The 60,307-nt window shown below is 38.6% G+C and overlaps 3 protein-coding genes and 1 pseudogene across 5 annotated transcripts; all 4 read right to left on the minus strand.

Annotated features, from left to right (window-relative positions):
• Positions 1-245: 245 nt before the first annotated feature.
• wdr89 (WD repeat domain 89) lies at positions 246-9,291 on the minus strand. The gene is made up of 5 exons (XM_020916969.2): positions 9,088-9,291; positions 7,319-7,853; positions 4,610-4,886; positions 3,074-3,335; positions 246-2,874 (listed from the first exon to the last, which is right to left on the minus strand). Exons 2-5 carry the CDS (start codon positions 7,843-7,845, stop codon positions 2,726-2,728), a joined length of 1,215 nt encoding a protein of 404 aa, XP_020772628.2. The 5' UTR covers positions 7,846-7,853; positions 9,088-9,291; the 3' UTR covers positions 246-2,725.
• Positions 9,292-10,356: 1,065 nt separating this feature from the next.
• sgpp1b (sphingosine-1-phosphate phosphatase 1b) lies at positions 10,357-33,658 on the minus strand. Its single transcript, XM_020916954.2, has 3 exons — positions 32,660-33,658; positions 21,632-21,721; positions 10,357-13,800 (listed from the first exon to the last, which is right to left on the minus strand). The coding sequence occupies exons 1-3, from the start codon at positions 33,413-33,415 to the stop codon at positions 13,255-13,257; spliced, it is 1,392 nt and encodes a 463-aa protein (XP_020772613.2). The 5' UTR covers positions 33,416-33,658; the 3' UTR covers positions 10,357-13,254.
• A 6,447-nt stretch (positions 33,659-40,105) lies between these two features.
• LOC129410166 (interferon-inducible GTPase 5-like) lies at positions 40,106-50,270 on the minus strand. Of its 3 annotated transcripts, XM_055157678.1 has the most exons (5): positions 49,066-49,116; positions 47,139-47,236; positions 42,978-43,584; positions 42,236-42,784; positions 40,106-41,199 (listed from the first exon to the last, which is right to left on the minus strand). In XM_055157678.1, exons 3-5 carry the CDS (start codon positions 43,429-43,431, stop codon positions 40,562-40,564), a joined length of 1,641 nt encoding a protein of 546 aa, XP_055013653.1. In that variant the 5' UTR covers positions 43,432-43,584; positions 47,139-47,236; positions 49,066-49,116; the 3' UTR covers positions 40,106-40,561. The 3 variants fall into 3 exon arrangements, with proteins under 3 accessions (XP_055013653.1, XP_055013656.1, XP_055013658.1); XM_055157681.1 differs by lacking the exons at positions 47,139-47,236; positions 49,066-49,116 and adding an exon at positions 50,146-50,270; XM_055157683.1 differs by lacking the exon at positions 47,139-47,236 and having other exon boundaries at positions 49,066-49,166.
• A 5,311-nt stretch (positions 50,271-55,581) lies between these two features.
• Positions 55,582-57,132, minus strand: LOC129409436 (interferon-inducible GTPase 5-like; annotated as a pseudogene).
• Positions 57,133-60,307: the final 3,175 nt, after the last annotated feature.

The raw sequence follows: 60,307 nt of genomic DNA on the forward strand, positions 1-60,307 counted from the left end.
ATTGGTCTGTATGTCCTGTCCCAAGCCCCGGTTTTGGAGTTTTCTTGGCTCGTTTTGGTTCGGGGCTGTTCTTTTCACCCTTTTGTCAACACTGTTGGGCAGAGACCATGGCACACAGACGCAGCGCAGCGTGCTTGACTCGGCGCACACAGACGCACTACGCGCAATGGCCGCTGGTGTCACGGAGCAGTCTGCACCCCGGACTGACTGGTAACTGACAGTAACACTGGTAAGAAATACAGAGCAAATAAAGATTTAAATTTGGTAAGAGGTCAAGAGATCAAAATTATTTTATTACTCCCCATTTCCTTATTTTATGGATAGGTAAGCATTTAAAAACAGAAACCGCTTTGCCTACCAGGGTTTGCTCAGACAATATTAAGGCACTTTGTTCATACTACTAGTACTAGTTATATACAGTTATAGACATTGAATTGCACAATCATATTTTAAGTTTGCTATGTATGTTAAGTCTCATTCCGTTAGAGGTTTCACAGTGAATACAAAAAATACAGTTTTTAAGGACAAAGTTGCACTGTGAAACTTTTCTGGTGATGGTTGCACCACCTGCTCTGCTCCATAGAGATGTTATTTCTTTGCCTGTAAAGTCCAACAATGTGGCATTAAACCTTTCTACTTTGCATTAAATTCAATTACAAGTGTTTTTTTTAAATTTATTTATTTAATCAAAATTGAATTGTAATTCATTCTACAGGCTTGCCTCGCCATAAATCTGACCTGCACATTTGCTTGGTTGGGTTTACCTGCCTCTCCTTATGGAAATAGATAATGTCTGTGGAATACTGTGGAACATGTCAGGCAAAGCTGTAACATCTCCAATAAATATTGCATAGGGAATCTTTAATGAACATTTGTAATTATATAGTGTAGATAAGATTACTGCAAATATGCCAGTTTCACAGAAATTAACTCCTCTGCCCCATCTGACCATCTCCTTTTGCACACAGTTATCTTTATTTTTCACTTTTCATTAAATCAGTCAGGAGAGCATAGTTTTATCGGGATACACATTTTGTCACAACCGGCGCTGCTGTGATTGGCCGAAGAAAAACGTCAATCAGCGACGTCAAAACGGCGCTCCTGAGGTTGGTGGAGAGGAGCGAGAGATCGGGGTAAAATCGCAAAGAGTGTCCCAGTTTCAGGCTCTGTTAATGAGGCTAAACCAGAGCTCTGCCCGGGGCCTGCTTTGGACCTTAAAAGCACCGGGAGTTGGCTCCACAGCTGCCCGAGGAGGGAGAGGGGATCCCGGGGAAAGGTGAAGGGAGCGCTCGGGAAAGACAGGCAGATGGTTATGTAACAGCGACATAACAGGTTGTGACTGTGAGAGGGCAAAAAGGGAGAGAGAGAGATCTATATAGTTTTGAATTATAATGAACATATTATACAAAAAATCTTACACTTTAAACTTCAATGTACTGGTCAGATGTGGAAAATTATGGGATGAGAATGACTGGAAAATTCAAAATAAATGTCACATTTATTTATAAAGCTTCTACCTTGGTCTGACCTTCATGTCGCTATGGCTTATATCAAGGAATACTCACACGCAAAAAGTTACTCATTGAAAGCAAGTCAGACCAGGGATTCAGCCAAAGGAGTGGGCGAACGCTCTACCAACTGAACCAATTATAGGCTGAAAGCAAACAAGTGCATCTATTACTCTGCAGCCTTTTGTAGAGTTATAAAAAGTATAAGTAAAGTAAGTAAAATCAGATACTAATCATTACTAAAACTATTATTGAAATTAGACATTCATTTGAGCAGATATCGATACTAAACGATCCCATTCACAAGACAAAATTGAAGCTTTCCTGAATAGTTTTAAAATGATCTTGAGCTGTATCAGAACAAGTATAAGAGCACACAGACTAGTGTACACTCATGGATGACTATGGAATCTACCTGGACCACTGAGGGATTACACACATATAAGACCACATGGGAATAGAAAAGAAAATACTACCATTTAATGCTGAAATGCCATTCTATTGTCAGTATTGAGTATTCAGTTGATTCTTTAGTACTGAAATCGAGTTTGAAATTTTAGTATCATGGCAACACTAGTCTCTTGTTGATCAAAAGTGATGGGCTGTAGCAGGATTTTACAAGTCTATTTAGATAATAGTGTCAGTACCAAAATTTCCAACAAAAAAAAAAGATAACTGATAACACAATGATAAGAAATTTAAAGTTTCTAAAATAGGATGTAATTTTTAATACAATACCATATAATAGTTTCTTTATTATGTGGTCATGTTCTTGTTCTTTTTTAGATTCTAGGCAAACTATTCAGGAAAGATCTGTCTATTTTTAAATACTAGTATCGATACTTGTTCAAATGAATATAGTTTTGATAGTTTTGAATTTTAGTTTTGTCACCCTTATGCATTATAAATTATTTTTAAAAAACAGATTTGAGCATTTCTTGTTTCTATGTTTATTAAAAGTTTTTGACACAACTGGGTATTTCAGTATTTCATGCGATGGGCTTTTTCTTTCCATTCTTCAGGTCTTTCACTTTTTTTTTTTTGTAGTAAACTGTATGATCAAACCAGTAGAATAACTCCAATTTATGTGCATAGAAAATTTTATGGTTGCCAAGGAAGAAAAATATTTGGCATTTCAAGCATGTAGAATATAAACTGGAGAAAATTTCATTGTTTGATAAATTATTTTGCTAAAATAAAAAATAGTACAGTTCGTGTCACGTGGGTTTCTTGTCTCTGTTGAACTTGTGTTTCTTGTGAGGTCTGGACTTAAGTCTCATTACAGAATCACTCTTTAAGGATTCAGGTTTCCTTTGCTCCTGTCGGTTCTGCTCCTGTCGGCTGCTCCCAACCTCTGCCTCTGCAACTGGAAGAAAATAAAAACAAAAATGTGATTGAAAGTGGCAGTACTATATATTTTTTATTTAATGAGGCTGCACACATTTGGGGGAAAAAATCTAATGTATTGCAATTGCTGTTTGATTTGTGTAGGATTCAGAATAATCACTGTGAACCCTCAACAGAAAAGTTACACAGTGCACCTTTAAAGCTCCTTTTACCCTCACCTCCTGCGCTCCTCTCCTCTGGGCTCCACCGCAGCAGCGCTCCGTCCTCTCCTCCCGTGAACAGACTCACACTTTGGGAATCGAACCCGAAACTCCTCACGGTGGCTTTGTGCCCGGCCCTCAGTGTCCGCACCAGGTTTAGACCCGGTTTATCGCAGGTGAACAGGTGAATGTCTCCTCCACTGCTACCCCCCACCACCAACAGCTGCCCTTCGGAATCCAACCAGCAACCTCCAATCAGGTAGTCCACTGCAGAGCCAGCCTGGAAGAGACAGACAGGAGAGGGTCATTACATACACTGAGTTTCTAAGTGGAAATAATAAAAAATCAGCTTTTATTAATTGGTGATACGCAGGATTCGGCAGCGTCGTGTAGTCATGCGCTGCTTTGTTGTGATGAACGACGTCAGCTCAAATTTGTCACTGTAGTTTTCTAACATAATAGTCAAACTTAATCTGTGTATCATTCACTCATTCGTTTTTCAATATAAAACCAAAAATAAGGAAATGAAAAAACAACTATTTTCTTCGTTATTTGTTTCCAAAACCAAAATGAAAAAACAGATAACGATTCATTTTTTCAGTTTTTGATTTTGTGTTTAAATGAATAATGGAAAAAAACAGATAATGACCTTTTCCCGTTTCCATGACGTAAACTGAGATGCCAGACTAAACCAGGACTAAACCAGGACTAAACTAGGACTAAACTGGTCTCAGTCCCGGTCTCATTTCTAGTCTCAGTTCTAGTCTGGTCCAGGTCCGGTCCTGGTCTCAGTCCCGGTCTCATTTCTGGTCCCATTTCTGGTCTCAGTCCCGATCTGGTCCCGGTCTCAGTCCTGGTCTGGTCCAGGTCTGGTCGCAGTCTGGTTCTGGTCTCAGTCCTGGTTTAGACCTGGTTTAGACCTGGTTTAGTCCTGGTTTAGTCCAGCATCTCAGTTTAAGTCAGGTAAACAGGAAACGGTTGTTATCCGTTTTTTCCATTCTTCATTTAAACACAAAATTGAGAACTGAAAAAACAAATCATTATCCGTTTATTTCATTTTTGTTTTGGAGACAAATAAAGAAGAAAATTGTTGTTTTTTTGTTTTCTTATTTTTTGTTTTATTTTGAAAAATGAACGAACAAATGATACACAGATTAAACTTGTTTCTTTTTTAAAAACGTTTTAGATGGATATTGCGATTTAAAATATCCAAATTATAACATGATGATCCACAGATGTCGTAGATTATAACTATAGAGCACACACAAGCACTATACGTCAATCGTTGGACAATTGTGAAGGAAACTTGTGCAAATCAAATACTGGTTTAGTTTCATCTAGGGCTGAGCTAGATGTCAAATTGGATCATGCTATAGTAGTTCTAAGCAAGAAATGACCCAAAGAACGACCAAAAGCTTGAAAAAATAAATTCTAAATTCAGCAAATGTTAGAATTGTAGAACTGTACACCAGATAAAGCTTGTGTACCATTATTTTACAATTTAATGTTTTAAGTGATGTATTACTTAAAACCCCCAGCCCAGCGCCCACTCACGGTGCCGTTGTGTCCGATGGTGGTGCGTGCGTCCTGGGTGCTGTAGACCGTCAGCTCTCCCTCTGTCTCCAGGCTCTCCAGGTCCCACAGTTTCAGTCCTTCATCGTGAGAGACGCAGAGGAGCCGAGTCTGCTCCCGTCGCCCCCGCCCTCGCCCCAGCCAGCAGAGGGCGCTCACGGACGATTCGCTGTTACACGTGGCTACCAGAGCATCCTCCTCGGCGCCTTTCGTCAGGTCAAACACGTTCACCAAACCGTCTGTGGAGCCTGAAGCCAACCTGAAAATCATTTAAAGGTGCACTGTGTAACTTTTTTGGTTCAGGGTCCACCGCTTCCTTGACTCCAGGTTGTTTTTCCAGGAAATTCTACAGTATGGCGTTTAATTTAACTCTCTCCACGAAGACAAGCGGCCCATATCACCAGGCCAAGTTACAGGTCAGATCTGTGGAGAAGTGGGCCTGCTCACAATAATAATGCATGTTTTTGTAGTAATTTTGAGGAATAAAAAACACGTGTAACTGAATAACTACATGATATATTTGTTTGAGGCCATACTGTGGAACATTACAAGAAAAGCAATAACATCACCATGGAGACAAGCAGATGGCAAGCCTCCACCAGTAAAGTTACACAGTGCACCTTTAAGGGTGTTGTAATGATAAATTCTCCAACATGGACAATAAAGAATGACTAAACACTGGAATAATAGGCTTAGATATATTTAAAAACATGAATCAGTATTTCAGAACAAGTTTGTCGAGGTCTAGACTACAGGGTTAGCTTTTATACAGTGAAAAGGGGATATTTTGTCATTTGCAGATTAATTTTATTACATAAATAATTAAGCATGGGTGATTCATACTTTCCAATGTTTTTGAGAACTAAATGTCCCTGTGTGTCAGATGCCCTCGCAGTGGCAGTGTCTCCACGGCGTCTTATACAAGGGATTCTTGGATTAGTTTAAAGTTCAGATTTCAGTCTTCTCTCAAATGTTCATGCTCCTGGATGGATTTAAAATGTGACCTATGAGCTGAATCATTATACACTAGTTAAAGTTGCACTATGTCACTTTTCTGGTGGAGTGTCTTAAGCTCGTTTCTTTAGAGATGTTATTGCAGAAGTGTCTAAACTCTGGCCCTCAGACCAATATTTGTTGGCTCTCAGGCTTTCTGCTGAATTGGCCCGAATGATCATTGGCAGAACATTTTACTACAAATTAAAGTACTTTTACTACTATAGCTGCAATAGTTGAATCAAATGAAATGGAAAACACACATCAGATTCTTGTACAAATGCAAGGAACAGCAATTAAAAGTGAAAAAATGCATAGCACACGCAGATGGCTTATGTTCAAAAGCTTTTTTAAATTTTTAAATAACATTTTGGCAAAAAGTGCCTTCGTCAGATCAATTTTCATTGCTTTGGTGTACTGTGGTCCAGAGCAAAAAAAAAAAACCTGACGAAGGCCCTTTTTGCAGAAATGTTGTTTAAAAATAAAAAAAAAAGCTTTTGGACATAAGCCATCTGCGTGTGCTATGCATTTTTTCACTTTTAATTGCTGTTCCTTGCATTTGTACAAGAATCTGATGTGTGTTTTCCATTTCATTTGATTCAACTCACAAACATAGATGAACAATTCAGTAATCTGATGCAGGTATCACAGTGTTTATAGCCAAGGCTCTATTCATGCTTACATCACAAACCAGGAAGACGTTTTGGAAGCATGCGATGACAACTTCCGGCGGGCTCTGTTCGCAGTAGTAAGTCTGACAAAATCTAGGAAAAATGAGAAAATATCCCAGTTTTCTTCATCTCCATGTCATTGTAGGGTTCCGTTATGTTCGACTCGTCAATAATTACAACCAGACCTCAGTTTTCATCATTTCCCCACTGACGCACAACTCTGAGTGCACTGGGTACATGTGATTAGAAGAGACGAGGCACCAAATTCCAGATGATTCCAAACAGCACATGTGTGCAGTCTTCATTTTACCTCTGATCACATTTACTTCAGTGGGTTTGATCACAGTCTGTTGGTGAGTCCAGTGTCGGGAACTACATCAGAAATTGTTTTGTTTTCCTGGTTTGTGACGTAAGCATGAATAGGGCCTATTCGCAACACCAGTCTACAGAAGGGCTTTTAAAACTGTTCACTAAAAAGCAGTGGGATTGTTGGACAAAAAAGCAATAAATACAATGAAAGTATCAAGAGAATCAAATATAAAAAAATCACAAACATACAAAATCACACACTCACATTTCACTCTTTTTCATTGCTCTCTCCCTTTCACACACACAAACGCAAACACACACTTTTCAAGGTGTACGGTGCAGTGATGGTCTTTATGTGAGCAGATATTGCCTTGTAAACTTAATGTTCTAAACCTTATTAAAAGATATGGGAGCTCTGATAAAGCTGTGTAAAATCTGAATGACTCACTGTACTAACACTGGCCTGTGGTCTTTTACAGTGAGCAGGCTCTCCACAGATGTGACCTGTGAAGTGTCATCTCCATGGGGGATAGATCATTTTAATTCCATACTGCAGACTATTCCAGGCAAAGCAATAACATCCATAACATTTACATAAAGAAAGTTCCTTAATCTTGCTTTGATTCATTTTTGTTTTCAAGCCTCAATCTTATTTTTATTTTTTTGTTTCATATCTGTTATTATGTTTCCAGTCTGTCGATATATTTATGCACTTTACCTGTCCTTGTCTGTGGGATGGAAGAGCACCTGTGTGATGTCATCAGAGTGTGACTCGGAGTAGACCCCTAACAAAGCTCCTCCGGGTTTCCTCACGTCCCAAAACACCAGAAAACTATCCTCGTTGTTTATCTGCTCCGTTCCAGCACACAAAAGGGAATCGTCACAGCTCAAATCAAAACTGGAAAAACTATGATTCGGATCGCTCCTAAAAATCTGATCCGATTCTTTCCCGGGACATCGAACATCCCACAAACGCACCGTGCCATCTAAAGACGCAGAGTAGAAAGCGTTTGCGGACTTATGCGTGAATGTAACGTTTGAAATTGGACTTTTGTGGCCACTGTAGCTCTGTAGAAGGCATAGAGTTTGCTTGTTGTGGAGGTGAAGAGCGAAATCGGAGCAGGACACGACCACAGCGTCACCGGGAGGGGGCGCTAGAGAGAGGTCCAGCAGGTAGACGGGGTCAGATGGAGCTGAGCGGCCGGAGATGGACAGAGAGGAGAGTCTGTGCTCCAACGATTCCATTTTAAAGTCTGGGGAGACACAAAGGTGTCAGATGTGTGTCAGATTCCTCTTCCCATCCTCGTGTATTCCTGTGTCAGATCTCCACCCATATAAATAACCTTATCTATATTCAAAAGTAGGGTGACCAGATTTTCAAAATAAAAAACTGGGACATCCCTGGTTTGGGTTGGTTGGTCATAATAAAACTGTGAAACGAGTGCATAATTAAGGAAAACTGTTACACACTTGACACTAATGAGTCAGTATAGTCACATTTTCTTTGTGTTTTTGTCATTTTTAAGCAGTTTTCTGTATTTTACCTAAACAAATGACTGATTTACTGTTGGCAGGGATCAGATTGGTCAAAAATAGGGACACCTGGAACATTTCTTTACTGGTTCTGGATAAATCTGCTAGGACAGAGGAAACAGGGCTGAAAACTGGTACTGTCCCCGGTAAATAGGGACATCTGGTCACCTTATACAAAAGATATAATATTTTGCTATATTTAAACTGGCAATGGTCTTAATTTTTTATCATTCTGAAACACATGGATATTCCTGTAGATGAACAGAGATGAGGCTGTCACTGTGTTACTAACAATAAAAATATATACAACTGGGTTAGAAGTCAAATGATAAAATGTTAGCAATTTATTACACTTTTAATCTTTAACATCATTCACGTAACATAACTGGCTTTATCATTATTACTAAAATAAATTTACTGCAGGGTGACCAGATGTCCCAGTTTACCTGGGACAGTCCCAGTTTTGAGCCCTGTGTCCCCTGTCCCAGCAGATTTATTAAAAACCTCTGATGTGTCCCAGTTTTATACAAGAAATGTCACAGGTGTCCCTATTTTTGACCAATCTGATCCCTGCCAACAGTAAAGAGAGGAACACATTGTCATTTGTTAAGGTAAAATACAAAAAATCTACTTAAAAATTACTAAAACACAAAGAGAAAGGGACTGTACTGGCTCACATATTAGTCATGAATGAGCTCTGCTTAACAATTTTCCTTAATTACGCCCTCGTTTCACAATTTTATTATTACCAACCAAAAAAAAAACCCAAAACCCAACCAAAAAAAAAACAAAAAAAACGGGGATGTCCCAGTTTATTTTAAAATTCTGGTCACCCTAATGCATTTTTATAATCCAGCAAAATTAGTTTTGAGGCAAGTCTATGAGACTTTAATAGTTAAAACAAAACGATAAAACCCAGCTGTAAATCATGTGTTAATAACTGTGTAGTCTTACCTTTCTTCACTAATCAGGAGCTGAGCCTTTACGAACAGTTGAGCATTTTGTTCGCCCATCTTCACCGTAACATGTCCGTATGTATCACAGAGGGGATATATGTAATTAGAAACATATATTTATCAAGAAAATAATACTTAAATGCTCCTGTCACGTTTATTTTTGAGCTGAACTCGCGTGGAGGAAGTGGCTCGTGCTGCAGTGTTTACAGTCCGAAGAGAAAAGACGTCGTTCCCAAACAAGAGTTCCGTAATCTACTATGGCGTCCAACAGAAGTCACAATGTTTTATTATTTTTAATCTCAATAAAGAGTGTGTAAAATATTGACTGAAATTTCATGCTGCAATAAATATCTTAATGTGAAAACGAGGTAAAAATTGGCATGTGGGAAGTGTTTTCGCTATTCTCCAGCAGAGGGAGTAGTTGCATTGGTTTCCAAAAAGCTCCCTGGTTAAAACGTGTCCGTTTGTCTATTCTTTAAATTCATTTAAATCGGCAAGAGCTCAGAGATAGTGAATTGTGATTTAAAACGTTTTTGTTTTTTCCCCCAAGTTTTGTATAAAAAGACTGACCAAAAATGCTACTTAAATTGCATTAAAATGTAACTAGTACTTGGAGTAGTGTATTTCATGTGTTGGCCTGGTCACACTTGTTACTTTTACGTTAATTTCTTGTAATGTAATGTGTCATTTCTAGCCATGTAACTGTACTGATCCTTGAGAACAAATTTTCAGTATCCCATGCCCCTGCCTCACACCAGTTTAGTATTTGTTGGTCATCAAAAACGTAAAAAATTAAATTATACTTAAACTACAGTTTCTATTAGTGGTTATAGTAGCAGTATTTGATGTACCAGAATGTAGTAGTATCAGTAGTAGTAGTAGTAGTAGTAGTGGTAGTATGAGTTGTAGAAATAGTAGTAGGTAAAACAGCAGTAATAATAGTCATCATAATGAAGAAAAACTCCAAATACAATTTTTGAGTAGTATAGTAGTAGTAGTAGTAGTAGTAGTAGCAGTAGCAGTATAGCAGTAGTAGTAGTAATAGTAATAGTGGTACAGTAGTGTATAGTAGTAGTGGTACAGTAGTATAGTAGTAGTAGTAGTAGTAGTAGTAGTAGTAGTAGTAATAGTAGCAGTGGTATAGTTGTGTATAGTAGTAGTAGTACTAGTAGTAGTACATATAGCAGTAATAGTAGTTGTCATAATGAAGAAAAACTCCAAATAAAATTTTTGAAAACACAATTTTTATTTTTACAGTTATTTTATTTTTTTCTCCTGAGACCAGAACAAATCAAACACAGAAATCTCAAATCGAACATCTACAGTGTCAAAGAATCAAAATGTACACAAACATTCTAAAATATGTGCCGCGTAGAGTCCATTTCTCTAAAACAAATGATGAAATCCTTTGGAATAAATGCATTTAAAAGTCCACAGGTGGTATTGTATTGCTTTAGAAACAGTTTAAAAAAGCATCTCTGAGTTTTGACTTTAAGGTTTCTTGGTTTAAAATCACTAAAATAATACAAACTGATACTTTGCAGCTGATGTCATCAATATTACCTGGGGGTGTGACGCTAACTGTAGGCACTGCTCTGTCTGAAGCTCTGTTACTCAACTTAGACTGATCTGAGCTTTGTTTTAACTCAATCTGAAAAGAAAGAACGGACTTATTTAGAATTAGAACAGGTCAGCTGATTTGTGCTGTTCTCAAATAAAATTACAGTCACAAACTAGCTAGGCCAACAGTTTTTCAGTTAGTCACTTTCACATTTTAGTTGAAAATCAAACTCCTAAACTGGACCATGAATGCTCGTATTGATCACAGGCTCCTGAAAAATGCGATAAATCTTTTTGTATTTTTTCTTCAGACTATATTTAAACTTTTTTGTCAGTGTTTGCTTATGTGTGTATTGTGTCACCAGAGTAAATGCTGAACATCCCACCATAGACACACACGCAGAACACCCCCAGCATGATGCCACTGCAAAGTATCAATATGTGCATAACAGCCGTAGAAAAAACAGTAGATTAAAACAAACCAAAAAAAAGGCAGAATAGAAAATGTATCTGAAAGTGGTTATTTTTATGTTTAAGGCAAAATTAAATGCATTTCTGAGACAATTCTGAATATTTTGTGCAAAAGGCAGTTTAATTCTTAGTGGTCCATCCTCAAGTTTAAAATGTGTTTGTTACCTTGAAGTTACTCATGAGTTACTTTATTTTATTTATCATTAAAGGGGCACTCTGTAAGTTTTCAGGTGGAGGAAGAATGTTCCACTGTATGGCATTAATATTATCTACCTAAATAGAGAAAAGCCACTAGGCCGAGTTTGAGGTCAGATCTGTGGAGAGGCGACCCCACTCACAGTAAGAATGTATGAAATCGCTATAAGTGAATAAATGCGAGATTGATGTAAGCGTAATGCCCTACTGTGGAACACTCGAGGCAATGCAACTACCCCATACCAGAAAAGTTACACAGTGCACCTTTATCGGCAGTGCAATAAGTTACATTTGTGAATTCTGTTTAGTACAAAATATTAAAAAGTTTATCTCCCGTTGACTTGAGCAATAACAGTCGAAGCCACAGTCAAGAAACAAGGCAGTGAACTCTCTTTCAAAGTATAAAAATATAGGTCTGAAAAAGCACAGTGGAAGATCAGCGCCGTGCATCGTGGGAGATGTAGTTCAGAGCTGTATGAAGCTGGAGAGAAAGGCATCATGGGTTGTGTAGTTTAAAGTTATAAATAGCTAGTTTAGAGTCAGTGTTGCAAAAGGCTTAACTACGGTGTATTCTGGGTAGTACAAATCAGGGGGAAAAACAAACAAAAACACTTAAAACATCATATTTTACTGATTAGTTTTAACTTATATGAACAATTAAGCATGTTTTTTAATTGTTCACTTTACAGACAATTAATACAATAAGTGCCCCTTCCATCAATGCACAATACAAATGCAAAGATACAGCTTTTTCAAGTCCGACACCAATTTTACTACTACAGCTTAAAGTACAACCGATATCAATTGATAACACAGCATGTATTTCCTCAAAAGATGCACTATGTAACTTTTTGGTTGAGGGTTGAGGGGTTGTTTCTATGGTGATATCATTGCTCTGCCTGGAATGTTTCACAGTATGACATGAAACAGATCTACCTTACATTTATTCCATTACTCATTATTCTCCAAAATACTTAAAAAACAGGCATTCTGACAGAGAACGGTGTTGGCTCTCCACAGACCTGACCTGTAACTTGGTCTGGTCTCCATGAAGATAGAAAGGTTTAATGCCATACTGTAAAACATTCCAGCCAAAGCAATAACATCTCCATGGAGAAAAAGCATTTGATGGACCCTTCGCTAAAAAAGTTACACAATGCGTAAAATAAAATAAAACAAAATAAAACTGATACAAATGTGTTTTGTAGCTGTTATTTATCTCTCAAGTAACTACAGAACAGCTTTGTGCAAGTAAAAGTTCAAATAATATGAAACTTCCTGTAGAAAAAAACTAGAAAATACTATTATGACGATTTCTATGCCCAACCACGACATCGACTGAACCGATATTTCAAAGCCAATATTCGATCTCGCTGTTTTTTGTAGGATCAGTGCAAATATTTGATACCAGTATTGGATTAGTGCAACCCTAGTGACGGGTTAGAAGTAAAGCTACAGTCTGGTACCTACACCTCTGCTTTTAATCTTAATGTAATTGTATATTGTCCTAATAAATAAAAAAATGAAAAGAAGCTTGAGAGATAAGCATCGTGGGGGGTGTAGTTTACTTTCATAGCTCTGTATTAGGCTGTGAAATATTTCCTGTAGTTTTTTGCTCAGGGCAGTGCATTGTGGGTTGTGTAGTTTCTGTCAGAGCCGCACAAAGGGGGCTGTAATTAAAATCTTTCTTTCTTTAATAGCTTTACAATAGGCTCTGTAGTTTTCTCTCAGAGCAGTGCATCCTGGGAGTTGCAGTTATCAGCCTGCAGTGCGTTGTGGAGGTTGTAGTTTCCTTTTATAGCGCTGTAAAACACTGTGTAGTTTTCTGATGTTTCTCACGCAGTGCAGTGCTTCCTGGGAGTTGCAGTTGCGTCGTGGTAGTGCATCGTGGGAGTTGCAGTTACCTCCTTGCAGTGCATTATGGGTCGTGTAGTCTGTTTCAGAGCTGCACGTAGCTGAAAAGCAGAGGCACGAGGAACAGCACACTGAACCCCACCGTTCCGTAGACGATGTACCTGTACGGAAGCTCCACCTCCATGTGCTGCCGCGCCTGCCTCACGTCTCCGCCCCCTCCCAGCCTCAGCACCCGGCACAGCATCGTCAAGGTAACCGCTTTCATCACGGCGCGCGTCAGCATCAGAACGGCCACACCTGCGATCCACCGCACCAGCGCCATGACCAAGAGCGAGAAGGAGAGGGGAGGGAGTGAGAGAGAGAGGGACACGGGGTCGCGGCTGAAACCGAGGCGGAAGTTAGCGTGAGATGCCAGCGCCACGCCCGCCCCGGTGCCCAGGATCTGAGCCGTGTCCCCCCTCGACGTGCTCCATGCATCCAGGTGGAAGCAGAGCAGAGACAGGGCGAACGGGACGGCGATGATGAAGAGAGGAGACCAGCGGCTGTGGAGGATGAAAAGGTCTAAGGAGTCCAAGGCTGGAAGAGTCACGAGCAGGATCAGGGAGGAGTACAGGACCCCCGCCAGTACATCCTGAGAGAGACAGAGCGAGAGAGAAGCAAAGGGTTAGACAGGAGGGAAATAACTACCATATTTTCCGGGCTATAGGGCGTGCTCTTAAGCCTCTAACCCTATCAAAATACGCCCTGCAAGCCAGAGCGCCTTATACATAAATCCACTCAGGTCTCCTAGCACGACTTCAGTGAACTACAAAGCCGCACCATCCACAGCGCACGCAAACACACACGGAGCAGACAGAGACCGCGCAGCCAAAAACACCCACAGACACACTCATCACTCCATGTGGACGAGGAACGGAACGGAGGTACGAACCGAAAAACCGAGCGCAATGTGCCACTTCTAGACACAACTGAACAACTGAGTCACTGCGAACACGCTGACAATCCGTTGGTCCCAGACACACCCTCCCTACACGCCACAACTGAACAAAGCCCAGAGTCACCGTGAACGCACCAAACAAACAAAACCACTCACCCTTCACAATGTTGGTTTTCCTTTAAAGTCCAGTGAGGTTTATTTGTGAAAAAAGTTCAAAAATAAACCATTTAATGACACCTAATAGCCCAGAAAATATAGTATATACAGATATCGAAATCAATATATCGAATCAAATGAAACAGAAAATGCACACCAAAGTTCCTGTAGAGGTGCAAACGCAAGGAACAGCAATTAAAAGTGAAAAAAATGCCAAGCACACTTAGATGGTCCAAAAGCTTTTTTTAATTTTTAAATTACGTTTCAGCAAAAAGCCTTAGTTTTCTCTTGCTTTGGATTACAGTATACTAAATGGTTGCCAGCCCAGGTGCTCATATCCCCACCAATGAATGGGAGCTCCCAAAGTGAGGTCACACAGTGAGATCAGCCCACTTTGGCAATATGAAGAAAGTAGCAGTAGTCGGGCAGCCCACTTTAAGAAAACAATACTCATTTTCAGAAATGTCACCATTCTGTAACAAAAGACTTAAAGCTTCATGATTTATAGAGTTCTTAAAGTTCTCTGTTGGATCTCTTGGAAGTTTATCATAGAGTGTATTATCTGACAATTACCTCATGCATTCCTTTATGTAGTCAGATTTGTTCTAATTACAGTAGCCCCACCTTTATCAGCTTGTTTTATGATTATCGTTTCATCCTTTTCCAAATCATCTAAAGCAGATTGTTCTTCCTTGACTAGATTTTTATAGCTTTGATAACAGTTTTGTTTTTTTAAGATGGCATCAATGTCATGTTCAACTCATCTGCAATAGATTTCAACTGAATTATTTTGATTAGGAGAAGGAATAAAAATACTTGTTGTTTGGACTGTATTTTCTGTTACAGACAAATCAGATTTCAAAGAGTGATGGTCTACACGTGTTTTGTTTAAAGAATTCTTTAAGTTGTATATTTCTGAAAAAGCTAAAGAGGTCTACTTTAACATTAAAGTCTTGAACAGAAATGTGTTGTGTGTGGACATTAAAAGTGCAGTTAAAGTGCAGAAAAATCTCTTAAACTAATGCATTCAGTCTTTATTCAGTCTCTAGTCAGTCTTTAACACCCAAAGCTGGTTTATGTTACCTTATTCTTTCCCTCCACATGTGCCCTGCCCTCTGTCCCCTCTGATATTTTTAAGCATCATTTTTGTCTTTCCAACTCTTGCGTATTATATTTTGATTGTACAAGTGTGAAGTGAACTGATAAAGTGTTAAAGGAACAATAAAGTTTGACATCACTAATAAACGGTCAAACAATAAAGAAGAGCATAACTTTCCACTATTGTGACATCAGCATTAAGATAAGACCACTCCGATTAGATAAACAGGAAGTCTGACAGTGACCTCTTACCCCTGGTTCGATAGTCACATGTTGGGCTCACCTCTTTGAACTTTGATCGTGACGCGACTATATATATCTTTTCACAGTTTCTTCGGCTGCATATTTGTTTTAACGAGTTACGGCCAAGAAAAGCAGAACTAATCACCACATCCAAACTGGGACTAAACTGCGACTAAACCCAGAACTAAACCAAGACTAAACTGACCCAAACCAAATCTACACAATCATTTAAACCATATCAAGTGTGACCAGGAACTAAACTAGGATTCAAATGACCTGTAAGTAAACCAGGGAGTAAACCAGGACTAAACCAGAACTAAACCAGGGCTATAACTGGGACTAAACTGGAACTAAACTTGGACTAAACCAGAACTAAACCAGGGCTATAACTGGGACTAAACTGGAACTAAACTTGGACTAAACCAGAACTAAAACAGGGATGTAACCAGGACTAAACTAGAACTAAACCAGGGCTATAACTGGGACTAAACTGGAACTAAACTTGGACTAAACCAGAACTAAAACAGGGATGTAACCAGGACTAAACTAGAACTAAACCAGGGCTATAACTGGGACTAAACTGGAACTAAACTTGGACTAAACCAGAACTAAAACAGGGATGTAACCAGGACTAAACTAGAACTAAACCCGGACTAAACCAGAACTAAACCAGGGACATAACCAGGACTAAACTAGAAACTAAACCAGGGACATAACCAGGACTAAACTAGAACTAAACCAGGGACGTAACCAGGACCAAACTAGAACTAAACCAGGGATGCAACCAGGACTAAACTAGAAACTAAACCAGAGATGCAATCAGAACTAAACTAGAACTAAACCAGGGACGAAGCGAGGACTAAACTAGAAATAAACCAGGGATGCAACCAGGACTAAACTAGAAACTAAACCAGAGATGCAATCAGGACTAAACTAGAACTAAACCAGGGACGAAGCGAGGACTAAACTAGAAATAAACCAGGGATATAACCAGGACTAAACTAGAACTAAACCAGGGGTGTAACCAGGAGTAAACTTGGAAAAAGAACTAAATAATTTCTAAACTAAGGGTACGTTCCCAACAATCACCACAGCAAATCTGAGACTAAACCGAACTAAACCATGATGAGAGCAGGACCAGGGTGAACGCAGCCTAAAGGTAGATTAAAGCAGGCCTAAACTAGAACTAAACCAGGGACTAAACCAGGGATTAAAGCAAGACTAAACTAGAATTTAACCAGTGTTTCCTGCAGTGCTTTACAGTTATGGCGGCCGCCTTGATAACAATTGCCCCCCCGGTTTGACTCCGAACCACGTGAATCCTTGCAAAACTATGGTTATCATGCCCCGGTCCTCACTTTCGCTGGCACTGTTAGCAGAGTCTCAGAGATAATTTAACGACCTGGAGTAACCTCTCTATCTCACATCGATAAAAAGCCAACGGCCTGTTGAACCTGTCCAGAATTAAAATGGGACTAACTAGACTAAATCAAAACTAAAAAGGGCTGAACTCCTAGTAAACTAGAATTAAACCAGGAGTAAACTAGGACTAAACCAAGACTCAACACGATACTAAACTAGGACTAGACCAGAACTAAAAGACCAACTAAACCAAGAATAAACCAGGACTAATCCAAGACTAAACCAAAATTTAGGGCTAGGACTAAACTAGGATTAAGGCCAGCCTAATTTGCAACTGAACCAAGACTAAAATTGGACTAAACCAAGATGAAACCAGGACTAAACCAGGACTAAACCAGGATTAAACCAGGACTAAACCAGGACTAAACCAGGGATAAACCAGGACTAAACGAGGACTAAACCAGAGATAAACCAGGACTAAACCAAGATTAAACCAGGACTAAACCATAGCTAAACCAGGACTAAACCAGAGTTGAACCAGGACTACATTTGCTCTACATTAGAATTCACTAGAATAAGATAAGATTAGTTTGTGATTTTTATCTTACATTTTATCTTCCGAACATTTGTTTTCACAGCTTCCACAATTCAGTGAAGCAGTAGATGTAGTAAAAAAGAGAGTCCAATCTGAACCTCTGATTTACCATCCTGACTGTTCAACTTTGTAGATTTAGACTTAGACAAACTTTATTGATCCACAAGGGAAGTGGCTTGGACACAGTAGCTCATACATTATAATATAATAAAGAGCAAATATAAATGGTAATAATACATTCTAAATAAGCAGCAAAAATAGCAATGTTGTCAAATAAGGCATAAATATGTAAATGTATATGTATAAGTAGTAAGAAATGCAGTGTCTGTAAAGCGGTCATGATCTGATTGAACTACAGTAACCTTTTCTATCTCTCATCTGAACAGTAACATCATCACATTACATCATCCTGCATAGATCTGATTTTAAATTCACTTATGTCTGGTGCCGGTGTGGTACAGGATATTGACCCCGCAGTGAGGTGACCCCGGGGTCAACATACCATATACTATTTTGACCCCGGGCTCAGAATCCTATTATGATATGTTGACCCCCCCCTATAGAATATTGACCCCCCTATGAAAATCTATATTTTATTAACAAAGAACTTGAATTCTATAGAAAAACTTTGAAAATTAATATGATAATCTACAAATTAAAACGTATTGACATATTTAAAAGTGTTTTTTGAAGAACTCAGATGCATTATTATGTCAATTATAACTTTTGAATGTTAAAAATTACTTAGTTGTTTAAACACATATTTGACTGAAAATGAGATAAGTAGTTATTAATTAGTTAGGTAATCAAAGTGATGTATCATGATTTGGAACCATAACAATGTAAAATACAATATAAAAAGTGACAAGATTGCTCTGTATATGCAATTTTAACAATACGCTACATTTACACAAAATACCAAGTCGTTCTCCATCAAAACATTTCTTAAAATACCTTAAAAGAAAGTGAATATGTGGCAATATATAATAAAAGTAAATGACATGAGAAATAATGATCAGATAAGTAACTACTAAAGAAAAAATTAAGGGGAGTCGAAATCTTATAGGGGGGGGTCACTTTACTATAACGGTATGTTGACTCCGGGGTCAATATACTATGGGGGTCAAAATACTATCACATGTATGACTTTATAATGCTTGAAAATCATTTATTTAGAACAGAGGCGAGCTACATTTACACAACAAAAATGCCAGCGAGTTACTGCTTTTAGCGGTCCCAAGAAATTGAGTAAATATAAGCGCAACGACCTTAGATGAGGTGCAGTTAAATGCCTATAAAATATGAACCATTATGCATAGCAGTGTACAAAGTTAGGCATCAAAACGATACATGCATCATGATAATGGGCATTTCATTCATCACATTTTGCTTATTCAGCACAATACGTCTAATTCAGAAATTATTTGGTGAATTACTTGCAAGAGGGTGGAGAGATACCAGTAGGTCCTGAGCTACAGGTTGGAGACCCCTGATTTAGAAACTAAAATGTGGTATTTTCTGTGAATAAAATGAAAAATAGCTGGGTCAAAGGAAATAGGAATTATATGTTATATGTTTATTTGTATATTATATGTATATATGTATATTTAGTCCTGGTTTGGTCCTGGTTTTAGTTCTGGTTTAGTCTTGGTTTATTCCTAGGCTGGTTTTAGTCCAGGTTTAGTCCTAGTTCAGCCCTGTTTTAGTTCTTGGGTGAGTCATTAGTTGAATAATAGTGTGTAATCGTACATGAGTGTGGTACAGGAGACGTCATGGGGCTAACCTTTGCTTTGGGCTAAAAAACCTTCAAAAACAGTCCTGGTTTAAACCTGTTTTAGATCGTAACGTAATATAGCTATTATTACTGGTCCTGGTTCAGACCTAGTTTAGTCCTTGTTGGGTCCCTGATTCAGACCTAGCTCAGTTCTGGTTTACTCCCAGGTTCAGACTTTGTTTAGACCTGGTTTAGTCCTTTGTTCAGACCTGGTTTAGTCCCTGGTTCAGATCTGGGTTAGTCCCTGATTCTGACCTAGATTAGTCCCATGTTCAGACTTCTTTTAGACCTTGTTTAGTCCCTGGTTCAGACGTAGTTTAGTCCTGGTTTAGTTCCTGTTTCAGACCTCGTTTAAACCTGGTTTCATCCTATCTCAGACCCTGTAAAGCAGTGAATTTCTGTGTAAATCATACTCTAATTCTCGGATCTTTTTAGACAGTGAGAGGGTTTACTCTCACTGTCTAAAAAGATCCGGTTTTGGTGAGATCTGGTCTCTGTCAGGTCTGGACCAGTTCATATTCTTATTCAACACAAATACAGGATTCACAAAAGAGCATGTTCAGACTGGAGACAGACTACTAAAATGAAACTGAGAAAGAGAGAGGAAGTTTCTCAACAAACTAAAGATTTAAATGTTGGATTTGGGGAGATTTGAACATTAAAGCAAATATGGCTTAGAACCAATTAGAGGGCACATTTTTGGATTTTAAAATTCCTTTCTCGATCAATGAAGTATCTATCTATCATAAGAATATAATTATGATTTTGGTGAAAAGTATTATGATCAATACAAAGTAGGAGAGTTCTGTCCAGAGTGCACATTTTAAACTCATCATTCAGGAGCATTAAAGGTGCATTGTGTAGCTTTTCTGGTGGAGGGTCTGCCAAATATTTTTCTCCATGGAGATGTTATTGCTTTGTCTGGAATGTTTCACAGTATGGTATTATTAAACCTTTCTATCGCCATGGAGACCAAACCAGATCAAGTTACAAGTCAGATATGTGGAGAGGTCTGAATTCTGCTTTTGTAGGTATTTTTGAGCTATAAAACCACCTGTAATTGTATAAATGTAAGATGGAGCGGTTTAAAGTCATACTGTGGAATAATCCAGGCAGAGCAATGACATATCCATAGAAACAAGCATGTGCTGGACCCCCAACCAAAATGTTACATAGTGCACCTTTAAAGTGATATTGTGTAATTTTCTGGTGGTGGAAAGTCATCTGCAATGAACACTCTTTAGGGAGATAGATTTAGGGTAGGTTTTATGTAATACTATGAAAAATTACAGCCAAAGGAACAACATTTCCATGGAAACAAAGAGAAGAGGCCATCCTCCAGATCAAGCAGGAGTCAAGTTTGTGGAGATGCAAGCCTGCTCATGCATCTCTTTCAATGTTTTTCAGTGCAATGAACACAGCCATAATGAAACAGTTACATAATGAGGTTTCAGAACGTGGTCTAAACTACAGGGTTAGCAGCTTTTACAGAATAAGACCCCATAGAGACAGAAGGAGGGCATCTGACACACAGGGAGGGCATCTGACACATGGGACATATCAGAACATGTTTGCAGAGGTCTAAACAACATGTAGAAGATTTATCTCTAAAGAAACAGGATGTTTAGTTTTGAGATTTCATCATTGCACTTCCATTGTGATATAGAGTACAGTTCTGTGTGTTGTGTGTAATCGGACCCCTGGAGCAGCAGAGGCACAGTTGGGTCTGAGCTCTCATGTGATGGATGAAACTGGATCCTCTGATTAAACTCTGACTTGGGTTTAGTTTCAGGTTTAAATGACTCAGAGTTTTTACATTCAGGATCAGGACAAAGGGAAAGAGGGACTGGAGCTAAACCCTTATGGCTACCTGTCATCTACCAGGGTTTTCTTGTGTTTTCTTTGCCTAGAGTGGTGCACTTACTCACATTTTACTCAGCAATAAGATACTGTCATTTCTAATTATCAGTGATCCACTTGAGTGAACACACCCAAGAACCTAGGACTGGAACCTGGCAGTACTATTGTGCAGTAGTAATAGTAGTGTTTAGTTTTTAGTAGTATTTGTATGTAGAGAGTGCATACCCATGTAATATTTGCAGTAGTAATAGTAGTATTCAAATAATGTTCCTTGTGGATCAATAAAGTTTGTCTAAGTCTCGTATGCAGTATTTATAATAACAGTAGTATGTGTACATACCAGTAGAGAGTGCATGCCCATGTAGTAATTGCAGTAGTACCGTAATAATAGTGGTACTGTATGCAGTAATTATAATAATAGTAGTATGTGTACATACCAGTAGAGAGTGCATGCCCATGTAGATGCGGCTCACACAGACCAGGACACACCAGCTCAGAGCCACAGACAGGCCAACAGCAAAAGGGTACTGAGGAGAGAGAGAGGGATATATTAAAGAACATGTACATGTCCTGCACTCTTACTGTTTTAAAAAGGTTCTACAATCACATCTGAACCTGTGTTGCCAAAGCCTTCACCTGCAGACAGACGACAGCAAGTCTGTCTCATTCTCAGTATATGGACAGGCCTCATGTGAAGCTCAGAACCTCCAGAATTCCCTCCCTGAGCAGCAGAGGCTGCACTAGCACTTACTCATGACTGGCTCTAAGTGCTGGGGTTTAGGGAATTACCATTCAGATCAGAGAGAGGCATTTTAGGTTTAAAACAACTGGATTTCAACACTGAAATTTGAGACTTCAAGTGATGCTCATGCTGCTTTCTGACTGGAGAAATGTTTTGAACCAAAACACCAAATTATAACATCAACAACTTACTGATCACATCTAAAGTTTTTTGCAATTCAGAATAAATCAGGATTAAAATTGTTACCAAAAAGTTATATTTTATATTAACACATTTACCTTGTATCCGCGGACACAAACACGGTTTTAAACGCAACATTTATGGCATTTAAAACCAAAATCTTGCATGCAGCTTCTAATTTTGTGTTTGTATTTATTTTGAACTCCTTTAGTTGTGCTTCCACACAGCTATTCTTTCTGGAGTCATTGACCTATGGTGCATGTTTTTTTAGGTTGATGGGGGAAACTGGACTGCCCAGAGGAAACCCACCCAGACACAGAACATGCAAACTCCACACAGAAAGGCCTGAGGGATTGAACCTGGAACCTTCTTGCTGTGAATAAGTGCTAACCACTCAGCCCCTGTTCCGCCATTATCATTATTATTAATTATCATCAGTATAAAATAAATGTGTCCTTTTCAGTGTTTTCAAGATTATAAGTGCATTGCAAAAGGAGCATTTTGATGACAGACCACTCTCAATAAAAATCTGTGGTTTAGTTTCCTATCTTCCAGCTCTTTGTGGAAACACAGTGATGTAATACTTTCTTGGAGTTTGATTTCAGAGAAACCTCTGAGCAGTTTTCCTTCCAGTTTGAACCATATTATTAAACAATGGGCCTTAAAAACATGTGATCAGATGTTCAGAGGAGCAGAGACTTCCTCCAGACCAAACCCAGAGGGGAAAGGCTCTGGTCTCCTACGGCAACAGGACGTCCACACAAAAGAGCTCCATGGGATATTCTCAGTGCTTGACATTTCACTGCTGCAGTCCCGATGGAGGGTGGGGGACGGGGATGTGACTGGAGATACTGGACAATGGATTATACTAGGATTAAACCAGGACTAAATCAGGACTACACTAGTACTAAACCAGGATTTCACTTAGATTTAGATTTAGACAAACTTTACTAAAAATTATTTGCACACAGTAGCTCACACATCACAATATATGATCATAACAAAGTAAATATAAATGGTAATAATACATTGAAAATAAGTATAGGGTTACTTTTACATAAAGGTGAGTTGTTCTGCAGTTGTAGGGAGTAATATTTGTTACATAAGGGCAAGTTGTTGTACAGTTGTAGGGAGTATTATCTGTTACATAAGGGCGAGTTGTTGTGCAGTTGTAGGGAGTATTATTTGTTACATAAGGGTGAGTTGCTGTACAGTTGTAGGGAGCATTATTTGTTACATAAGGATGAGTTGTTGTATGGTTTGAATGTAGTAATTTACTTGCTTGTTTATGCATCTCCAATTCCGTTTTAGTTTACACATATTTCTTTTTTCAATCCTGGTTTAGTTGAGTTTTAAAGTCTAGTTTTGTCTTGTTTTGGACCAAGTTAAATCCTGGTTTAGTTGAGTTTAAAAGTCTAGTTTTGTCTTGTTTTGGACCAGGTTAAATCCTGGTTTAGTTGAGTTTAAAAAGTCTAGTTTTGTCAAGTTTTGGACCAAGTTAAATCCTGGTTTAGTTGAGTTTAAAAGTCTAGTTTTGTCTTGTTTTGGACCAAGTTAAATCCTGGTTTAGTTGAGTTTAAAAGTCTAGTTTTGTCTTGTTTTGGACCAAGTTAAATCCTGGTTTAGTTGAGTTTAAAAGTTTAGTTTTGTCTTGTTTTGGACCAAGTTAAATCCTGGTTTAGTTGAGTTTAAAAGTTTAGTTTTGTCTTGTTTTGGACCAAGTTAAATCCTGGTTTAGTTGAGTTTAAAGGTTTAGTTTTATCTTGTTTTGGACCAAGTTAAATCCTGATTTAGTTGAGTTTAAAAGTCTAGTTTTGTCTTGTTTTGGACCAAGTTAAATCCTAGTTTAGTTCCTATTTTGGTTTAGTCCTTATTTTTTATTTTGCGCTTTTTTTCTTGCATTTTAGTCAATACTTACAACAACTCTCTGAAATACTACTTAGTTTATGATGTACAAGTTGGTCTCTTTCCCATGATCCCTTGCTGTTCTCTTTCTTCAGTGTTGTGGGATCTGTATTGTGTCTGTCTGAATGGGTGAGTTTGATTTACGGCTCGGCGCGTCACTGTCGGCTGCCCGGGTGGAGATAACAGACAGGCCCTGACCTCTGACCCGTGGCGGTGGGTGCTCTGATAAAACTGCAGAGTGAGGGGTTTGGGTTTGGAGAAGTGGGTCAAAATCACAAGAGACACGTAAGCAAAAATGGAGCCAGCGTTCTGTCTCATTCTCTGGTATTTTCATCACAAATCTCCAAAAGTCAAATCCACAAATGTTTTTCCCTGATCATTTCTATCAGTGACAAGGTTCGTTCTCCCGCTGTATTTATCCAACCACACCGTAACATCTGGGAGGGTATCTGACACACCACAACATCTGCAGATTAACTAGAGACATCTTGACTTGCCTCCATCTTAGTTAAAGCAACACTATGTAATTTTCTATATGTGGCACGTCATGCATTATTCCATGGAAATACTTTGGAGAATTCAGGGAAATAGATCAGTTTTATGTTTTACTGTGGAATATAACAGACAAAGGAAGAACATTGCCATGGAAACAATCAGGAAGAGGCCCCTCCAGGACAAACAAGAGCCCGCTCACATTATGGATGCATGTTTTTCTAAGTCTCTCAATACAATAAACAGATTACGAAAAACATTATAGGGATACAAGAGGATGGGAGGGCATCTGACACATACAACAATAATATTTGTCATAAGTATTCCGTGATAATAACCCCAAAGGCAACTGTTTAAACTCAAATAACTCTGGGTAAATCTTAAGTGTAAGTCCGGATTTCCTCTGAGATCTTGTAACTTTCCAAAAAGACACTTTCTTATCAAATGTCTCCCAAATCTGTGTGTTCATTTAACCTTATGAGAAACTGACCTTTTTAACACAAAAAGCACAACTGAAACTGAAACTGACACAGAGGGGAAGTATTGGATTTGATTTAAGGAGAAGAGTCATTCATCATTAGATCAGTGTTTTTGCCTGTGGGGATTCTCCTGCAGCCCTGCTTGGACTAAAACAGGACTAAAACACGGCTAAACCAGAACTAAACCAGGACTAAAACAGGACTACACCAGGGCTAAACCAGGACTAAACCAGGACTAAAACAAGGACTAAAACATGGCTGAACCAAAACGGAACCAGGACTAAACCAAGGCTAAACCAGCACTAAACCAGGACTCAACTAGGACTAAACTAGGACTAAAACCAGAACTAAAACAGGGCTAAACAGGGCTGAACCAGGACGGAACCAGGGCGGAACCAGGACTGAACGAGAGTTAAACCTGGGATAAACCAGGACTAAACCAGGACTGAACCAGGACTGAAGCAGAACTGAACCAGGACAGAACCAGGACTAAACCAGGGCTAAACCAGGACTAAATCAGGACTAAACTATGGTTAAACCAGGGCTAAACCAGGACTAAACCAGGCACTAAACCAGGACTAAACTACGACTAAAAGTAGGGCTAAAACAGGTCTGAACCAGGACTAAACCAGGACTAAATCAGGATTAAACCAGGGCTAAACCAGGACTAAATCAGGACTAAACCAGGGTTAAACCAGGGCTAAACCAGGACTAAACTAGGACTAAAACTAGGGCTAAAATAGGACTGAACCAGGGCTAAACCAAGACTAAACCAGGACTGAAGCATGACTAAATCAGGAATTCACCAGGACTATACTTGGAGTAGTTTATGTATCTTGAGTCCAGTTCTAGTTTGCATATGTTTCCTGTTTCAGCCCTGATTTAGTCTGGCATAAAATGTTAGATCAAGTTAAATGCATATATTCACAGTCCCTCCTCTGTAGCTTATCTTTCTATCCTAACAACATCCAAAACGCTAAGCTTGGACTCCATATAACAGTGCTCCTATGCATCTTGTATGTAGGCCAGATCTGTATCAGGACTTGGCTCTGTCCCCAGTCCGTCTGAGACCTGCTTTTTGTTCAGACCTGGTTCAGTCCTGCTCTCGTCTTTCTCATGAATACTTCAAGAAGGACCAAAGTTTTTGTTTGCTCTGAGCTGTTTGCACTGAGGGAGTCCACTATATAAAAGATGGAAAACACTTAAGACATAAAGTAAATTTACAGTAAAAATGTTTCAGGGAAACTTTACACAGGTTGTCTTGTCTGCTGTAAAATGCCACCACATAAAGCTGTATTATGTAACCTTTCTAGTGGATAGTCCGTTACATGCTTGTCTCCATGGAGATTACATTAAACTTAGGGATGCACAGATCCAGCTTTTTTCTTCTGATACTGATGTAAATACTTTGGCTTTAAAGATGCATTGTGTAACTTTTCTGGTTGAGGGTCTGACACCTGCTTGCTCTGTCTGGAATGTTACACAGTATGATATTAAACAGATCTAGTTTATTCAATTACAGGTGGTTTTACAGCTGAAAAATACCTAGAAAAACAGGCATTTTGACTGTGAGCGTGGTCACCTCTCCACAGATCTGACCTGTAATTTGTCTTAGTCTCCAGGAAGATAGAAAAGTTTAATACCATATTGTAAAACATTCCAGATGAGCAATAACACCTCCATGGAGACAAGCATTTAATAACCCTCCACCAGAAAAGTTACATAATACACCTTTACGTGTGGTGGCATTTTAAAATTTCTTATCAAATTTTTCCCAAATCTTTGTCTTCATTTTGACCTCAGGCCAAATCATTTGACACTACTGGAGGCTCAGATTTATACAGATTTCACCAAATATCTTTGTTAAAATGCTGACAGCTGCAGATATTTTTAATTATTAATTTCAGCAGGTATCAATACAGAAAATGTTTTCGTTTATTTGTCCTGAAGTTGACAGAAATCAAAAAATAGGAACCAAAACAAAACCGAATAAAACTTCCTTCTTCAAATGAGGAACTGGACTTTGCTTCAGTCACGATGTTAGAGAAAAGACAGAAAACAATAAAGACAGGAGAGGATTAGTCTAAGGTAGATTTCTACCAAAATGTGATTAAGTAACTGCATATATTTGTGTGTCTTTGGCCAAGACACTTAGGCTATCTAGCCTGTGTGACTGCTATTATTACTCTTCAATAAAGTTATTATTTCTTATCTAATGTCAGCATCTTATATGTTGGGAATTGTGATGTCACGTGAAATTGCTGCAAGCCAGTTTCTCTGTTAGAGTCAAAAGTAGCTGAAAGATATTAATTCATACAAAAACTAGTTTTGAAGCTATATACTAGTTTGAGCAGTTATCGATAATAAAAAAAAGTCACATTCACAAGAAAGAAATGAGCCTTTCCTGAATGTCTTTAAAATGATCTTGAGCTGTATCAGAACAAGTGTAAGAGCACATAGACTAGTATACACCAGGGGTCTCAAACTCAAATTACCTGGGGGCCACATTAGATAAAGTCTGAGTGAGGCTGGGCCGCATTGAGTATTCGATAAATAGCGGTTGCACGGGAAAAAAGGAGAGAGAAAGAACAACATGCAACACACTTTCTTAATCTTTAATAACAGTTCAGAACATGAAAATGTATTCAGAACGTAAGTTTAAACTAATACGTCTACTCTTCTTCTTTTGCCTACTCCTTGCTGGTTGAAACCTGGCTACGATTCATCTTGTACAGCTGAGAGATATTTGACTTGCAGGAGGAAGCAGATCCTCAGGATAGATTGAAGATGCTCATCAGTGAGCCTTGACCTGTATTAGGTGCTTTCACACGACAGTATTTGGTGCGCACCAAACGATCCATTCGAACCAGAAGTGGTTAGCTCGGTTCGTTTGTGTTGGTGTGAAAGCGTCAATCGGACTCTGACCCGGACCAACTCAAGTGGACCGAGACCTCAAAAAAGAGGTGGTCTCGGTTCGCTTGAATCTGCACCAAATGACCAACTTTGGTGCGGTTCTTCTGGTGTGAACGCGAACCCGGGTCCAAACCACAGACAGCAGGTCCAAACGAACTATTCTAGATGCATCATGGGAGAAACGCGTCTCCTGCCTGTAATGACGCGCTGTACGACTCCAGCGCAGTAACAGATTGTTGTCCAGACGCAATCGCGATTCATTTTCGAAATATTTTACCAACAATGGCCAATACAGAGAATGTAACACACGAAGATCAGAGCAAGTACGTGCGAACGTGTGGCTCCAGAGTGAGTCAAAAATGGGGGTGTGTACTTCTGTTCAGGACCTGCACAGAGGTCCTGGTGTTCCCCGTGATCAGGTAGGAACCAGCATTTGTTATTTTAGGCTTTAATTAACCAAATAATTTATGGCAATAGGCAATCGCCCATTCAATTGATTCACCTTTAAAAAATGTCCTACTTTTAGCCTAGTGTGAGAAATACAGTCGGACTAGATCCAAACCGGAGTCCCGAACCAGCAGGAGCAGCTCCGGTTCTGTCCGGGCTCAGATGACGTGGAGCGGGGAGTGAAAAGCGCTTTTCCCAGGAAGAACCAAATGCGGACACCAACTAAACTGGATTCACGTTCTGTCCGGATGCTTTGCACCACCACGGAACCAGCCGCTTGTTCTTGAGCGCGGAGGACAGGAGCAGCACAGACCTGTAGGTAGTCCACAGCGCCTTCTCACTTTCCCCGCACGGAACCAGCACGCAGACGGCGGAACGTACCCGCTCAGACCCAGTCATTGCGCACTGGTCTAGCTCGCCACCGTCTGGAACCAGCACATGGAGGACCATCTGACCAACGCGCTTGTAGTACGACAGAAGACCAAGGACCAGACCCCAGCCCCGTCCTGAGGAACTGTGCGCTACTGTGAACGCTGTTGGCTGCTGCTGGTACCCGAACTCAGAACTGATGCGGTGAGTTTGTAGAAAGTTCTACGTTGCTGTTTTATGAGTTCATGGTGATAAGATGAGGACGGCCCGCGGTATTAACAGGGAACATCAGTATTGGTTACTGGAGATATCACTGTTCTACCGGGATACAGAGGCTCGTTAATCGGACCAGTTTTGGTTCGTTTGCCGGTGTGAAAGCGGACCACACTGGAGTGTATCTGCTTCTCGTATGTCAAACATGGATGGAAGACGCTTGTTTTTGCCTCGTACTTTTTGCTAACATGTCGCCAAGCCTCTGGAATAGATCACTGCAGTTTTGTGGTGCTTGCATATTGATGGGACAGCTGTGTTTGCCGCTGAGTGCGTGTGGATTTCGGTGACGCACAGGTGGAGTTTGGTCATCGGGTTGCCAGCAAGTTACGCACCGAGTGTTGAACAGGTAAACAGACTGTCAATGTCTTTTTATTTCTTATTAGCCCCTCCAATAAAGGTCCCATACTTATGAAGAGGGGAATTGTGTCAGCGCCTCCTCTGCGCTCTGATGCTGTGGTTGTGGGAGCGTAAAGTGAAGTGCACACACGTGTACCACCATGTGTGGTTTGTTTTGGTTCTTCGGTGACGCCATATGTGCACGTGTACTTGTGTTAACAGATCCACTTAGACTCGTTGCTTCACAACTGCTGTAAATTGAGTTTTGGGATGTAAACTGCGTTAATAATCTGTTGTGAATCAGCATGGGCACCGATTGCAGCTTCATCTGTCAGTGCGGCCCGCGGTAGGCGGGTGGGATTGTGCGTACATCTACCGCGGGCGCACTGACATTATTCTTTGGAATCAAGTGGAGGGCCGCAAAAAATCCTTCCGCGGGCCGCAGTTGGCCCCCGGGCCGCGAGTCTGAGACCCCTGGTATACACCCATGGATCACTGAGGGATTACACACATATAAGACCACATAGGAATAGAAAAGAAAGAACTATGATTTAATGTTGAACATCATGTTCAATTGTCTAAATAAACAGTGTTTTTATTATCATCGCGTGCTCTCAGAATCGGCATAGAGTATCGAGTCCTTAGAAAGAAATGAATCTGGAAATCTTATTTGAAATTTTAGTATTGCAACAACACTACAAGCAAGAACATCTTTTTATTCAAATCTATTACAATGATAATTATTTAGATAATATCTGAATTAAAAAAGTTTTAATATCAAGTTGACCACCAGTCCACTTTGCTTGACAGTCTAAAAATTGACTATTGTGAGTAGTCTGAACAATTCTTGTGTTATAATTAGTGCTGTCATGCGATTAAAAAAATTTAGAGATTAATTAATTGTGATCTGTAATTAATTAATCTAATTAATCTCATTTTAATCTCACCTAAAAATAGCTGAGAAAAGCCTTCAATTTGAGGTATTTTCATTTAAATTCATTACATTATTGTGGCAGATCAAAAGACTGATATAGAACAAAAAAAAGTGACTTTATAAAGTCATTTATTGTTTAACAAATCTCTCCAAATTAGTTGTTGAGTCCAAGTCTCCATGAATAAGAAACTGTTTGCTGTAAAGTAGCAAAGACGAGGAAATCTGAACATAATAACTTTTGTCTAAAGACAATAAAAAGTCCAGTCTTTCCTTAACCATATTAAAAATATTATTGATAGAGAAATGCTTTATATATGAGATCACTGGTTTTAGTCCTTGTTTTAGTCCTGGTTTAGACCTGCTTTAGTCCTACTTTAGTCCTAGTTTAGTCCTGGAATGGATTAATCCTGGTTTTAGTCCTGGTTTAGTTCTGGTTTAGTGCTGGTTTAGTCCTGGTTTAGACCTGGTTTAGACCTGGTTTAGACCTGGTTTAGACCTGATTTTAGTTCTGGTTTTAGTTCTGGTTTTAGTTCTGGTTTAGTCCTGGTTTAGTCCTGGACTGGATTAGTCCTGGTTTTAGTCTTGGTGTTAGTTCTGGTTTAGAGGCTCACAGGAGGAAGCGCGGAGAAAACACGATCCACACGCGGCTCACGGGAGCACGTCGGTGTCCCCGCAGTAACTATGGAAGGAAACGTGGTCCGCGCGTTCTCAGGTTAATGACGATGATGAAGGTGTGTGTTTGTTTGTGTTTGTGTGTTTGTGTGCGTGTCCCCTCATGTGGCAGGTCACTATAGGACAGTAGTGCAGACATCATGAGCCTATGCAGGTTGTTTTCACCAGTGACATTTAAGTTGTAGGCGATTTTATATTTATTTTCTTTTATATTTCACATTGGGAGAATAATTTCCAAGACACGAATGTGTTTTTACCTGTGCACTGCTGCTCTGTTCTACTGGCTCTTCGACCTCGTCCATTGTGCCTGACGCCGCCAACGTTAACATGACGTTTACGTCACTCTTACTGCGCACGTTTTGTGTGGGTTTCCGGCAATGAGTGGAATTACCGAAATAAAAAAATGTATAAATGTGTTTTGTGTGTGTGTGTGTTGTGGTTGTCCCAACAACACATAAAAACAGGTTTTATAATAAAGCAACTCGCATACAGAAACACTAAAGTTAGAGATTAAAAATTTGATTAACGCGATTAAAAAACATAACGCGCTAAATATGACTGTAATTAATTAATCGCAATTAACGCGATAATTTGACACCCCTAGTTATAATCAAGTTAAACGCGTGTAATTTACTCTGAACAATACAATCGCATCCAGATATTGTCTATAACATCAGCTTCTTCTATCACTGTCTAATGTGAATAATATTTTCCACTGTTAAAGGTGCACTGAGGAACTACTAATACATGCTGCGGTTACATCATGTGCTTGTAGGTTTCCCTTTGTCTGAAATGTTCCACAGTAGTTAGGCATTTATCTGTCTCCAAGGAAACACTGTCACGCTGAATTACAGGTCAGTACTGTGGAGAGATCACACATGTTTTTCAAGCTACTAAACATCAGTAACTACATAAATCTATGACAGATACATTTAATGCCAAACTCTGCCAAACATTCCAGGCAAAGTGATAACATGTTCATGGAGACAAGCAGGCGACACTATGCTATCAGGTACAGGTCAGATCTGTGGAGAGATGACCTCACCCTGCTCATGTGTTTTTCAAGATTTTTTAAGCAATAAAAACACCTGTAATTGAAAAAAAAATGCATGGATACGTTTAAAGCTATATTGTGGGACATTCCGAACAAAGAAATAGCATCCCCATAAAGACAATAGAGCTACAACAAGCAATTATGAATTATTTTTGTAGTCCACTACAAGTGATTATTACTAGAGTGTGTAGTCCAGAAACTGGGACATCCCTGGTTTTGGGTGGTTGGTAATAATAAATAATATTGTGAAACAAGTGCGTAATTAACAAAAATGGTTCTGTGGCGACAGTAATGTGAGTCAGTATAGTCACATTTTCTTTGTGTTTTGGTCATTTTAAGCAGCTTTCCTATATTCAGCCTAAACAAATGACAATGTATGCCTCTCTTTACTGTTGGAAGGGATCAGATTGGTCAAAAATAGGGACAGCTGGGACATTTCTTGTATAAAACTGTGACAAATCACTGGTTTTGGATAAATCTGCTGGGACAGGGGACACAGGGCTCAAAACTGGGACTGTTCCAGGTAAATAGGGACATCTGGTCACCCTGCATTAGTTGCATTATTGCATGTTTTGCCTCTCTTTGCAAGCCCAGTCTGACAATAAAAAAGCTGTACAGAACCAGCTCAGGAGGTGCGTTAAAGTTCCAATCTACCCGGCTTGTACCTACCTCCCAGCGGCCGAGGGTCATGTAGAAGAGGGCGAAGGGGATGGCGGTCCCGGACATGGCGTGTGTGGAGGGCATGCTGTACTCGGAGTTGTAGAACATCTCCACTTTAACCACGGGCGGAGAAGCGGGTCTGGACCAGCCGAGAAGATCCTTGGTGCATTGTCCAAGATACATCACCCAAGCCCACACCGTTATGATCCTACGCGCCACAAAAGCATCAATATTCCACATTACAAAGGGGAAAAACGTGATATAAAACAGCTCATTCCCCAGTTCAGTCCCAAAAGTGAATAAGTAATACAAAAAGCGGTTTTCAATGATAAATTCTTGCCCGGCATCCCCAGTAAGCGAGTTTTTCCGAAGCGGTTTCACAGCGCTGCCTGGAGTCTCTCCCCCCGGGTTCGCTGCACCATTTTGGGTCAACTTTTCCCCACCTTCCCCTGGTTGTTTGGATGCATTTACACCTTTAGATCTTTTGTGAAGTCCCTTTGAACAGTTTTCGCGTCTCTCCTGTCCTCCAGCCCCAAAACCACCCGCTGTTTCCCCATGGCTTTCCCCGGGCGAGTGGTGAGGACATGCCCCGTTGCTGCGCGCTGGTTTTCGGTCACATTCTCCTCTGTCCTCGCTGTTGTTACACTCCTCCGCGGGGGTCTTCAGAAATGTGCCCCGGACTCCACAAATGTGCTGAAAACGAGCAACAAGGTAAGGGTCTTGAAGATAGCGAAATAATCCTCCCAAATGACTCGGGTTTTCCATGTTTAATCCACGGTTCTTTGGATTACATGTAGCCGAGAAATGGAGCTCTAACCCCGGCTACTTTCTCTGCTAGCACCCGGCTAACATTAGCTCCTCGACCATTGCATCGATATTAACAGCTAATTAACAGGACTAAAGTGTAGAAACTCGCTAAACACGGCGATAAAAGTTATTAAAAGTGGTCAAACTATAAAAACGTGGTGTAAAGAGTAAAAAAGGAAGTGAGTGGTGGTTATGTCCAATGTCCCGCTGCCTCTGACAGATGAGAGGGAGGGAGCTGCGCTTTTTACCCGGACAAAACTTCACTTCCTCCGCCTTAAAGCAGAAGGTGGAACACAAGCATGGATTTATTAGGAGAGAAGGGACAGGTGGGTCAATCCGTCTTAATAATAAATTTTTTTATAAAGAAAACAGAGTCTTCGATTACTACATTATTACACCTCTACTCCCCAACTTCAGATTTTATGAATTCCGTTTTACACAAGAAATGTCCCTGGTGTCCCTGTTTTTAACCAATTTAACACCTGGAAACAGTAAAGAGAGGAATAAATTGTCATTTGTTTAGGTCAAATACAGAAAAGCTGCTTAAAAATGACCAAAACACAAAGAAAATGTGAGTATGCTGACTCACATGTTAGTGGTGAATAAGTCATGAATGAGCCAGAACAGCAAAACAATTTTCTGTAATTACACACTTCTTTCACAATTTATTATTACCAACCACCATTTTTGATTTTGAAAATCTGGTCACCGCAAGCTAGGTTAATTAAGTACATCTACTTTTTGAGCATTAAACATTTTGTACTTTTTCTTATTCAAAAGCTATAATATCTTGTTTTAAATTGTTAATGGCTGAGGTAATGGTCCTAATTTGTTATTATTCTGAAATCTGTGCATTTCAGTACCTGAATGGTCCAAAGTGTGATATTATATTAATGACTATTTCTAATGTCCAAAGAGGTCTGGCTGTAGAAAACACAACAACTATCCATGGTGACCTTGTGAAAATAGCAGAAGAGAAAAAGTACCAAGGAACAAACTATATTATACAGTATTTTATCTCTTAAGGAAGCTGAATTCCTTCATTATCCACCATCACATCAGTGTCCACCTTTTACAATTCATTCACTGAGACCACTCTTACTTTCTCCTTCATCTGCTGGTACAACTTCCAACTTGCATCTTAGTGTAGAATAAAAGCAGGCTGCAGAACACTGTAAAGATGGCTTACAAAATCCATGTAAAATCTCTTTCCTTTTTCTGTGAGCAACAAATCCTAAGGAGAGCCACCAAGATCTTTCAGGACTCCTCACACCCCATGTTCCCAGAATTAATATGGCTCCCGTCGGGACGTCTGTGCAGTGTCCAGGTTGCAGGTCACAGATGAGGAAGGACATCTTTGTTTCCCTTCTCAATCAAACGGGCCTGACATTTGACCATCTGGCTTTTCCCTTCTGATCTTGACCCATCCTGCTGTTCACTTCTACATCAAGACCACTCAGTGTGCTTATATTGCATCAAGGGGGATGGAATATAAGCACCAAATGGAGGCCACCACAGCAGTCCAGATTCCACGTGTTCTAAAGACTGTAGTTTTGGAACACTCCTGGGTTATTAACATTTTTGAATTTGTTTAAACCCAACGATAAGGACCTCTAAGGGCAAGAATTACAGCATATAGGCTTCCGGTACTACTAATAGGCCTACTACTACTTCCGCTACTCCTGCTGCTGCTAGTACTACTACGTATTTGACATATAATCACATTCTGTCACTTTAATTGCTTTTTTGTTTACCGTATTTTTCGGACTGTAAATTGCTTCGAAGTATAAGTTGCACCAGTCAAAAAATGCCTAATGAAGAAAAAAACATATATAAGTTTCATCGGACTATAAGGAAATTTATTTTACAAAATCAGAGACCAGGAACCGACATTTCATTTTGAAAGTCAAGTTCTAGTAATAACAATAGAACAGAGAATAACAGGCTGAATAGGCATCTAGTATGTTAACGTCACATATGAACAGTTATTCAGATAAACAACAGAACAGAACAAGTTTAACAAACTCTTCATCTCACTCCAAATCACTAAATCCATTGAATTCTTCATCCTCGGTGTCACTTCTGAACAACTACGTGAATTTCTGGAGGTAAACGGAATGCTGCTTCCTCTTCTGTGTAGCTGTCATTAGACTCAGCATCAGTTCCAGTTAGAATTATTCCGGCCATTCTGAATCCCGACAGGATGGTTTCGGTGTCACTGAAGTCCAGGCTTTGTTGATCCAGTGACTTCCAGGAAAGTTGCACAGTGCATCCTCCTGGTTACCATGAAGCTGTGTTCTCCATCCCCGCTTTTCTCCAGTCCCTCACTCCAAATTTTCTTTCTGCTGCTCGATTACCATTTTTGGCTGCATATTTCACTACTTGCAGCAGGACAGCGGATTTTTCTGCAGGAGACATGCCTAGTAGAGTGAAGTAACAGTGGTACAGGAGTACAATGTGATAATGTTAATATATAAGTCTCACTGGAGTATAAGTCGCAGGAACACCTAAACCATGAAAAAAAGTGTGAATTATAGTCCAAAAAATATAGTATGTATATCTGTATTGTTGCCAGATTATTATTCTTTATGCTAAAGCAATGTACTTTATTGTCTATGAAGGGAAATTTGTCCTCTGCATTTGACCCATCCTTCAGTGCCTCTGGGTTACACCTGTCAGGAGCAGTGGGCAACCGCAGTTCAAAGAAGCAGGGACCCATCTCTAGAACTTGGAACAAGGAGTACCTAGCTGAAGGAGTGTGTTGTACTACTAGGTATGTGACATTGTTAGAAGTTCTTTACAAGCCTATTATTGACCTACAAAAATACTTTTCCTACTTTGTGTCTCAAATGAACCGATTTAACCCTTTAACCTTATGTCACAATTTGTAGCCAAATTCTAACACCTGTACAGACACAAAAGTTTCCATGCTGCAAAATTAATTGGTACAGTGCACATAACCCAACACTGATTATATTGGTGCAGTAAAAGAGAACTCCATTCATGTACATTTAACCTCGTAGGACTTGTCACAGCAAAAGAAAAAGTTAGTGACCTTAACTGGGCTGCAATTTAGTCTTTATTTGATGGGACAATGTACAGGAACATTAAGCTCATCAAAAAACAGAGATGTTCCAGACCAGAGTATAGTTGGTGGGTGTGTCAAATTTTCTGCTGCATCTGTCAGACTGTTATGTTAAAATGTTAACTGTCTAGCATTAAACAACCTAGACAAATTGAAGGTGCACTATACAACTTTCCTGGCAGTAAGTGAGTCCATAATCTACAGGGCTTTATGGAGATGTAATTCGTGGGTTTCAGTTTCTTCTTATATGAACACTTTGAGGATTTTTTTTCCATTCATACTATTTTGTTATAAATTATTAATCATCATGGAAACGGTCCTAATTTGTCATCATTCTGTAACCCATGGACTGCTTTAGCTACCTTGAATGGTCCAAAGTGTGACATTGAACTTATTCATCTTGCCTTTATACAATTACAGGGGATCTTAGTACTGATAAATACCTTGAAAAACATGCAGTTTAAGTGGACTCACCTCTCCATAGATCTTACCTGTAAATTCCCTGGTGGTCTCATCTGCTTCTTTCCATGGAGATAGATAAAACCAATGTTACACTGTGGAACATTAAAGGAAAAGCAATACTGTCCTTGGTAAAAATCTGGCGGTGTACTCTCCACTAGAAAGGTTATATGTGCATCTTTAACTATTAGCTAGTTACTGTAGGCTGCCACAAAATGACTCAGAGTCAGTTATGGAGGCTCAGTTTTTGATGGAATTGTGCATCTAAAAGTAGTTTTACCACACCATACTTTTATTTGTACTTGAGTAATACATTTGAAACAACAGTAATAATTTTGCTTATTCTTCCCTCTGTGAGCTGTAGTGCCAAAACTTTATAAACATGAACAGTGAAGCTTGTATTTTCTTCCATCTTGCATTGAAATGTTTTTTTTTTTTTCAGAGTTGGGTGGTCTCTTCTTTAAGCACACCCACTATTATGAATTATTTACAATTCCTCATACGGTATTGTTCTTTACAAAACAGCCTGTGTTTTCATATTGTTGTTAGGTAACTTTATGGACCACCTCAGTTCTGACAGGACCACCACCAAGTGTAGGGCACCATAAGAGAGTCCAGATTCCACATGTTCTATCTAGACTGTAGTTTGAAACTCTCCTGTGTCATTACCATTTTTTGTGTTTCAACTTAACTACACAGAACCAGATGGTCTTTACAGTAGAAGTAATTTACTACTTGTACTGCATTCTCACATGTTTCTGTTTAATTTTGTTACTTTTATTTCAGTTTTTGTTATGCATATACATTTATTCAAATATATGATTTGCATAAAAATAAAGCACTTTTAATGTTAATGTAAGGTGTATCTTATTGTCCTGTAGTGAAATGTGTCCCCTACATCTGACCCTCCCTTCAGTGTCCTTTGGTCAAATCTGCATTGGACTATGCATGGGACGATACTAAAATTTGTCACGATTATCGTGGCCAAAATAATTGTGATTAATAATTATTATCAAAGCAACTAAATGATCTAAAAGAAAAGATCAAGGATAAATAGTTTTTTTCTGCATGTTCTGGTGATACAATGACGATTATTTGGTTGGCGATTCTCACGATTATAAAAAATGTCCCATGAATGATTACTGTTTATCCTTTTTTATCAAGATAAACAATCCCAACCATCCCTACGCTGGGCCCATCCTTCAGTGTATCTGCATCCTTCAGTACCTGTGGGTTAAACCTCTCAGGAGCAATCTACTCCTGCAGCTATTTGTTTCCACTGTTCTATTGCTTTATAACCAACCATTTTGCCCTGATGAAGGCTGAAGGGCAGAAACGCGTTGGCATATTTTAACTTTATCTGCCATGTGGTATTAAAGGCTTTTAATTATTTTGTACTTTTTGAGTGCCTCAGTTTTTTTCCTACTTTGTATTTGAGACTGGTCCCTACACTGAAGAGCACCAAAAGAACAATTCTGCACATTTTTTGCATATCCAAGTAGCACTCCTGCCCCCAAAGCTTTATAACCAACCATGTTTATCTGAAAACATTCTCATAATTAAGTGAAATTTGATTGTATCACTTGAATTTTGCTAGTTATAGTGACCAATGCATTCCCCTCCTTACCACAAGAGTGCAGCAGATATGTTTTACTATTGTAGAAGAGGACAGCTTGGTGGTTGATGTTGTTAGGCACTAGATGGCGCAGTTGTTCAATATAAACTTAATTTAATGGCCTTTCAGTTCAGATAGTATTTTTAGGTTTATTAGTTTTTATATCATACTTTTTTGTTCCCAATGCATAGTTCTAATGCCCATACACATTCCATACAACATCCATGAAGATGTTGTTGCTTTGCTTAAACACAGAGTGGCATTAAACTTACCTATCTCTATGGAGAAAAGCAGGTACGACCACCATGCAAAGTTACAGGTCAGATCTGTGAATAGGCAATATACTCTATATTTTTGCATTATAAACATTTTAACCTTGTAGCAGTTTGAGATTTACCTTAAAATGTAGTGCATAAAAAATAAAATGTATTACTATTATCAAATGGAACCTGGATAAGTCTATACTGTGGAACTTTTTAGGCAAAACAAAAATATCTCCATAGTGACAAGCAGGTGGCGGTCCCTCTACTAGAAAAGTTATATAGTGCTAGTTATAGTGACAATAGTTTATGTGAGATGGGGGCAGCTCATATGTCTTTAGTTAATTTGCAGATGTTGTGGTGTCATCTTATAAAACAGGTGAGATAAGATTCTATTAGCAAATACTTCTGTCAAAATTATTCAGAAATCATTTTAAAGGTGCACTGTTAATAACATCTCCATGGAGGCAAGAAGCAGGATCCTCTAACCCTCCATCTCCTCTTCAAGTGAGAAACTGGAACCACTTCACATGGACTATTATGGACAAATATCTTTACTTTCTTAGTTACCCTTAACCTGGCACGGATGTTATTTTAAAGAGAATAGACCACATTGATTTCAACAACTCAAAAGTGGCCACCCAACCCCTGGTTCCAGAATTAAGTTTCTTATTCATTTTTCCCATAGTTTTTCCAAAAAAAACCAAAAAAACATAAAAAACCCTATATTTAAAGTTTGAATGTTTTGGGCTAATCAGCTCTGTAGTAACTAATAAGCTATAACTAACTAACTAACTAACTATATTTTACTAGCTATATTTTATGTAAAATTTTTATTTTGTGTTTTAAATATGCTTTTAGCACTTAAAACAGTGTTATGGATATTGGTTAGCACCGATAGCTGATTAGCCTCCATGATACCTTCAATGTCTAAGGGGAAAAAATATGGAAAATGTACTTTTGAGCTCCATTAGTTTAGTCCTGTTTAGTCTATGTGGTAGCTCAGTACTGGTTTAGTCCTTATCCAATGAGAAGCCAAGAATATATATTTCTCATTAGTTTACCTTGGTATGTTGTTCTAGTCCTGGTTTAGTTCTGATTCTGATCATTTGAGTCTCTCAGTGTGACTTTGATTCTAATTAATAAAGTGTTGGACATTGGACTTAATGACCTGAAATGATCTGGAAACATGATGCCTGTGAAATAAAAACAAACTTTTTCTCCAACTGTAATGTAATATTTTATTTTATGGGTGCAAATTACAGAGTAAAGTACATATTTGCATCGATGGTTTATTTAATAAAGAAACAATGATTTGTCCTTATTCACAATTTTATTTGTACTACAATTTCAACAATATACAATTTTCTAAACAGAAATACTTCAGGCTTTTAATCAGTGCCATTTAGTACAAAAATAGTTATATTCCATCGTCCAAAGTCCTCTCCAAACAACATGCTTCACTGTAGACCTCTCTATTAAAAAGTCCTAACTGAATCTTGATTAAGAATGATTAAGAATGATTAACTGCACAGCCCTAGTTTACAGAAAGACACTTGTCTGTTGGTTACACAACAGATTTAACTGAATAAATGCATATGGACGTTGTTGACCAGTTGGACACATCCACTTATAAGGCCGGTGGATTTCTGTGACTGATAATGCTGAGTAAATAGCGATTTTACTCATTCAGATTTGTTCCCCCTCTGAGCTGCTCTCAAAACTTGCTTTGCGTCCTCTGTCAGAGTGTTTAGTACATAATTCAGTGCTCTGTAGGTTGTCAAACTCGAAAGACTCATTGCAACTGGTATTCCAATAAGTGGGATAAACCTGGATCCTTCCTCAATAGATGTTGCAGTGATGTAGATAGCAGACGTGGACAGCACTTTTAGCACCAGATTCTTGGTTACTTGAGATGACGACAGAAGTGATTTTACCACAGCTTTGAGATCTTCCACAGGCACACTGCTTAAACTGGACAGCTTCTCAAGTGAATCAGGAGTAAGGCCCAGTGCATTGCGGCATTCTATGGTGAATTTAATGATCATGCTCAGATCAAGACCCTCAGAAATACCAGGGATGGGCACAGCTGCTCCTGCTGCAGATGCTAATATGTACCATTTTATTTTCTTCTCTAAAGCTTTTTTCTTCTGCTCAATGACTTCAATACTGTTGACTGGCAAAGCGATGATCAGTGCATCTAGTTGGCGTTCAGGAAGTTCCTCTTGAAATTTTTTACAGAAATTCTCAAAGTCGTACAGATGTCGTTTGAGGCCACACACCAGGAAGACATTTGGAGACTGAATGCCAAGGTCCTGAAGTCCTGCATCATAATAAACATGAACATGAATGACCATGTAAAATAGACCCAAACTTACAAAGGCACTTACTAGGGCCTGACGAATATAGATTTTTTTTTTTTTTAGATCCGATATAATAAAATGGGCTTTGGTGGTGCCGGTAGCCGATATAACAACTGATATATATAGTGATGTAAAATTCACTGTAAATTTTTAGCTGATTATAAAACTTAGGTCAGGTTATTTTGTCTCTATATTTTAAGACAGTAGGTAGACCTAATTGCATTTTTACATGACATTCGAGTCAGTAAACAAAGTACATTAACTACCACTTATTTTTTAGTGGTTAGTAGAAATGCGTGCGTCCTGCGGTAATAAATAATATTCGTAAATGTGGACCATTCGCATCTCTATTCACAACACATTTACATATATTAATGCTGGTCCAGTAACATGTATAGAGCTCCTGTACCCACATGACTACATCTGACAGGGATGCCATGTTGGCAGTGGTGAATTAGCCGTAATGAATGGCACCAAATTCACTTTTGGTCTTAAATTTTTGAAATAAAGTCGTAGCCAATTATTTATCTTAAAACTAATCAGATTAAACATGAGCCTTACCTGGCATGGGTGTGATTTTAAAGTACACTCTATAGTTGTAGACTGAGTAGATTTCAAAGCTGAACATCTGGTTTACTATTCACCTTCTTATATCATCAAAAGGGGTTCCTGGAGATGTTGTCAGTTACTGTGTCTGTCTTCTTCTCTTCACACTTTTATAAGCAACACTTTTGGTGCTGGCCTAAACTGCACTGAAGTTCACTTTTATTTATAATCAGTATCTTAGATCAGACACAGCAGCATTTAAAGTCAGCACCTTCATGCTGCCTCAGAGCGCGCTGGTGTAAGCAAAAGCAAGGCCGTATGACATGCCCGCACTGTCTGGACTATCGGCCCATATTGGCTAGATTTAGGCTGACAGCTGATACGTCTCCAAGTGGCCATATTGGCAGACAATACTGGCCAACCAATATATTGGTCGGCCCTAACACTTACCTTTAATGCAGTCATCTCTGATGGTTTTAAGAAGATCATCCTCCTTAAGGTCTGGATCACACTCTATCTCTCCTTGTATGCTCTGGTCGATCTTGGATCGGACAAAGTAGAACTTCTTGTTCATTCTTTGAATTTCTTGAGCCAGTTTTGCATCGTTTTCTTTGAAGCGATCATTGGAAACAATGATGAAGAAATCATACTTCTCAAACTCCACCTGCTGTAGATATTCATCTGCTTTAAAGTTGATGGTACCAATCCCAGGCAGATCCCATATTTTAATGTTGTCTTGTTTTGGGTAGGGGTACGGTGTGGGCTCCTTCGTGGTCTCCACTGGACTCGTAGGTGCTGCTCCATCTGTTTTGTTTTTTATTCCTCTCAGAACGTTCACTATAGAAGATTTACCAGAGCCAGACTCTCCAGTGATCGCAATGTTCAAGGAAACATTATTTATCATGTCCAGATATTTCAGAGCCTCTTTAGCCGCTAGAGACAGGTCATTGTTTTGTAGAGCTGTTTGAAGTTCTTCTTTGCACTGGTCGACCATGATCTCTGAAATAAAAGATTGAAATAATTCAGATGTCTGCCTCAGGCACCAGGCTTGATTATTTCTGAACCCTTCATTTAGCCTTTGATCAATCTGCAACTCAAATCAGAATCAAAATCTGAAATTTGGCCATCATGAATTGTGTAAAAGCAATTTGAGTTTGGACCATATACATTGTATAAAGACAGCTTGACTAACCGGTAACTGGATCAGCGATTACTGATGGTGATGACGACATTACTGTGATGTCTGAAGGTGCACTCTCCTCACTGATAACAGGAGCTACATCAGTCACTTCACTGGCCGGCAACACCACAGCAGCCTCTCCCACGGCACCCTGCTCTACAGGGCCCTGTCCCACAGAAGCCTGCATCACAGCTGGTGGTGGTGATTGTAGTTCTCTGATGAGGTCACGGAATGCAAGCAGACGGGACATCCCCTGGTCCTTAAGACGCTTCAGTTGTGGACTTCTCAGAAAGTCAACAATGAAGTCGAAGAGTTCCACTTCGGTAGACTCTGCATCTGGCAGTTCTTCTTCCACCTCATTTCTGAAAGACTCTGCCAGCTTGTAGAGAAGGTCTCTGCTGTGGGAACAGGTCAGCTGGTGAAGTTCTTGCTGGATCTCCCATCTCAGGTCATGTAGCACAGACATGGCTTGTTCTCTGGATTCTGTTGCTTGGGTGATCAGCTCAGGTTCTTCAATGATTAGCACTGGACAGCAGGTGATGCTAGTCTCAGACGAGTTCCCAAAATTACTGGTCTTCTGACAAGCAGTTCAGAGGGTGTATGCCTCAGTGAAGTAATCCTGTTAATAAAAGAATACAGAGAATATGTGTTGAGCTCCATAGAAGTGCAATACCCCATCATTAATAATAATTACAAATCCATAATTAATAAACTTCTACTTCTGTTCATTTTAAACCACTCCCATTAAACAGACCACATAGAAAATGTTCAGTGAATAGTGAACATGACACTGAATAAATGCCCTGTACAGTGCATGGTGCCCTGTGCCTCTACACTCTACGGTGCCAAATTACTTGAACCGTAATTAATCTACTTGCACTGAACATTTATGCCCATTTAATATATATTATAATCCATCATTGCCTGGATTATCAAATTTGCCTGTAACATATATATTCAAAGTCTACTTTATTATTTACATTTTTATTATATCTTATTAGGCAGAATAGCCACAAGTTGGTGAAGGACCTATTAAAATTGAACTCGTACAAACACTCAAGACACAAATCAAGTCACACACGTCCTGTGGACACCAATAAGTAGTGTACAAATAGAACATTATAATGTGATGTGTGCATAAAACAAGTATTTCACAAGGAAATGGTAAGCATGATTTTGACATGTTGTCAGTAATATCCACCTGCAGCTCCCTGACCGCTGTCTGGTCTGTCTGATTTACTGCTTTTACCATGACCAAGCAAAAATCTCATAGACATTGCATTAAGGAAATGGCCACACAGATCATCCCTCTGACTAAAAGTCACATTTTTTTTCTAATTTCTTTCTTTTAATCTAATTTACCTAATTTACCTTTTCTAATTCTGATTTGGTTTGGTGGGACCTATTTGTGTGTTTTTGTTTTCATTTGCATGATGTTGGTGTGGAACATTTTATTCTGAAGTTTAAGCACAGGCCCAACCCATGACCTCAGACACTAGTAGAGGGCACCTGTCCCAATCAAAACATAAGGCACCAAGTTAAATGTGGCACAGAGAAATCCAGAGTAGACCCATGATTGTTTATTGCCACAGTAAATAAATAAAATTAATTAATTCAAATTAAATAGTTTGGATTCCCACAATGCAACTGGGCCCAGATGAGCTCTGCAGAAGTTTGTATGGTTGAGTTCTGTGTAAAGACGTCTGCTCTCAGCTGAGCAAGAACTATAAACCAGCCTTGAGTACTGTAGTATCACTCCACCAATGTAGCCTAAGGTCTAGATGCCCCATACTCTCTGGTGTGTTCTATATGTCATAGGTGACCTAGTGTGTGTTAGTGAGGGGGACCTGAGGAGAGGAGCTGCTCATTGCCGGAGAGATGTGCACTGCATTACCCCAGATTGGTGCTTTTTAAACAAACTTTTAGCCATTTTTAGCCCACAGTTTTATTGACTTTTAGTATTTTTATCCAAAAACTTTAATATTTGTGGGCATTTTTATCTTGTGGTTTTTTATATTCTATTGTAGTAAACCCACTGAGCCACATAGTACCTGTGGTTAATATTTATCATAGTTTTCTAGTACGCGGTGAGAAGGAAAGTAAAAAAAATACATGAAGTAGCACTGAGTTCTGAAATAATCCTGGAATTATATGTTACATCTGCTGCCCGTGTCCAACCAGGAAGTCAAATTAAAAAGTTCACTAGAATTAAAAAACAAAGAGACAAAACTGGTAATGAAAACTAGTAGTAGTTTCAGTGAAAAAGTACTCTGGCCTGTCATAGGCACTTAAACACCTCATACAGATTTGTCATACAAACACTGGTTGCATGAGCAGATGTTTCCAAACTCCACAGCCCGGCAGGTAAACTGCAGCTTTATTTGTATGTCAAAGGCTTCTTTCATTGCACTCTCTGTCTAGTTTGATTTGAATTACTTCATTGCCATAGCTTAAAATCCATACTTGCTCTATGTATTCTCGGGGTGGGTTAGGCACCCTTAATGTCCCAACCCAAACCATATTAAAGTGTAAGTGGCTCTGTCAGGAAGTAAACTTTGTACACTAAAATTTGCCAAACTGGGAAAATAATCTATGAGTTTAAGTCATAAATGTAATGATCTTAAGTGTGTCTTAGTAAAATGAGTAGTTCACTTTAGGTTTGAGGTAAATCTCCTCAAGTGAATCTCCTGTTATGTCTTTGTTTTCTATATTTGTTTCTATTGTATAATCATAGTAAATCCCCAACTATAATACTGTATCATGTATCTGTTCTCTCCATCTTGAGCCCTCTAAACTTGCATGACAAATGTATAGAGTTTATTCTTTATTTTATTATACTTTACAGCTCATGTCATTAACATTCCCCGAGGGTTTGAAGCTAACTGGAAGCACTACTCTCTGTTAAAGGCTCTGTTACTCAAGTTAGATTTTAATCTGATCTTTATTTTAACACAATCTGACCAAAAAGCACTGACATAGCTGGAAGTTTTTCAGTTAGTCCCTCTCACCTTTTTGTGAAAATCAAACACCGAAACAAGACCATGAACGCTCGTATTGATCACAAGCCCCAGAAAATTTGTTAAATCCATTTTGTATTTTTTTTCTAGATTTTTCAGACTTAAACTGTTTTGTCTGTGTTTGTTAATGTGTGCACTGATTTCTGCAGAAATGACTAAACTCTGTTAATCTGAGGTGAGCTAAATTGTATTTATTAATCATAGGTGACCAATGAGCTCCTTTGTTTCTCATGTCACTGAAAAAAAAAGCAACTTAAATTAGATTACCTGATCATGTCTGGCAGGTTTTAGACAACTTGAAACAATCAACAGAAAATTCAACAGGCCTGAATCCTCTTTTACCATCCACTCATGAGTACTGTTACATCACCTAACTATCTAAAAATGTCATCATTTAACTTTACGATAAAATAAGACCTGTCTATATGTCAGGGAATTTACCCCGACCTCAGATATTAAAGAACACGCCAGAGACACAGTGGTTCGTAACACAGAACTCTGGGGAATTGCTAGAGGCTATCTACCACCTGGAATGTGAAATCTGTGTATAATGGGGGGCTGTGTCAGTGGAAGCTTGTCAGTCATGAGATAACATGTGAACAATAGGTACTGTATTCAAAGTAACCTACTGTATGATAATTGAGTTCTCTACAATAAAAGGGCGTTGGAGAGAAGAGAGCTTCAGTTAGGATGAGACAGGCAGCTCTCTCCTACTCCTTGCGCAAGTAAAACGAATCACTGTGTCTCTGGTGTGTTCTTTAATATTTGAGGTCGTGGTAAATTCCCTGACACTATATGCCCTGACAGGGCTTGACATTAAACATTTAGAAGTACTTGACCGGGCAAGTGGCTATAACGTTTTACTTGCCCGACACCCAGATCTACTTGCCCGTGAAAACAAACTAGTGTTCAGTTAATTATATTTTATTAAATATATGGGCAAGTTAGTGTCGTAGTACTCCAGACCGGTTTTGGTCGCGAGACCGGCCTCGAGACCGATCTTTTACGGTTTTACTCTCACCTCGGACTCAACCATGTTTGGAATCAGTCTTATCTTGGACTCGAGGTCTGACACCCGACATGTGTGATCATATTTCATTGCGGCCGCTGTTGTTGGCAATAAACAGCGCAGGTTAAACGTTTTAAAACATCTTACCTGTCCACTTGGCTCCCGTCAGCGCACCACTCCTCGCCTTTTCACACTCTCACTCCTCCCTGAGTACACACACGCACACAGGCTCCGCCCTCAATGCGCTGATTAGAAGAGCAAGATGAAATGCGAAGCAAAAACTAATCTAAATTTATGTTACATTGTTGGCACAAAGCTACATGTGGTTGAAGTTTGCCTAATAGAAGTGCACAAATGCATCTGTATTTGTCATGGCGTGCATTTGGTAAATGTGCAGAGGCTGTTAAATCCCACTGCAAAACCAGTAAGAGAATGTAACTCCAGTTAGGAACTTGAAAAAACCCTACACACTTTCATCACTTTTTTCAAATTTTTCTGTAAAGTGCCAGTGGAAGTTCTCTTAAAGAAGGGGTTCTCAAACTGTGGGTGAGGGTCCAAAAAAGAGCAGCATTCAGTGCAGTACATTTTGTGCAGTATATTTTATATATATATATATATATATATATATGTGTGTGTGTGTGTGTGTGTGTGTGTGTGTGTGTGTGTGTGTGTGTGTGTGTGTGTGTGTGTCTTGGTCTTGTCTCAGAATTCTCAGAGGTCTTGGTCTTGTCCTGGTCTTGGGACCCTGTGGTCTTGGACAGGTCTTGGTCTCAAATCGTCTCAATTTCATATGGATACCAACATAACATGACCACAATGACTACATGGATTGAGAGGGCAGGGAATGTAGTCATACTTTTTTTTTCTTTTTATAGGGTGGTTATTTTGAAGAATCTCAAATTTATAAAACTAGTTTAAACCATTTCATACTACACTTCACTACACAGTGTAAATATATGAAAAAATAAATAAGAAACATAAATGAAAAAGTGTGTCCAAACTTGTATGTATACCAGATGAAAGAGGTGACTTTCTATTGACTTCTTGGAGTGGATACAAGAGAGAAAAATTGCATGAAAAGACCAGCGATCTAAGAGTTCATACACAATGTGCCTCAGGTTGTCAGACCCATATGGGTTATCTTTATTTTTTAGGCGTGTGCGTAATGATGTATCCAAACGAGTCTGCGTAAAGTTCTCCATAATTCTCCTCCATCCAGGTAGCCGCGTAGTAAAAGTGTAAAGTTATTCATCAAATTAAGAGCACGCGCGTCATGCGCTGCCTTTGATATAAAGTGTCATAAACAAGAAACAAAAGTGAAACTTAAGCGCATGTCAGTCATCCTGATGACTGAACCGCGTATAGTAGCCTACGCTGTTTTAAAATAACAACATACATATAAAAGTAATTCATTGCTTGAAAAGTATTTTCTTAATAATATTGGTTATTAATTTACATAAAAATATCAATAAATTGGAAATATACCCTTATGAAGAAAACTTACGCATTTATGAAGAAAACTACAACATAGTTTGGACTGTTTAAATTTAGCTCTTTGTTCGCGCTTGTCATCGCTCCGTGATGGGTTAAGGAGACATAATTAATGTGTGTGACACTACTGGAGAGAGGGGAAATGCCTCAGTGGGTCTCAGTGGGAGAGGGAGTGTCTAAGTACAGCTCACGGAAAAAAAAAAAAAAAAAAAGCGTAACACATTTTTTTTTAGACAACCTGCCTCTTCGTTTTTCAACCAAATAAATAGTTAGTATTAAAAAGGGAATAGATTTGTGTCGCTGTATTTTCACTTGCCCACTCGGGCAACTAGGCAGAGGAAAGCACTCGAACGCACAAACTTTTAGTTGCCCCGGGCCAGCGGACAAACCTTAATGTGATGCGTTTACAGCCACGTTTAATTTTAAGTCCCTTAATTCCTGCTCTTCCCGATTCATTGTTTTCTATTCAGGTTTTTCAGGTTTTCTAACTTTTGATATCTTTATCAATTACTAACCCTGAGTCTGTAAATAAAGTTATATATATACTAAGAACATGCTTAAAAATATTAAAATAAAATCATACCTTGATCTTCCAGTCTGAAATCTGAGAGATGAATGCTCAGTCACCTCTACAATGAACCACACCCACTGATAGGAACTGAAAGTGGACTAGTTTGTTTTGACTACATTCAAATCTGCCGACAAAGAGGAGGAACGTGTTATTATTATTATTATTATTATTATTATTTTTTTTTTTTTTTTTTTTTTTTTTGTTTTGTTTAGTTTAACGTTCTGCCATGTTATAGGCCTAATGTTGAAGAGGTGTTAAGGCTCATTTATGCTACGTTCTAGACCAGGGGTGGGCAAACGTTTTGGCTCGTTGGTCACAAAAGGTTCTGAAATTTGACGGAAGGGGCGGAACCAAGAGCAGATGGATGGACTGGAGAGAAAAAATAACCTGGGATATGTAGAAAACCTGTGCTTGAATTTCAATTGAAAGTCATTACAAAGCATTACATCATAATATCTGTCTTTCAAGTCCCACGGTGTTTACTCTTTATTGAAATTACTCTGAAAACACTGAAAATTTAATTAATAAAATACTTTAAAAAAAAAAAAAAAAAAAAAACTTACAGTGACTATTTTAAAGCACTGAAAGTCCTGTTCTCCTTCAGGATATTATTATCAACAGTCTCCTCCTGTCTGTCTTTATTTCACAAACTGTAGAAGATGCAGATCTACTTCTGTTCAATGTGTCCCCAGAGATAAAACAATGACCAGCGCAAGGACGGAACAGTGCCAGCGTGCCAATATACAAGCGTGTTATATTTGGTGTGGTGTGCATTGTTTATAATGAGTGCGTTTACATGCACATCAGTATCCCAGTTATGATCGAGTTTTTTGAGTATCCCGGTTTTGTCATGGTGCATGTATACGCACTATCCGGTTTACTGCAATGTAAAGTTGAGTGCGAATGCGTCTGAAAGACAAATACTTTTCAGTCTTTTCATCACAACAGTAGCCAACATAAATAAAGTGACTATACATGAGTGACTGCACTAAACTTGCACACTAATCTGCACCTGTATGACCTGCACACGTATATGGTCGCTGAAAAGTTAAACATGAAATATCTCCTACAATATGAACAGAACAGACTCACCATCATCAACACCTCCTCTGTCAAAGAAAGAAACACATCTATTCCACTGACACATGTCCTTTAGTCCGACAGAAGCTGAACTGCATCAGGACATAAGAAGCCGAGCTTATCAGTGCTAACAGTTTATGCAACTGAGTCATGCAGTTTTAAGTTTTGTTTTTGTAAAACGTAAACAAATGTGTCAAACCTGCATTATATTATCAAACAGCTGATGTAGTTATGGTTTGTATGTTGTAAATGTAACATGTAAGGAAAATTTACTTTTGTTTTTATTTTGAATTTCACCAAATCCTTCACTTCAATTCAATTTCTATTGTTATTTCATGGTTTCAGACAGATTTTAGCCTATTTCCCAATGTTATATATATATATATATATATATATATATATATATATATATATATATATATATATATATATATATATATAAATTCATAGTACAACATAAATACTGATCATTTACAAATCCACTTGTATAATTTGAACCATGTAGGAGTAATTTCATGTTTGTATTGTTCAAGTTTACTGTAATCACATGTAGTTGAGAGCTAGTTTCAGCCTTCACCATGTGTTTTCCTGCTGACAGATGAGCTGCATACATGGAAAAACATGTGACAAGGATTTGTGTTTTTATTTAATTTGTGCAGGTATGTGCATTGTGTTTAAGATGTTAATTCATGTGCTATGGGACATTTTAAAATACTATAATTCATGTTTTATTTTATGTAAAAAAGGTTTAAAATGCTTAAAGAGGTTTAAGTATGTCAAATGCATATGCAGTGTATGAGCTCGCAGTCTGCCCAATGCTACTAAGGAGGGGACTGATGAGCTGCGTACATGGAGAAACATGTGACAAGGATTTGTATTTTTCTTTCATTTGTGCAGAACCACCAGTAAAAGTGTATCCAGTGGTCACCAGTGTCTCATGGTCCTTCCTTCAGCGGTCGCAGTACTCAAGATCAAACATATGGAACTTTAGAACCAAAAATGGTACAGAAAAAAAGGTAAACAGTTTAATAAACTAGAGTACATATGTATCTGTTGAATACATTTTTATATCAGATGCATTAACTTGAATTTTTGACCTTGCTGTTTACTTCTGCTTGACCGGGCCCAATGATAATTTATTTAAATCAAACCAGTTCTTTAGTTTACACCTAAAACATTTTGACAGTGTTTGCAACGTGCATTGTGTCTCCATGGTAACTGCTGAACATTCCACCATAGAGAGACATGTAGAACACCCCCAGCATGATTTGAGTGTTCACATGATCTTGTATTGTCCTGCATTTGAGGCGTCACAGTTCAGAAAATGACCATGTGCTCTTTTCTCAAGTCCCCACCTGCATCTCTCTTCTTACTGATAAATCCAAATTTAATTAGGTTTAGTAACAGTGACTCAGCGGGTAGAGCCACCAATACGAAGGTCAGAGGTTTGATTCCCGCTCGGACCAAGTTCACAGATTGGCAGCCTCGTCTCCATCAGTCTGTCCCAGGGCAGCTTGTGGCTATTTGCTTACATTACTGAGTGTGAAGTCAATGAATAATTCCAACGCAGAGTTTTGAGAAGCTTTGACAAACCTGTAAATCACTTGTCACTTGCTTGTCTCAATGGAAATAGGTAGAGTTAATGCCATATTGTGGAACATTCTATCTAGACGAACCCGTAGTATCACCATGGAGACAAGCAGGTGGCAGAAGTGTTGCGTTGCAGCTTTAGGACGTTCTTTGAGCTGTTGTGTGTGTTGTCTTCTGCAGAGACGAGCTTCCTGTTGGGGAACGCTCAGATCGTGGAGTGGCCCGTCGTCTATAGCAACGATGGATTCTGTAAACTGTCAGGGTTCCACAGGGCAGAGGTCATGCAGAAGAGCTCCACCTGCAGGTACAAGCACGCAACTGCAACACACAAACTGTAACATCAACTGACAGGACTGAACCAGAAATAAACCAGGACTAAACCAAGACTAAACTAGGGCTAAACCAGGACTGAACCAGGACTGAACCAGGACTAAACCAGGACTGAACCAGGACTGAACCAGGACTGAACTATAAAAACGTGGTGGTTATGTCCAATGTCCCGCTGCCTCTGACAGATGAGAGGGAGGGAGCTGCGCTTTTTACCACGACAAAACTTCACTTCCTCCGCATTAAAGCAGAAGGTGGGACACAAGCATGGATTTATTAGGAGAGAAGGGACAGGTGGGTCAATCCGTCTTAATAATACAATTTTTTATAATGAAAACAGATCAAAGTCTTCGATTACTACATTATTACACCTCTACTCCCCAACTTCCCATTTTATGAATTCTGTTTTACACAAGAAATGTCCCTGGTGTCCCTGTTTTTAACCAATTTAACACCTGCCAACAGTAAAGAGAGGAATAAATTGTCATTTGTTTAGGTCAAATACAGAAAAGCTGCTTAAAAATGACCAAAACACAAAGAAAATAGTGGTGAATAAGTCATGAATGAGCCAGAACAGCAGAACAGTTTTCCTTAATTACACACTTCTTTCACAATGTGTTATTACCAACCACCACAAACTGGGAGTGTCCCAGTTTTTGATTTTGAAAATCTGGTCACCGCAAGCTAGGTTAATTAAGTACATCTACTTTTTGAGCATTAAACATTTTGTACTTTTTCTTATTCAAAAGCTATAATATCTTGTTTTAAATTGTTAATGGCTGAGGTAATGGTCCTAATTTGTTATTATTTTGAAACCTGTGGATTCCAGTACCTTAATGGTCCAAAGTTTTTTTTCCAATGTCCAAAGAGGTCTGGCTGTAGAAAACACAACAACTATCCATGGTGACCTTGTGAAAATAGCAGAAGAGAAAAAGTACCAAGGAACAAACTATATTATACAGTATTTTATCTCTTAAGGAAGCTGAATTCCTTCAATATCCGCCATCACATCAATGTCCATCTTTTACAATTCATTCACTGAGACCACTCTTACTTTCTCCTTCATCTGCTGGTACAACTTCCAACTTGCATCTTAGTGTAGAATAAAAGCAGGCTGCAGAACATTGTAAAGATGGTTTACCAAATCCATGTAAAATCTCTTTCCTTTATTCTGTGAGCAACAAATCCTAAGGAGAGCCACCAAGATCTTTCAGGACTCCTCACACCCCATGTTCCCAGAATTAATATGGCTCTCATCTGGACGTCAGTGCAGTGTCCAGGTTGCAGGTCACAGATGAGGAAGGACATCTTTGTTTCCCTTCTCAATCAAATGGCCCTGACATGGAACCATCTGGCTTTTCCCTTCTGATCTTGACCCATCCTGCTGTTCACTTCTACATCAAGACCACTCAGTGTGCTTATATTGTATTGAGGGGGATGGAATATAAGCACCAAATTTGATTAATCTTATGAATTTGTTTGATTAGACTCTGTTAGTCCAATCAAACCAGGTGACAACTCTCTCACACCTGGTTGTCACCTGTTCAGGTCAGTACAAAGCAGCTTACCACATGGCAATGGGATGCACTAGAAATAATGGGGTTAAGGTTAAATTGGCTTTAACTTGTCTCCTTTTGTCTAACCGAATGCTTTCTCTTCTACCTGGTTGTCGTCTGTTCAGGAGGTCCTGGGCAGTCTGTAGACATATCAGCCACTCTGTGGGTGAAATTGGGGCACACTGGGGACAAAGTGCCACACCAGCTGTGCCAGCCATCATTGCCTGCCATGACCTGTTCAGTCCCCTTTTAAACCGGCTGTAGATTATTGTAATAAAATCTGAACTTTGCTGTCTATAGTCAATCCTCTGGTGATCCAACCTACCTGTCGTGCTCGGTGTGAAGCCCTTAGGAGGTGTTACACCACCACCAAGTGAAGGCCACCATAAGAGGGCATAAGAGAGTCCAGATTCTATATCTTCTATCTACTGTAGTTTGGAACTCTCCTGTATCATTAACATTTTTGTGTTTCAACCTAACTACACAGAACCAGATGGTCTTTACAGCAGAAGTATTTTACTACTTGTTCTGCATTCTCACATGTTTCTGTTTTACTTTGTTACTTTTATTTCATTATTTGTTATGCATAATATCTTCATGTAAGTATGATTATTATTCTGTGAAGCAGTTTTAGTGTTAATGTAAGGTATACTTTATTGTTGTTGTAGTGAAATGTGTCCTCTGCATTTGATCCATCCTTCAGTCTCTCCAGTTAAACTTGTCAGGAGCAGGGGGCAACCATAGTGCAACATAGTGGCAGGCATGTTTATTGTGCTTGTTGTACTGGGAATGTAACATTATTTTGAAGTTAGAAGTTCCTTTTACATTGTAGTATCGGCCTACAAAATTACTTTTCCTACTTTGTGTCCCAAACGAACAGATTTAACTCTTTAACTTTAAGTAGTCTGTGTTTTATTTTTGCTCCTAGTTTTAGCCCAGTTATAATCCTGGTTTAGTCCTGATGTAGTCCAGATTTTTAACCATGTTTAGTCAAGCTTTAGCCCAAATGTTTTTCTGTGGTCACTGACACATTTGTCTCTTGTTTACATCCCATTTTGTGGCTTTTACAACTGTCTTATTAGCATATTATAAATGTACTCCTGCAGCTACTTGTTTTCACTGTTCTGTTGCTTTATACCAAACCATTATGTTTAACCATTCTCTTATTTATGTAGTGATGTTTAATTGCATAAGTTGAGTTTTGCTAATTGTAGTGACCTGTGCATCCCCCTCGTTGCCACTAGAGGGCAGCAGATATGTTTCACTGTTACAGAATGGGACAGCGTTGGTGGTTGATGTTGTTAGACACTAGATGGACAATTGTTCTGTATAAATTTCTTTGCCTTAGCCTTTTGGTTACTTCATTTCGGACAGCGTTTTTTTGTTTGTTTTTGTTTATTTTAGTTTTTAAAATGTTTTCTAGTTCTAATACCCATAAACATCCCATTACAATAATACAATTTTACTTAAAGTCTGTTTTTTATTTTACTTAAAGTCTGTTTTTTTTTTTTTTTTTTTTTTTTTTTTAGTTTAAATTGTACTTCCTGGTTGGACACGGGCTGCAGATATGACAGTTTGAACTTTAATTCACTGTTATTTTCTGCATTTTTGTACTGATATAGTATATAAACTAATGGTCAAATGATCAAACTAATACTAATATTGACTAAAGTGTTACATACGTGTGTAAAATAATACAATTTCTCAATTTCTAATGTTTTCTTTATTATATACAGTGTTCAGATAAAGAAATATTGATTAAGTTTGTGTTAAAGCCTTAAATGCATTTAGGCTATGATGTATAAGTTTATAATAATGCATGAAAATACAATCACAACTAAATAATAATAACAATTCAGGTTAAAAATCATGAAATTAAGTAAAAAAATCATGTCATTGTCCCGATTATTTCAGTATATAGTAAATTATTCCAAAATCTCATGTCTCGTCTTGCCTCTCTTCCCACTCCCTAGTCTTAAGTAGTCTTTGCAGTGTTTATTTACTTTTAACACAGCATAGACTGTCTGCTCATATTTCATGTTAATGTATTTTTCATCCTTCCACAGCAGCTAATTGCTAGAACTTCACAACATTTATAATTTAAAACAATTTGCATAAAACCTGCATTATTGTGATCATTAAGATCTTGGCAAATCTACATTTTTTTTTTTTTTTTACACACCTGTGTTCAACCCCAGACCTCTCATGAAAACACGATGTGCATCTTCTGTCAGTGAGTTTAGTATGGAATGAAGTGCTCTGTAGGTTGTAAAACTTGAAAGACTCATTGCAACTGGTATTCCAATAAATGGGACAAACCTGATCCCTTCCTCTAAAGCTGATGCTGTGATGTGAGTGGCAGACATGGACAGCACTCTTAGCACCAAATTTCTGGTTACTTGACCTGCTGATGCCAAAGGAGAGTTCAACTCTGCTATGAGATCATCTAAAGACACCCCACTAACATCAGACAGTTTTTGCAAGGAATCAAGAGTAAGACCCAGTGAATTCAGACATGCAACACTAAAGCCTAATATCATGGTCAGATCAAGACCCTCAGAAATACCAGGGACAGGCACAGCTGCTCCAGCTGCAGATGTTAAAGCGAGCCATTTTATTCTGCTCCCTAAAGTTTTTTTCTTCTCATCAATGACTTCTGCACTGATAACTGGCAGAGCGAGCAGCAGCACATCTCGTTGGTGTTGAGGAAGTTCTTTCTCTAAGGTTTTCCACAGCAGATTGAATTCATACAAGTGAAGTCTGAGACTGGACACCAGGAAGACCTTTGCAGACTGAATGTCAAGGTCCTGAAGTCCTGCATCAAAATAAAACAGAAGATAGATGAACATGTAGAGTAGACCCAAACAAACAAAGATGCTTACCTTTAATGCAGTCATCTCTGATGGTTTTAAGGAGATCCTCCTCATTCATGTCTGGGTCACCGTCCTTCTCATCTCTTATGCTGTGGTCAATCTTGGATCGAACAAAGTAGAACTTTTTATTCATCCTCTGAATTTCTTGAGCCAGTCTTGCATCATTTTCTCTGAAGCGATCACTCGAAACGATGATGAAGAAGTCGTACTTCTCAAACCCCACATGCTGCAGGTATTTGTCAGCTGTAAACTTGGTGGTACCAATCCCGGGCAGATCCCATATTCTAATCTTCGGGTTTTGTGGGTGGAGGTACACTGTGGGCTCCATCGTGGTCTCCACTGCACCTGTAGGTGCTGCTCCTGGTGTTTTGTTTTTTATTCCTCTCAGAGCATTCACCAGAGAAGATTTACCAGAGCCTGACTCTCCAGTGATCGCAATGGTCACAGGAAGATTGTTTAGCTTTTCTAAATAGTTCCAAAGCCTTTCCAGCTGCTAGAGCCTGGTCATTGTTTTGAAGAGCAGATTGAAGTTCTTTCCACTCTTCAGTCACTGAAAAAAGAAATGATAATCAACAATTATAATGAGTTATATGATTATCATTTAACATCATTTTACTGTCCTCAGTACCATCCACCCAGTCTTCAAGCTCCATGTTTGACTTCTGACAGCACTGAGGCACCTCAAGACTGTGTTCTTTCCCCACTGCTCTTCTTCACCTGCTGCACTTGTGGCCACGAGACTGTCAAAAATACAATTTGCAGATGACATGACAGAAAAAAAAACAAAAAACATTTAGCCATTGTAGCCTTTTTAGCCCTTCAGAGTAATTTTATAAAAGTTGATAAAGTCTGATACACTGGATGGAGCAATGGTCCGACTATAGCGAGCAATGATCTGACTGTATGGAGAGATAGTCTGACTGTAGGGAGCAATGGTCTGACTGCACGGCACGATGGTCGTATACACTGTGTGGAGCGATGGTTTGATATACTGTGCAAAACGATGGTCTGATATTTATATAATGTTCTTGTGATGATAAGACCTAAGCAAGTTATAATTAAAAGCTCTATCACAGTGACCTTTACGAATGCCTGTGAACAGTCTATGAGAGTTTTTTGGGCCTATTGGGACATAAGGTTGAAATATTGCACTTTTCACGTGCTCACGCGCATGTGCTTAAAAACTTAGTTTTTTGTAATGTTATGAAACAGTAAAGTTTCTATGGCTTTATCAGTAAGTTATTGTAGTTGTTTTAAAATGTAGTTTATGAGGCGCTCGTAACAGTTGTGTGCTGTTACACTTGTTGCTTCTTGATAATTTATTTTCAGTTTTGCTTGGTCCACTTAGCCTCTAAAACTTCTGCTAAAACTCATTCATGCAGAAGCTTGAGGTGTAAAACATGCATAAAATTATCATGATCTGGAAAAGGATACTTTTGCACTAAACAGAATCCAAAAATACACCAAAATCTATAAAATCTTTAAAAGGTCAACTTGACAGTCACATGGGGCACTTGAGAACAATGTTAGAACTCCACAACCTTAACCTTAAGTTGTTTTTGAGAACAAAAAGGAGCCATGTGAATCTTAAGTATTCTGTAACACACAATGAAAGAATTCATACACTGAAAAGGAATGCTATCTAACTTGTTCTATTGTTGCAGTGAGGCAAATATTTATATTTATTTCATCTACAGGGCTTTGTTATTACCAGTTCTCACACTTTACTATTTTGACTTTGTCTGATGTTAGTTACTATTTATAGTGTAAATCCCCAACTCATTTGTTTACTTAACCTCCTAGACAAGATAGTTACAGTGAACACCATAGTGTTGCATACTGCCTAACTTGGAGGGGGGGACGACCCCTGAAACAATTGTTTTAGTTTGCTTAAGTTTGCTTAAAATAAACATAACACAGCCAGGCATTTTCAATTAATAACAAAAGAAAATAAATACACTTGCAGTACTGTTCTTTGGAGCTCTTAATAAAAAAAAAACTACCAATACTATTTTCAGTCACAAAAATGAGACAAACTAACTGAAAGAGCAACTATCTGGAAGAGCGACTTTCTGGAAGAGCGATGCAAGACACAAATATTCAAATAATTTCATATTGTCCACATTAACAATATAGTGTCATGTTTACCAACTTTTTTAAGCCAATTTGATGGTTTTCAACTGTTTAATATTTTCTGTTAAAGTATATGTCTAATTATATAAAAGTAAATCACTGTGTTACCTTGATCCTGCCAGTCAGTCACCTTTTCTCTGTTTGAGATAAGAGTCTAAAGTCTGCGTATATTTATCCACACCTATCAAACAAATAAAGTTGGTTTTGACGTCACAACATTCAAATCTGCTCATTCTGTAAAACTAGAGGACAGAACAGATGCAAATGGAGAGTTTGGAGTTCAAGTTTTTAGATCATCACCACAAAATTGCATATAAGATTTGGTTGGAATTAAACACTAAAACATATTTTGTGTTTTACAGGTGACTACCCAACATGCTGTGGAGCTGTAAATACTGCAGCTGTGATAAGAGAGGTTACTACCTCAGACACTACAGAACACTAATTTCTTTCTTTTTTTTTTTTTTTTTTTTTTTTTTTTTTTTTTTTTTTTTTTTTTTTTTTTAGATTTGTCTGAAATTCAAAAGGATTGTGGGAAAAGACCTGCACCAGGAATTTTATTCTGCCCTTGATAACCACACTACCCATTTTATTGAAAGTTTTAAAGCTAAGAGGGGCAACGTGGGTGACAGTTGGCACAGCTTTTGCAGCAAATGCAGGTAAAACTTTTGTAACCCGGATAAAAATACATGTGCAGTAAAAGCATAAGTTCATAACATAGTTAATCTAAAATGGATAAAAAGATAATTAATTTTTATTAAAATACATAGTTCATGTTAATGATTAAATGTATATTTACAGAAGTGTTTGCGTCTCTGTATATTTCTTTTAACTTATCATACAGTATCCATTTTCTGTCTTACAGTCACTGGATTCTACTGAAAAAAGGACAGTCACACTAAGAGGGCTTCCTTACTTACTCGGAGACAATCCCACTGAATTCTTCAAATCTAGAAGCTTTGTAAGTGCACATTTTGTTTGTAATGTGAAACTTTTAGAATGTGACATTTATTGTATAATTTGAATATGCCAAAACTGACAAATAGTCTATACATTACGAGCTCCAGCCATTCCATGAATATTATTTATCTTAAAGTCAGATTATTATTGATTTTCAAATATTTGTTTGAACATTTGAAAATGCTTGACCAAATAGTTATCATGTCAGCATAAATTGAATTTCATACAATTTATGTTTTGTCATTCTTATTGAGTCTGTTGTAGTTCAGTAATTTCATTCACTAATGGTTATGTTTCTGGCATTAATTGTTTTGTTTTTCTTTAGGATGGTGATGAATCCTTTGGCCAAATGGACATTGGGATCTTGTTAGTAAATCTGAAGGTGTCTCTCTTCCAACACCAGATCTTCAGCTGCCTGAAAATCATCATTGAGGGTGAAATTGTTATGGACAAGCTGACAGCCCTTATAAGCCCTTGTTTGAATTGTGAAATGTAAAACACAAAAGCAAATGCTGTTACAGGGAACAAACAGAAGACTGCACTTTATTCAGGTTTAAGCATGTTACTTATTGCACTATTTTTGCAATAAATTTGTGAGAAAAAAATTGTCATTTTATGTCAATTATTTAAAAAAATATGATGATTTATAATTTGCATCTAATTATTATAAATAATAAACAATCAATAAATACTCATAAATATGAGAAATACATACTGATAAAAATAAGTAATGAT

The sequence above is a fragment of the Boleophthalmus pectinirostris genome, unplaced genomic scaffold (genome assembly GCF_026225935.1).
Source record: "Boleophthalmus pectinirostris isolate CB_2022bp ecotype Guang Dong unplaced genomic scaffold, ASM2622593v1 HiC_scaffold_10, whole genome shotgun sequence".
Classification (NCBI taxonomy): domain Eukaryota; kingdom Metazoa; phylum Chordata; class Actinopteri; order Gobiiformes; family Gobiidae; genus Boleophthalmus; species Boleophthalmus pectinirostris.

Coding starts and splice junctions, on each gene's coding strand:
- sgpp1b (XM_020916954.2), bottom strand. CDS start 33,415: ATGGAAAACCCGAGTCATTTGGGAGGATTATTTCGCTATCTTCAAGAC. Junction 21,722..32,659: donor TGACCCTCGGCCGCTGGGAG/GTAGGTACAAGC, acceptor CTCTCTCCTCAG/TACCCTTTTGCTGTTGGCCT. Junction 13,801..21,631: donor TGGGCATGCACTCTCTACTG/GTATGTACACAT, acceptor TGTCTCTCTCAG/GATGTACTGGCGGGGGTCCT.
- LOC129410166 (XM_055157681.1), bottom strand. CDS start 43,431: ATGTCTGTGCTACATGACCTGAGATGGGAGATCCAGCAAGAACTTCAC. Junction 42,785..42,977: donor AATCGCTGATCCAGTTACCG/GTTAGTCAAGCT, acceptor CTTTTATTTCAG/AGATCATGGTCGACCAGTGC. Junction 41,200..42,235: donor CAGAGATGACTGCATTAAAG/GTAAGTGTTAGG, acceptor ATTATGATGCAG/GACTTCAGGACCTTGGCATT.
- wdr89 (XM_020916969.2), bottom strand. CDS start 7,845: ATGGAATCGTTGGAGCACAGACTCTCCTCTCTGTCCATCTCCGGCCGC. Junction 4,887..7,318: donor CATCCCACAGACAAGGACAG/GTAAAGTGCATA, acceptor AATGATTTTCAG/GTTGGCTTCAGGCTCCACAG. Junction 3,336..4,609: donor CCATCGGACACAACGGCACC/GTGAGTGGGCGC, acceptor TGTCTCTTCCAG/GCTGGCTCTGCAGTGGACTA.